General features: G+C 52.2%; 22 protein-coding genes and 2 non-coding genes across 24 annotated transcripts in view; 14 read left to right on the forward strand and 10 right to left on the reverse strand.

The window, feature by feature from the left end:
• Window positions 1-311: 311 nt before the first annotated feature.
• On the forward strand, window positions 312-2,214 carry clrD (histone-lysine N-methyltransferase Clr4; the record flags this gene model as incomplete). The annotated part of the gene is made up of 3 exons (XM_024816917.1): window positions 312-365; window positions 683-1,673; window positions 1,745-2,214. The coding sequence occupies 3 exons, from the start codon at window positions 312-314 to the stop codon at window positions 2,212-2,214; spliced, it is 1,515 nt and encodes a 504-aa protein (XP_024668652.1).
• A 439-nt stretch (window positions 2,215-2,653) lies between these two features.
• BDW47DRAFT_134126 (glycoside hydrolase family 47 protein) lies at window positions 2,654-4,545 on the forward strand (the record flags this gene model as incomplete). Its single annotated transcript, XM_024818017.1, has 2 exons — window positions 2,654-2,694; window positions 2,829-4,545. 2 exons carry the CDS (start codon window positions 2,654-2,656, stop codon window positions 4,543-4,545), a joined length of 1,758 nt encoding a protein of 585 aa, XP_024668653.1.
• A 301-nt stretch (window positions 4,546-4,846) lies between these two features.
• On the reverse strand, window positions 4,847-5,722 carry BDW47DRAFT_72867 (uncharacterized protein). The gene has a single exon (XM_024819700.1). The coding sequence runs from the start codon at window positions 5,495-5,497 to the stop codon at window positions 4,889-4,891; it is 609 nt and encodes a 202-aa protein (XP_024668654.1). The 5' UTR covers window positions 5,498-5,722; the 3' UTR covers window positions 4,847-4,888.
• A 1,268-nt stretch (window positions 5,723-6,990) lies between these two features.
• On the reverse strand, window positions 6,991-13,518 carry cch1 (calcium channel protein CCH1; the record flags this gene model as incomplete). The annotated part of the gene is made up of 3 exons (XM_024816918.1): window positions 6,991-8,729; window positions 8,818-11,848; window positions 11,905-13,518. The coding sequence occupies 3 exons, from the start codon at window positions 13,516-13,518 to the stop codon at window positions 6,991-6,993; spliced, it is 6,384 nt and encodes a 2,127-aa protein (XP_024668655.1).
• Window positions 13,519-14,620: 1,102 nt separating this feature from the next.
• BDW47DRAFT_72884 (uncharacterized protein) lies at window positions 14,621-16,207 on the reverse strand. The gene is made up of 3 exons (XM_024819702.1): window positions 16,031-16,207; window positions 15,382-15,947; window positions 14,621-15,237 (listed from the first exon to the last, which is right to left on the reverse strand). Exons 1-3 carry the CDS (start codon window positions 16,079-16,081, stop codon window positions 14,706-14,708), a joined length of 1,149 nt encoding a protein of 382 aa, XP_024668656.1. The 5' UTR covers window positions 16,082-16,207; the 3' UTR covers window positions 14,621-14,705.
• Window positions 16,208-16,453: 246 nt separating this feature from the next.
• Window positions 16,454-18,015, forward strand: BDW47DRAFT_111801 (60S ribosomal protein eL6). Its single transcript, XM_024814026.1, has 3 exons — window positions 16,454-16,655; window positions 16,948-17,283; window positions 17,405-18,015. Exons 1-3 carry the CDS (start codon window positions 16,542-16,544, stop codon window positions 17,555-17,557), a joined length of 603 nt encoding a protein of 200 aa, XP_024668657.1. The 5' UTR covers window positions 16,454-16,541; the 3' UTR covers window positions 17,558-18,015.
• A 48-nt stretch (window positions 18,016-18,063) lies between these two features.
• On the reverse strand, window positions 18,064-19,683 carry BDW47DRAFT_111803 (sterol desaturase family protein). Its single transcript, XM_024814027.1, has 2 exons — window positions 18,915-19,683; window positions 18,064-18,778 (listed from the first exon to the last, which is right to left on the reverse strand). The coding sequence occupies exons 1-2, from the start codon at window positions 19,395-19,397 to the stop codon at window positions 18,257-18,259; spliced, it is 1,005 nt and encodes a 334-aa protein (XP_024668658.1). The 5' UTR covers window positions 19,398-19,683; the 3' UTR covers window positions 18,064-18,256.
• A 732-nt stretch (window positions 19,684-20,415) lies between these two features.
• On the reverse strand, window positions 20,416-20,893 carry BDW47DRAFT_72919 (uncharacterized protein). The gene is made up of 5 exons (XM_024819703.1): window positions 20,823-20,893; window positions 20,727-20,767; window positions 20,652-20,670; window positions 20,524-20,592; window positions 20,416-20,465 (listed from the first exon to the last, which is right to left on the reverse strand). Exons 1-4 carry the CDS (start codon window positions 20,859-20,861, stop codon window positions 20,527-20,529), a joined length of 165 nt encoding a protein of 54 aa, XP_024668659.1. The 5' UTR covers window positions 20,862-20,893; the 3' UTR covers window positions 20,416-20,465; window positions 20,524-20,526.
• A 1,818-nt stretch (window positions 20,894-22,711) lies between these two features.
• Window positions 22,712-24,107, reverse strand: ksrA (3-dehydrosphinganine reductase). Its single transcript, XM_024814028.1, has 3 exons — window positions 23,927-24,107; window positions 23,740-23,871; window positions 22,712-23,683 (listed from the first exon to the last, which is right to left on the reverse strand). The coding sequence occupies exons 1-3, from the start codon at window positions 24,068-24,070 to the stop codon at window positions 22,856-22,858; spliced, it is 1,104 nt and encodes a 367-aa protein (XP_024668660.1). The 5' UTR covers window positions 24,071-24,107; the 3' UTR covers window positions 22,712-22,855.
• Window positions 24,108-24,400: 293 nt separating this feature from the next.
• BDW47DRAFT_72928 (Sas10/Utp3 family protein) lies at window positions 24,401-26,491 on the forward strand. Its single transcript, XM_024819704.1, has 2 exons — window positions 24,401-24,596; window positions 24,664-26,491. The coding sequence occupies exons 1-2, from the start codon at window positions 24,416-24,418 to the stop codon at window positions 26,424-26,426; spliced, it is 1,944 nt and encodes a 647-aa protein (XP_024668661.1). The 5' UTR covers window positions 24,401-24,415; the 3' UTR covers window positions 26,427-26,491.
• Window positions 26,492-26,682: 191 nt separating this feature from the next.
• BDW47DRAFT_134129 (MutS family protein MSH5) lies at window positions 26,683-30,179 on the reverse strand (the record flags this gene model as incomplete). Its single annotated transcript, XM_024818018.1, has 16 exons — window positions 26,683-26,787; window positions 26,844-27,021; window positions 27,113-27,332; window positions 27,380-27,491; window positions 27,545-27,626; window positions 27,674-27,708; window positions 27,758-27,923; window positions 27,976-28,065; window positions 28,112-28,208; window positions 28,255-28,609; window positions 28,677-28,736; window positions 28,782-28,859; window positions 28,914-29,310; window positions 29,359-29,734; window positions 29,793-29,922; window positions 30,045-30,179. 16 exons carry the CDS (start codon window positions 30,177-30,179, stop codon window positions 26,683-26,685), a joined length of 2,616 nt encoding a protein of 871 aa, XP_024668662.1.
• A 142-nt stretch (window positions 30,180-30,321) lies between these two features.
• Window positions 30,322-33,213, reverse strand: hsp78 (chaperone ATPase HSP78). The gene is made up of 2 exons (XM_024814029.1): window positions 32,978-33,213; window positions 30,322-32,916 (listed from the first exon to the last, which is right to left on the reverse strand). The coding sequence occupies exon 2, from the start codon at window positions 32,900-32,902 to the stop codon at window positions 30,491-30,493; it is 2,412 nt and encodes an 803-aa protein (XP_024668663.1). The 5' UTR covers window positions 32,903-32,916; window positions 32,978-33,213; the 3' UTR covers window positions 30,322-30,490.
• A 61-nt stretch (window positions 33,214-33,274) lies between these two features.
• BDW47DRAFT_111813 (translation elongation factor 1 subunit beta) lies at window positions 33,275-34,666 on the forward strand. Its single transcript, XM_024814030.1, has 4 exons — window positions 33,275-33,407; window positions 33,538-33,577; window positions 33,837-34,201; window positions 34,257-34,666. The coding sequence occupies exons 1-4, from the start codon at window positions 33,368-33,370 to the stop codon at window positions 34,484-34,486; spliced, it is 675 nt and encodes a 224-aa protein (XP_024668664.1). The 5' UTR covers window positions 33,275-33,367; the 3' UTR covers window positions 34,487-34,666.
• Window positions 34,667-34,923: 257 nt separating this feature from the next.
• Window positions 34,924-35,007, forward strand: BDW47DRAFT_t139. The gene has a single exon. It is a non-coding gene; the product is annotated as a tRNA-Val (tRNA).
• Window positions 35,008-35,378: 371 nt separating this feature from the next.
• BDW47DRAFT_t140 lies at window positions 35,379-35,462 on the forward strand. Its single transcript has one exon. It is a non-coding gene; the product is annotated as a tRNA-Val (tRNA).
• Window positions 35,463-35,757: 295 nt separating this feature from the next.
• Window positions 35,758-36,346, forward strand: BDW47DRAFT_128872 (membrane magnesium transporter family protein; the record flags this gene model as incomplete). The annotated part of the gene is made up of 3 exons (XM_024816919.1): window positions 35,758-35,813; window positions 35,948-36,197; window positions 36,290-36,346. 3 exons carry the CDS (start codon window positions 35,758-35,760, stop codon window positions 36,344-36,346), a joined length of 363 nt encoding a protein of 120 aa, XP_024668665.1.
• A 1,382-nt stretch (window positions 36,347-37,728) lies between these two features.
• BDW47DRAFT_72966 (uncharacterized protein) lies at window positions 37,729-38,328 on the forward strand. Its single transcript, XM_024819705.1, has 2 exons — window positions 37,729-37,781; window positions 38,067-38,328. Exon 2 carries the CDS (start codon window positions 38,109-38,111, stop codon window positions 38,280-38,282), a length of 174 nt encoding a protein of 57 aa, XP_024668666.1. The 5' UTR covers window positions 37,729-37,781; window positions 38,067-38,108; the 3' UTR covers window positions 38,283-38,328.
• A 2,067-nt stretch (window positions 38,329-40,395) lies between these two features.
• BDW47DRAFT_128873 (putative GPI anchored protein) lies at window positions 40,396-40,835 on the forward strand (the record flags this gene model as incomplete). Its single annotated transcript, XM_024816920.1, has 2 exons — window positions 40,396-40,461; window positions 40,539-40,835. The coding sequence occupies 2 exons, from the start codon at window positions 40,396-40,398 to the stop codon at window positions 40,833-40,835; spliced, it is 363 nt and encodes a 120-aa protein (XP_024668667.1).
• Window positions 40,836-42,096: 1,261 nt separating this feature from the next.
• Window positions 42,097-44,188, forward strand: BDW47DRAFT_72994 (putative ubiquitin conjugating enzyme E2). The gene is made up of 3 exons (XM_024819706.1): window positions 42,097-42,308; window positions 42,423-42,749; window positions 42,808-44,188. Exons 1-3 carry the CDS (start codon window positions 42,306-42,308, stop codon window positions 43,822-43,824), a joined length of 1,347 nt encoding a protein of 448 aa, XP_024668668.1. The 5' UTR covers window positions 42,097-42,305; the 3' UTR covers window positions 43,825-44,188.
• An 872-nt stretch (window positions 44,189-45,060) lies between these two features.
• On the reverse strand, window positions 45,061-49,482 carry ssdA (mRNA-binding translational repressor SSD1; the record flags this gene model as incomplete). Its single annotated transcript, XM_024816921.1, has 5 exons — window positions 45,061-45,100; window positions 45,173-46,173; window positions 46,245-46,604; window positions 46,665-49,300; window positions 49,386-49,482. 5 exons carry the CDS (start codon window positions 49,480-49,482, stop codon window positions 45,061-45,063), a joined length of 4,134 nt encoding a protein of 1,377 aa, XP_024668669.1.
• Window positions 49,483-52,933: 3,451 nt separating this feature from the next.
• Window positions 52,934-54,858, forward strand: BDW47DRAFT_73048 (putative RNA export mediator Gle1). The gene is made up of 2 exons (XM_024819707.1): window positions 52,934-53,828; window positions 53,888-54,858. Exons 1-2 carry the CDS (start codon window positions 53,025-53,027, stop codon window positions 54,656-54,658), a joined length of 1,575 nt encoding a protein of 524 aa, XP_024668670.1. The 5' UTR covers window positions 52,934-53,024; the 3' UTR covers window positions 54,659-54,858.
• A 1,899-nt stretch (window positions 54,859-56,757) lies between these two features.
• BDW47DRAFT_120194 (uncharacterized protein) lies at window positions 56,758-57,606 on the reverse strand (the record flags this gene model as incomplete). Its single annotated transcript, XM_024815456.1, has 1 exon — window positions 56,758-57,606. The coding sequence occupies one exon, from the start codon at window positions 57,604-57,606 to the stop codon at window positions 56,758-56,760; it is 849 nt and encodes a 282-aa protein (XP_024668671.1).
• Window positions 57,607-59,439: 1,833 nt separating this feature from the next.
• On the forward strand, window positions 59,440-60,996 carry BDW47DRAFT_111835 (actin-binding ADF family protein). Its single transcript, XM_024814031.1, has 5 exons — window positions 59,440-59,648; window positions 59,722-59,732; window positions 59,904-60,164; window positions 60,235-60,283; window positions 60,345-60,996. Exons 1-5 carry the CDS (start codon window positions 59,643-59,645, stop codon window positions 60,483-60,485), a joined length of 468 nt encoding a protein of 155 aa, XP_024668672.1. The 5' UTR covers window positions 59,440-59,642; the 3' UTR covers window positions 60,486-60,996.
• A 161-nt stretch (window positions 60,997-61,157) lies between these two features.
• Window positions 61,158-62,260, forward strand: part of BDW47DRAFT_111838 (cytochrome c oxidase subunit IV family protein) — a 1,371-nt gene continuing 268 nt past the window's right edge. Inside the window, exons 1-3 of the mRNA XM_024814032.1 lie at window positions 61,158-61,610; window positions 61,743-61,936; window positions 62,028-62,260. The exon at window positions 62,028-62,260 is cut by the window's right edge and continues 268 nt beyond it. Coding sequence (XP_024668673.1) covers window positions 61,301-61,610; window positions 61,743-61,936; window positions 62,028-62,117 — 594 coding nt within the window. The 5' untranslated portion in view covers window positions 61,158-61,300 and the 3' untranslated portion in view covers window positions 62,118-62,260. The remainder of the gene's footprint in view (window positions 61,611-61,742; window positions 61,937-62,027) is intronic.

A 62,260-nucleotide genomic window follows, 5' to 3' on the forward strand; every position in this document is an offset into this window, starting at 1 on the left:
CAAAACAGACTAGTCCCAAAATCTACACGGCCATTCCCAAGAGTTTCTTTCTTTTTTGCCATCATCACCACCCTTTCCGATCAATCATTCCCCAGTCAGTCAGCCTCATATCGATCCTATCATCCTCGCCTCCCCACATCCGCTCCGACTGCCCCATTCCCATGTCCCGAATCAGATCTGCAGCCCTTTGATCGTCAAGGGTCTGGCTGATTTAACCTTATTTTCTGGGATTACTAACCCCCCCCTTATCTAATCCTAATCATAATAATCTTTAATCCTTAATTTGAATGGTGTCTCGGTCCCCGGACAACATGGTCATCGACTTGACTAACGATTCGGATTCGGAAGATCAGATCCAGTCCCAGGTGGGTTCTTTCTTTTTTCTTTTTTTGTGCCTTTTTTTATAGATGATACTTTGTTTTGGTCTGGGACTCTGGGTGTAGATCAGCCACGCGTGAGGTTGTCCAATGATAATGTCTATATGTCACGAGCTGGTGGTGAATCTTAGACTCTTAGTATATCGGGGCCATTAATCATGTTATATGTTACGATCTTTGGATTTTTGATATGGTCCTACCTGACCGTGATCTTGGACTGGTTGTGGACTATACCGGTCTGCGCTTTTTGATCACTTCACACGTCCATTACTTCCAAGTTCCAAACATCCACTGACCAGATCTAGTTGAGGACGGAATACGCAACCCATGGACAGGCATCTCCCTCCTTCACGCTGGCCCATCGCGTGGTCAGCCCTGTCGTCCCACAGAAGAGAAAACCAGCAGTGGAACAAATCCCATCATTGTCCAAGCCCACGCGGGCCCTGCTGAACTCGGTCTCCCTGAACGGCCATGTCCCCTCGCACTCCATTCCACACAGGGTGCAGAGCCACACCACCACTACTCATGCTGCCCACCCAGATCGACAGCGTCTCCCGAGCACCCCCAGCCCGGGCCTCGACCCAACTACCGCACCGCTCCCCACCGTTGTGGTGCCCTCCCCTTCACGCCATCTGAAGAGGGAGATTGACCGCGCCCGCGTCGTGCAGAGCACACCCCACAGCACGCCGCCGCTGTCCGGGCTCTCAGACCGTTTCTTCCCGACAAATGACTACGAGAAGCGCGCGCGCCGCGGCGCCTACCCGGTAGCAAAGACACACCCCGTCGACCGCCGCTCTGTGCCTCTCCTCATCGGCCGCACCGCCCCGGTCCTGACCGCGCAGCGGCCGCGCGTAGCGGACCAGCTTTTACGCGCGCTGCAGCGCAAGCTAGCGACGATCAAGGGACCCCCTGTTACCTTTGCGGCTGGCAACGAGCATCTGCTGGCGGACTTTGCGGCTAATTTTGAGTTCATCAACGCGTACAAGATCCGGCCCGGTGTCGAGCCTCTCAAGGAGGAGTTTATCGGTGGCTGTGGCTGCAGTGGGTTTTGCGACCCTACTCGCTGTGTTTGTCTTGAGACTGAGGAGGAGAACTCGGACCGGAAGCTCATTGCGTATGGTGGTGCCGCGGATGATCCGCTTGTGTTGGTCCTCAGGCCGGAGATTCTACACCGTACGGTGATGATCGTGGAGTGTGGGGCGCGCTGTAATTGTGAAAAGGCGTGTTGGAATCGCGTGGTGCAGCGGGGGCGGACGGTTCGGTTGGAGATTTTTCATACTGGGGAGAGAGGATTCGGTTTGTCTCTCTCTATCTTCCTTTCTCACTGTCTCACCCCTTTCATTTTGGAAATACTAACGTGATGACAGGCCTCCGATCCCCCGACACCATCCGCGCGGGCCAATTCATCGATTGTTATCTTGGGGAGGTGATCACAGAGGAAAAAGCCGACATCCGCGAGGAGATCGCGACGGCGCAGCATGGACACTCGTACCTCTTCGGATTGGACTTCTACCCCCCGTCTGACGAAACAGAGGGCATCTACGTCGTCGACGGGGAGCGTTTCGGCGGACCGGCGCGGTTCATGAACCACTCGTGTCACCCCAACTGCAGGATGATCCCCGTATCCCACACCCCTGGCGACGAGCGATTGTACGACTTGGCTTTTTTTGCGGTTCGTGACATCCCGCCCATGACGGAGCTCACCTTCGATTACAACCCCGGGGCGCGCGAGAGTGGGCGACCGACGAAGATTGATCCGAGTGCGGTGCGGTGTCTGTGTGGAGAGAAGAACTGTCGGGGACAGCTGTGGCCAAATCAGCGCAAGGGGACGAAGTGATCTCTGTGTTCTGTGGGGGAGTTTTCTTTTTCGATCTTTGGTGGCTCTGAAGATGCATTGCGTAGCGAGAGCGATTTGTTTGTTTGTTGTTTTCTCTGGAGTTGGTTGATTTGGGAGGGAGATCATTGCAGGTTAAATACCCAGAGAAGATGGTCCTTATTAGCCATTGAAATCCACATCAATTATTGATACCAAATGTTAGAATATACCCCGTAATCGATAGTTGTATGTAGGCAGATGAGATGATAGATAAGATGACGATCTCTTCCCGAACGAGGTTGGAATTCGGAGTTGTCTTGGCCACCGTCTGTCCGTTTCATCATCCGCCATGGATCCGCGGACTCGATCTCAATCTCAATTCAGACGCGGAACTGTCGATGTGAACGTGAACATTCTTGGATCGGATCGCATCCTCCGCCCTCCCGCTGTCATCGTTTGAATGAGTGTTCCGTCGGGTCTCTTCTTCCGACCACCTATACGGTAAACACCATGCCCACATGGCTTTTTGGACGACGACGATCCACCCTCCTGCTGGCCACAGCAGCCATCCTCTTCTTCCTCATCACCTCGCGCGATAGAGTCGTCCCCAGGATCTCCACCACCGCGTTCCGCAGCTGTCCCATCACCCCGCCGAGTCCCCCCTACTCGCCTCCCCGCGCTGGCTTCAGCTGGCGGGACGTCCCCACACGCTACCCAGTGGACCACCTGGCCCAGCTCCCGCACCGCCAGCGCGCCGCAGCGGCCCCATTGCCCCGCGTACAGCACGACTTCACGCCCCTCCCGCGCAAAGCAGAGGCCATCCGCCGCGAGCGCCAAGCAGCCGTAAAGCGCAGCTTCCAGCGCGCATGGAAGTCCTATGAGACGCATGCATGGAAGAAGGACGAGCTCGCCCCGCTGTCCGGAACCTCCAAGACGACCTTCGGCGGCTGGGGCGCCACCCTGGTTGACAACCTCGACACGCTGCTCATCATGGGCCTGCAGCCGGAGTTCGAGCGTGCCGTCGCAGCCATCATGGATACGGATTTCCGCCCTGAGAGCGCTTCCCAGTCAACCCTCAACCTCTTCGAGATCACAATCCGCTACCTCGGCGGGTTCCTCTCCGCCTACGACCTCACAGACTGCCGCGACACCCGCCTCCTCGACATCGCCGTCCGCCTCGGCGACATGATCTACGCCTCCTTCGACACACCCACCCGCATGCCCATCACCCGCTGGAACCCCCACGCCGCCATCTCCGCCGCGGAATCCACCACCCCCGCCGACCAAGACCGCCACCAGCAGTTCGCCGCAGAGAACGGCATCATCGCCGAGCTCGCATCCTCCAGCCTCGAATTCACCCGCCTCTCCCAGCTAACCGGCGACATGCGCTACTACGACGCCATCTCGCGCATCACCGACGCGCTCGACGCGCAGCAATCCCAAACCCTCATCCCCGGCCTCTGGCCCGTCGGCATCGACGTCGCAACACCAGACCTGACAACAGGCACCACATTCAGCTTCGGCGCCATGGCCGACTCCGCCTTCGAATACCTCGGCAAAACGCACCAGCTGCTCGCAGGCAGCACAACCCAATACAAGCGTCTCTACGAGCGCGCCATGTCCGCAGGCATCGACCACCTCCTCTTCCGCCCCCGCACCCCAGACAACGCAGACATCCTCATCCCAGGCACAGCCCGCGCCTCGCCCAAGGGCGACACCATCACGCGCGACAACGCAGGCGAGCACCTCACGTGTTTCGTCGGCGGCATGTACGCCCTAGGCGGCAAGCTCTTCAACAACGACACGCACGTCGAGCTCGGCCGGAAACTGACCGACGGGTGTGTCTGGCTGTACCGCCACTCGCCGACGGGAATCATGCCCGAGAGTTTCGCCCTCCAAGCCTGCCCTTCATTCGACGAATGCGACTTCCCCTCCTCATCCTCATCCTCATCCTCTGGTAAGAACAAGAAAAAAAACAACAACCACTTCACCTCCGTCCGCGACAAACGCTACGCGCTCCGCCCCGAAGCAATCGAAAGCGTCTTCTACCTGTACCGCATAACCGGCGACGAGAGCTACCGCGACGACGCCTGGGAGATGTTCACCGCGATCGACGAGCTCACGCGCACGCCCTACGCGAACGCGGCTCTGCTAGACGTCACGGGGACGACTTTCTCCTTCACCGACGATGACAGCGGGGATGATGGGGGGAACCCGCCCCAGCAGGATAGTATGGAGAGTTTTTGGATGGCGGAGACGCTGAAGTATTTCTATTTGGTGTTTAGTGAGCCGGATGTGCTCAGTTTGGATGAGTTCGTTTTTAACACCGAGGCGCATCCGTTTCGGTTATAGATCTCTTTTTTTCTTTTCATATATAGCTTTTTTGGGATGTGATATGATATATGTTATATCTATCGAGAATAGACCGATTCTTATCAACCCCTTGGTTAATATTCAGTAGTATAACCCTGTCACTACCTGCAACTCCAAACCACTCTTGTCAAATGAACTCCACAACATATCAGGTGGAGATAAAACCAACCATCACCCGAGAGTGTGCCCATCCGTCCATCCATCCAGTAATACCAACAATAATACCCAAATCAAAATAACCCACCCCGAAGCTCAACCAAGAAAGAAACCGCCAAACCAAAACCATCAAAAGAGCCAATACCAATAAAATAGAATAGAAAGGTCAAGCCCTCCCCTCCATGACTTCAAAAATCCCCCCCATAACAAACTTAGGCTGCGTCATCCGCCCCTCCCGCGTATAACCACTGCAACTGCTCCCGCTCTCCGAATAGCAAGACGCACTCGCGCTAGAAAGTCGGCAGCCCGCTCCGCCCGTAGCCCACGCATCCAGACCGGGCGTCAGGGGCTCGAACGCGAAAGCCGGATCCACCGGGCGCGGCTCCATCAGGTCGAGGCCCTGGCGCTCGATGGCGTCGCAGTCGTAGCGGGAGCGCTCGGCGGAGAGGGCCATGTCTATTTTGGAGGGGCGGCGGCGGAGGAGGACGGGGGTTCTGGGTGGGGACCCGAATCCTGAGCCGGATGATAGGGGCGGGGTGGTGGGTTCGATGGAGGAGAAGGGGCGCTGGTGCGGGTGGAAGAGGCAGCGTCTTGGGGGGTTGTTGGTGGTGGCCGTGAGTGAGGCTGGAGAGGTGGGCGAGGAGGTGGGGGAAGTGGTGGTTGAGCTGAGGGGGGTGGTGGTGTTGTAGGGACGGTCTTGCGGGGGTGGTTGTCGGCGGGATAGTTGAGGATGAGGGTGGTCGAAGGAGGTGTGGAGGGAGAGATGTGGTGACATCTTGATCTTCTTTCTTCTTTTCTTTCGAAAAGAAGACTTCTCCTTTATTTCTTGCGACCTGTGTAGCCTGGACGGAGGCAGTGAAGATAGCACTGATAAGCCGACAAGACAGTAAACGAACCCACGACCACCAACGAACGAACGACAGATGTACAGAGCAGACAAAGAAGGAAAGAAAGAAGGAAAAAGAAGAAGAAAAAAAAAATAGATGAAACACCAAGATTAAACCAACGGCACAGCCTCCCAGCCCAAAACGATCGATAGATGAAAAAGGAAGCCCGCAAACGTGAGAGATTAATGAATTGCGTGCAGCGGGCTGGGCTTGGTAAAGACTAAATAGTCGTGTCAATCATGAGCTAGCAGATCAGGAGAGTCAGGAGTATCGTATCGTATCTCTCTCTTGGCCTTCTTGTCTTGGTCGTTTTATAGTATCCTTCTTTTGCCCTTGGTGATGAAGATCCTCCTCCCCTTGAAATTAGAAATCCAGTCAAGACCCAAGCCCCCAGAGATATCAACCATCATAATAAGATCGGAAAAAATAAATGCAAGGAAACAGCAAGGTGGAGTCCCAACCAGGGACCACCACCGACGAACAGTCGGGATGACGAATGCAGCGCGGATGCGACAATCCTTGTCGATCAGGGATCGATCCATCCACTCAATTCAGTTTCCTGCTGCTGGAGCATCGTTACTCCTCCTCTCTGGCGGGTCTTGTCATGACCGACGTGGAGTCCAGTCAGATACAGAAAAGTGGAATCCAACCTTGACAGTATTGAGAGTATGGAAGCATCGCAATGTTGGGAACAGAAAATCCGGGGAAGGAGAAAAAGATGTGGATGGCCTCTTCTCTCACCGCCCTCCGCAAACGGCCATATCGATCCGCTTTCATCTTCATATCCATCCATCCATGGAGGCCTCTGTATCTACTGTCTATTGATCAATCCAGGATGATACTGCACACTACGACAGAATACTACCACGATCTCTTCACCCTCCTCCCTAGGCTGTCTCCCTAGGGTGCTCCCGCCGAATCCGGCCTCCCACCCTTGCAAGTTACGCTATTGATCAAGGGAGAACACTATCGTCCCTTGAGATTGATCCTGAACTATAATCCTTGATTCTTTCTAGGAAAAAAGAAGAAGAAGAAAACGCGTAATGTCAATAATACCACGCTACCGCTAATCAACAGTGTTGCGACTGTTTCTCAATGCAACCCTAGATCGTATCCAAGATCCTATCCGATCCTATACAAGTGATCAAATCCCGAGGTTTCAACCATCCACAGATTCCAGTTGGGCTGTTCAACATTTTTGCTAAATCAGTACAAGAAGAAAAAAAGGAGAATCACGATAAAAAAAAAGGAAAAATCAAGAAGAGAAATGAAAAAAAGGGTATAGTAGTATGATAACAGGAAAAAAAAAAGGACATCTATCATATCCATACACATCATCGGCCGTTCTCATCTCATCATATACTTTCTCCCCCTCCCCCTACTAACTCTCCGACGGTCGTCGTCGGTTAGGTCGTCGCTCGGAGGGTCGTCGCTGTGTAAAGCTGCGACGGATACTCTCGCCCCATGCCGAATCACCGAATGACAGCATCACATCCTGAACGCTCGCCGTGTTGTCCGGCCGGGACCGGTCCGACAACGCCGCCGACAGGGGTGGCTCGTCTTCCATCCCCGGCCCCGGATCGTACGACGACGTCGTGTGCGCCCGCGGTCGTCGCGGTGACAAAGACGGGCTGATGCTCGACCACTCCGTCGGCGAGCTGGTTGCCGTCATGCGACCTGACAGTCCGCCCGCAAGCGAGGTGTCGATGCGCGGCAGGGCGGCGCCGCCACTCGTCCGCGGTGACGAGGGCCCGGCCTCGGGCGACGACGGCGACAGCATCGTGGTCTCGCCGACCAGCGCCTCCTGCGCCATGCGCCGCGCGTCCTCCTCGTCGGGCTCCTCGCCGTCGTCGACGAAGATCTCCGGCACCGTGAACTGCGGCGGCATGCTCATGCGCGCCGATTTCTTGTGGTCCACGCGCCGCCGGAACTCTCGCGACCAGTACAGGGTGTCGAAGAACCCGATCACCGTGTTGCGCCGGATCGTCTCCTCCACGCGCTGCAGCCGCGCCCGCCGCCGCAGGAACTCCTCCAGCCGTAGACTCTTGCTGTCGCTGATCACGTTGTAGTGCGCCAGGATCATCAGGCACGAGTGGAACGAGATGCCGCGCGCTGGGTCTGCTGACACGAGCACCTCCTCGTAGAACGTATTGAGCCGTGCCCGCCGCGTGCGCACCGTCTCGACCGGCAGATCGCGCAAGATGCACGACAGCTTGTCCAGATCCACCCCCTCGAATACCCGATTGAGCACAACGGGCGACGAATCCCGTTGGTCCACCCGACACTCCTCCAGGATGCGCCCGATCGAGTACTCCCCGTCGTGGATGCGCATGTCGAACACCCCGGAGAGCTCCCCCAGCAGCCGCGGGAACTGTTCTTTGGAGATGTACCCCTCCCCGCGCGGATCGTAGGTCGCCCACGCCTGCTTGAAGCGCCGGATATCCTCGCGGCTGATCGCGTAGAGTCCGCTGCTGCGCTGGTAGACGTACGAGAAACTCTCAAAGATGAGCGATACGAAGAGCGACACGAAGATGTACATGCTGATGATGTTCCACGCGATGAATAGAGGCCGCGCCCACGCCGCACTGCCGCAGTCCTCCAGAAGAAAGTTGTCTTCATTCAACGTGCACTTCGGCGGCACCATCGTCGCAAAGTCCTCCATTATGTCGTTCCACCCCTCGCCGCAACTCATTCGGAATAGCAGGATGAGCGTGCGCGGAATGTCACGGAAGTTGATGTTGTTGCTCTCGTTTTCGCCGAATTTCGTCAGCCCGAACGCCTGGTTCATGGCGATGCCGAAGACCAGGAAGAGCACGCACCACGTCGCCAGGAGATTCCCGATCGACGTCAGACTGGCCGCTGCCGTTTTGAACAGCTGGTCCAGCTGGTTGTTCCGAGGGATCAGTAGAAGCGCGATGGCCACCAGGAAGAGCTTGTTCAATTCCCCGATCACAAATGTCGAATAGACAATATGCAGGACCGTCGTGATCAGGGCCCCGGGCACTACCACGAGCGCGAATACATCCCATGAGCTCCGGCTGAATCGATGCCACCCGAGTCCGAGCAATCGGATGATAACGTTGGCGATGTAGAAGAGATTGAACACGATAAATAGTCCCTCTATGTGGTATTAGCAAACAATCAAATATTATCAACGTTCGTGTTGTGTGCGAACGATTAGAACGGCATGGACGACTAGACGACATACCTCGCACATTGTCCCAGGGTACACGTTCAGGGTAGAATTCGACCATCAGCAGTAGAAGATGGAGAAGCAGAATGGTACTGACGCATCTCGCCCACCGACCGTGCTTCTTGACCGCGATTCGATAGCACCGCATCTTCCACTGGCTGACCTTGGCATCGAACGACCGTTTGGAAGGCGACACCTGTCGAAGCAGCTTCCTCAACTCCAGCCACGACCGTTGTTCGGCCGTAAGGTATGCCACGCCCGTTTGTTCCGTGTAGTTGCGCATGAACACCGACACGAACAGCGTCAGCACGAAGACGGCACCGAGTAAATTGAAGACGATGAAGAAGAGCCCGTTCTCCGGCGCCTTGTTATTTTGCGGCTGTTTGCCGACCTCCGTGATGCTCATGGCGCTGGACTGTACGCCTGTCCACCCTTCCTGGGAGACAATCTGGAACAAGATGAAAAGGGAGTTGCCGAAGTTGTCAAAGTCGTAAGCCGGGTTCGATGCCGCCCGCGGCGCCAGAACTTCCCAGTTGTAAGGCTCGCTCATGTACTCGTCGACACACTCGTTCAAGAACTGACCTTCCAGGCTGTCGTCGTTGCAGGCGACCATCTGGCCGTTGAATAGATTCACCCCGTATATAGCGAACGGGATCAGAAAACTCAACGAGACGGACGCCGCGGAAATGACCTTCCAGCCTCCAACAATAATGACGGAATGAAAAGTGTCTTTGGCACTGTCACTGACGTTCAGCAATCTCAACGCCCTCAGAGCTTTGAAAGCCCCAATGGCTCGGGAGATGTCCCAGCCTACGGAGAACGAGCTAGCGACGTTGATCCACAGAGTGACGAGTACAATCCCATCGATGAACCCCCAGGAGCCGCGGAAGTACGCATTGGGGGTCCAGAAGAATCCGTCAGCGATGACCTTGATCAGGGCCTCGAATGAGAACAAAATCGCAAAGCTCAGATCGGTGTAAGTGGACCAGTTTCTGATGCCGTTCTGGCCGGTTTGATGGTGCTCGAGCTGGTATATGGGCGTGGTCACGCACGCCAGCAGGACCATGGCAACGATCGCCAGGTAGATAAAACCCGACAACGCAAACCAGATAGGCTTGTACGGGTCGACGCCTTCGACCCGCTGATTGCCGCGGCCCGGTCCCACCATGCGCTGGCACAGTCTCCGCACCGGGTTGTCGGGCGCAAATATGAACAGCGATTTGTTGTACGTGGGATGCCGCATCAGATACTCTCGCTGCGCTCGCTTTCGTTGTTCTGCAGCCGACACCACCTCCCTGGCCATAGCTTTCGGATCCAGTTCCTCGTACGTCCGGGAAAGTTGCAGCTTGGAATAGAACGGGTTCGGCTCCCTACCCAGGATCGCCGAGGTTACCCTCGTCCACATGCTCGAGAAAATTCCTGGCTGAGACGTCTCCGCTGTGGTGCTTGTAGTATCTAGCGGCTCGCTCTGTCTCCGACTAGTCCCGTTCGGTCCTTCTTCCTCGTCGAGAAATTCCCGCACGACCGCGTCTTTCAGCAGCATCTCCAAGGCTGCCGGCCCGTGGTCCAGGGGATCCCGGTAACGGTCTGGGTCCCTACCCAGCATGAGGATCTTTGAGAGAGATAGGTTGCCTTGCGAAGACGCGTTGACCTGCTTCTGCTCTAGGAAGGCCCTGACCTGGTGTAGGCGCTTCTCATCCTCTGACACATCGAAGCTTTCTTGAATGACAGCAATGAACATATTCAGAATGATGAAGTTTGCCACGACGAACCACAGAATGAGAAAAGTCGCCGCGATCCAAGACGTGTTATACTGCTGGGTAAACCCAGTCACCGAATACAAAATCGTGGTCCAACCCTCACTCGACAGGATCCGATACATCCCAACGAAGGAATTGTAGATGTTAGAGAACGTGATCTCGACCTCATTTCCATTGACGTCCTCGTCGTATATCTGGCCGCGAAAAAGCTGGGTTGCAAAGATCGACGCGAGAAAGGTAATCAGGAACACGAAGACGATCAGATTCAGCAGACCGGTAGCATTGCGGAAAACCACCTGGATCAGGTTCCGCGTAACGGAAAAGGCAAGTACGACTCGGTAGACGCGAAGGATCTGAAACATAGTGAGAACGGTGTACGCTCGTCCCGAGTTCCGGATGGCTGGTATTTGGATGATACTCGTGATGACGGCGAGCCCCAGATCGGTCCAATTACGCCGTTTCGTGTGGAACTTGCGCCAGTCAGACGCGAAGCGCAAGATTATCTCGGCGAGAAGGAGGATAGTGACGACTATCTCCGTATTGCTGATGATATTCTCTGTATGCTGACTCATACTAGCACTTCGCAGTGCCTGCACGACAAGATCAAATATGATGATACACACCCAAAGCCACTCGGTTTTGTCATATAAGCGTTTAAAGGTGCTGATTTTCGGAGCGGACAGGTCCTCTGTATTGACACCGTCGAGCTTCTGAGAGGCGAACGCGCTGCGCTTGCTCTCCTCGCGAATGACCTGGAAAGAGTGCGTGATGACGGCAACCAGCAAGTTTACCATCCACAGACTGAGGATGAGAAACCCCATCGCGTAAAACAGTGCGGCTACAAGGTAGTCGCTGTCCGTTGTGTAGTATAGGAGGTCTGTAAACGTGTTGGAACTCATAATGACAAAGACGAGCTCAAGCGAATGCACGATATCATCAAAATGCATGGTGTTGTTGAACGGATTGTTGTCCTGTTCAACACAACGAGAGCCTATCGGGCACAGGTAACCCTTCGGTTCAGCATGGCTGGGATCGCCGTCCTTATTTTCCCAAGGATTTGGATGGCCTGTTGCATTGAGGAATCCACCACAGAACTGGATGGTACCTGCTGCGTCGTTGAGATGATACTTATCCTGACCATCTTGACCGTCCCAAACGCAGGTTCGCCTGAAACTGGATTTAAAGCTTTGCATACCCACAATCGCAAATAGCAGCCAGAAGAAGCCAATGAGGAATGCGACGTGGACCAGTAAGGGGGCGGCCTTTTTAAGACTTCGGAGAATGACCTAATTCTGGGTTAGCAGGTCTTCCCACCAGGAGATATTCACAGACCATCACTTACAGAGGTTCCGTTTGTTAGGGCGAGAAGACGTAAGATCCGCAGACAGCTAAGCATGCGAAAGACGTAGAGTCGCTGCCTATCTTCGACACTGACCACAGCGAGCACGAAGGAGATCCAATACGCCACGACCGCCACAAAGTCCAGACGATTGAAGGAATGCCGCAAAAACGCCCGGTGGGCCAGTCGCACGCGGCGCTTCTGGAGAGGGTCGTCTGTGGGAACCTCCTGCTCCATCTGGTTAAGGCCACCGGTAAAGGTCCGTATGATAGAGGCTTGCGCTTGGTCTGGCATGACCGACGCCTTCTTCGTAGAAAACTGCCGTTGTGGAGTGATGAGATTCTTGCCCTTCTCTATGATTGCCTTCTTGAGCCCCAGTGACCGGTCGATGGTGGAGTAGTCGGTCGGGTTGATGATGAACCCCGACACGATGATTTTGGCGATCAGCTCCAGCGTGTATATGATGAAGATGGCGAAGTACGGGTAGTCCATTGGGTTTGCCCCCCAGTGCTTCGACTGTTCCCCATCCCAGACCCACGCTGACGATTCGATTGTCAGCAAAACAGTTTGGATCACAATGACCAGCAGGATGATGGGCTCCGTAAACGGATGGACCAAAATATCGCAGAGTCCCATCCGAAGGCGGTTCTCTGGACCGAAAAGCATCAGGGACTTCCCCTTCAGCGGATTGTTGTAGATCCTCCAAATCTTCCCGGATATCCGCTTCGGTTTCTGGCTGTCTCTCGAGGGACCATGTGGCGCATCGTGGGCATAATCGGTCAAAGTCGGTAGTACCGGCGGCTCCTCGAGTCGGGAACTCTTCTGCAATTCCTCCCGCAAAATCGACTGCTCGACCACCTCCGGTTCGTTACTCAAATTGACGACACGCTGGGACATGGATTTCATCATCGAGCTCGCACGTTGCAGCGCGGACCCCGACGCCGACGGAGACAACGACCGCGCCCTACTCCGGGTGCTACTCTCGCCGCGGTCCCGGCCGCTGAAGCCATTTTCCAAGTCGTCGCCCAGGCGCGCTCCTGGGTTATCCAAGGAGGGGAAGCGGGTCGTCTGTGCGCTGGATCGTGGAAAGGACTCGATCGATGCTCCATCGATGGGCTGCATATTGCCGGCATCCGTCAACGGCGAGCGGTCGGAGTAATTGGAAGGGGTCAGGAACCCGTGGGGAAGGGCGACCGCCTCTGGGCTGGCGAGACTGTCCGACCGTATACTCCCCATCTCATATTCGCTGTTGTCGCTGCGCCGGCGGGCCGGCGTAAAGGTGATCTCCGGTGGCTCGAGCTGGAGACCAACGGTGGCCATCGCAAACGCACCTGGATCCTCCTGGAGGTCATCATCGCTCTGGGAGTGGGCTCGATCGCGGCGGGTATTGTGCCATGTGACATTACTCTCCGTCGGGGAGTCCCCGGAGACCCTCTCGTAATCCCTCACGGATCCTCTTCGTAACGAGTGTATCCTTCTCCCCACACCACTTCGTCTGGTCAGGTCCGGCGGGTCAGATAGATCTTGCAAAGGGATCGAGTGATGCGTCGAGCGGTTGTTATCATGATTGTCGCTGCTGTCGTTGTCGGTGCCGCGGCCATGGCTATTCGACGCCATCGTGGGCAGAGTCGGATGCGCTAACCGAACGCAGACATCGCAGACCGCAACTCTAGACCGATGGAGTGTCCGATGTGTCGCGATCCAGACGCGGGGACGCTATAAGGCTGGAGGAAACGGTTGGGGAAGTGGGAGGAGGTGAGACTGCGTTGTTCTTGCTCTTTTGGTGGACGGGGACGCGGAGAGGATAACCGCAAGGCTAGATGAATATGGGAAGACTTGATCTAGGTAATTATTTTAAGAAAACGAGCGACAGAGACGGACAAGAGCCCGGAGAAATGCCCAGAGACCCGAGAATTAAAGTAGGACAAGGAAGATTAAGGTGTTACAGAAATGACAGCTCGAAGAACCTTCGATCGATCAAGATTGCACACGGCGTCTAAGGCGGGAGCTTAGTGTCGGACAAGGCCAACTGGGGATTGTGTGGCTCATTTACCCATCTGAGTAGCGCTTGTAGATTACCTAGTTAGTATGGGCTGAAACATGTCCAGCTGGGGCGTCCAGTCCAACTAGTTTGTCTCTGACTTTCTCCCCCTAACCTTACCGTACCAAGACAGATTGCGCCACAGGGGAAAGAAGAAAAAAAAAAAACACCCGAGCCTTACGGGTTAGCGGTACCTCGAAGTACCCAGTAAGGTACCTTACGTACGACTACTCCATCCCCCCCAATTTTAATGGACCTGGGGTTAGATTGGACACCATTTTGGTCCCTTGGTAACACGGACTTAGCCTCCATTCTAGTTGAATCGGCCTGATCTCGACCCCTATAGATGCAGCTGTAGCATTCTTCTTATCTGAGAGGAGGGGGAATATTATCGTTTTCTGTCAGCGCTCTTCCTGTCACTCCAACCCCCTTACCTGTTAATTCTTTGAATTGATTGACAAGCTGAAGGATGAGGAGAAAAGGGTCTCCTTCCAATGATTGCTGCCTAGTGTCGACTTTCCCCACCGGTTGTAACCAAAAATAGGTAAGCTGTCTCCTCGAGGCCCTGGGGCAGTGTTGATGGACACCAAGATACTTTGTACGGACTAGTACCTGGTAAGATACGGGGTGAGAGTCGAGTAATTATCGTATGTATTTACCAACGCTTAGCCGCTTCAATTCCTGGAAGACACTCCATAATCTCTTATTTTCTTTTGAATAAAACTAGCATTAATCGGTAGTTACAACAGGCTTAATAACATGCTCAATCGGTCTCCATCCCATCGCCCCGAACATGGTTGCGAACGCCTTTCAGAAACGCTTCAACCGCTTCACCCCCGCCTAAGGGCACCCCTCCACGACGCATGAACCCTCCGTTTTCAACCGGAATCTTAAGTGCTTCGCTGATACTCGGGAGACCGCCATCCCGGATAGCCACCGTCAGGCTGGCCAGACTCTGCGTAAATTGAGGCGACCGTAGAATCTTCGTCAGGATCTCCTTCTTCTGCGCCGGTTCGAGAGACCCCATGGCGGCTGCGGCGATGTCCGGATCGCTATCGGCAGCAGAGACATCCTCGACATCTTGCGCCAGGAGGAGAAGGGCCGGTGGTAGATAGCTCAGAAGATTATCCACCGTTCGGTCATCCGCACAGTCCAGGAAAGGAAGCGTATTCGAGGGGGACAGGAGATCTTGCAGAGTAGTATGGGGTCGGTCGGGTTCCTGCGACTGGCGTGAATTGCCTTGCAAAGACTGGAGGAAGTTCTGTACAACGGACGATGGATTCTCGGCGGACGCCCTACAAGGTAGCCAGAATGAGTTAGCGAAAGGTCAGACTGGAGATGAAGCATTGACTCAGAGTTCATCCAAATGGGATACTCCAGAACTGTAGGGAACCAAGTAACACAGGGCAAAATCATCAAATGCAGAACTATGTACCTACGCTCTTCCACCGTCGGCACCACCCTCCCGGGACCCCTGGCCCTCCTCTCTGACATCCCCACCCGTAGCGTCGGGACCTGCTCCGCCGACGCTACCGCCGCGGTGATGGTTGGGGTCATGGTCGGTGCCTTCAACATCCTCCATAGTCTCGTCATCATCACCGCCCGATCCGCCCGACCCTCTGGGAAGGTTTGCAATCTCCTCCTCCACGTCGACCTCTTCACCCTGGAGGAGCGTGTTCACGATCTCGCCCAGCTTAGCATCCCGGGGGCTGAACCAGCTCGGGTCCCCGCTCTCATGTTGGGACTTGGATTGGAGCCAGAAGAGATAGCGCTGGGAGCTGGAGGAGAACTTCAGCACAAAGATCCGACCGTTCGTGGGCTCCTTTCCGTGAGGCTGGTAAGGTGTAAAGCTCCCGTCGGATGGGACCATGACTAGGTCCAACGTGGGCTCGGTGTGAGGAGCAGTCCGAGGACGCCAGCAGAAGTGGACAAGGTCATCTTCCGAATAGAGGTAGATGTACCCGGGAGTTGGTTGGGGTTTGACCACGGAGTTGGATCCAGTGAGCTGTGAAAGATTGAATATTTAGCACTAGAACTTTAGACATGCCACCTCGACCATTGGATAAACGAAAGCTCAGGTGGACGTACATCCAGGTCACAGATACCCGCTTTGAATGTTATGATCGGCGTTACCGACATGGTGACGGACGTGGGAAGGAATCAGGATATTAAGAGAAACGAAGTAAAATCCGTCCTGTGTCAGTCCCAGCGGTCAATCTCAAAAAAAAGAATCAAGACTGAAGGTGCAGTGGTGGGATGTTGACAGAAGGAAGCAGAGCTCACAAAGGAAGAGAGAGATACGTCAGTCAGATGAGCGGCTCGAGTTGTTCGAGCTCTGCTGACTAAGACGGGATCGCACTTTTGACGTGTTTGCACCACCCCCAAACGTCTGCCTCAGGCACTATCAGCGGCCTATCGGACCGTCCAAATCGGCACTAGCGCATTTCGGCTAGGGCTCGTTCTCCCACAAACCTGAGGATTTTCCGCACTGGGCCGTAAGTAGAGAGTCACACATCCAACTCCATCAACTACCCGCCGTCGACAACCACCCACCCCCCCCCTTCATTCTTTTCGGTCTCCTTCGTCCCCAGCAGCCAATATGTCGGACTCTACTGTTGGCCAGACGAAGCAGTTTGGAAAGGGCCAGAGGCTCGTGCCGGCCCAGAAGGCCCAGAAATGGTACCCCGTGGACGATGAGTCGCAGCCCAAGAAAGTCAGTACAGCCCTTGATGCAAGCAGAGCAACAACGAATAGCGACTGGAGATACGATCTGTTATGAATGAATGCGACGATTGCGCCGGTCATTGGGATGGTATTTGTGTGTGTTGTGTGTGTTCAGTGTTGGGGAAACCAAAGGCCGGTGTCAATGGGACATGAATTGATAATCGGAATCGCTATCTTCCGCCGCTATCGAATCTATCTTTGAGACTATCATTTCGCCATGAATGTGTGGATATGGCTTTAAGTGAAGGGAACCGAGTTTCTGACGGAATATCATCATACAGGTCCGCAAGACTATCCGTCCCGCCAAGCTGCGCGAGAGCCTCAAGCCCGGTACCATCCTGATCCTCCTCGCTGGCCGCTTCCGTGGCAAGCGTGTCGTTCTCCTCAAGCACCTCGACCAGGGTGTCCTCCTCGTCACCGGCCCCTTCAAGATCAACGGTGTTCCCCTCCGCCGTGTCAACTCCCGCTACGTTATCGCCACCAGCACCAGTGTCGATATCTCCGCTGTTGACTCCCAGACCCTTGAGAAGGTCTCCGCCAAGGATTACTTCACCAAGGACAAGGCCACCCAGAAGAAGTCCGAGGAGGCTTTCTTCCAGCAGGGCGAGAAGCCCCAGGTATGTTCGACCATGGTCGATCATTGGGTTCGATGATCGGCAGATACAAACCGAAGGGCTACCCAGAGCCCTTTGGTTTACGTCTAAACCAGCAGATGCTAATACATCAATCTCTCAACAGAAGAAGGTTGTTGCTAGCGCCCGCGCCAGCGACCAGAAGGCCGTCGACCAGTCCATCCTGGCCAGCGTGAAGAAGGAGAACTACCTTGGCAGCTACCTCGCCAGCTCTTTCAGCCTCCGGAACGGCGACAAGCCCCACGAGATGAAGTGGTAAATGTCTCCTGGCGGTGGCCGCGGGTTCGGTAATTCATGTGGGGGAATCATGATGATGTGCGGGACGGCTTAAAATTTGCGAATTGGCACTTCCCAAGGTTGGGAAGCAAGCGCCAGGAGGGAAACAGTCTTTATGAAACCATGTAACTTTCGATTCCACGGATCCGTCTTTTTATTTCTGCTATTAGGTTATGCGAATAACTTCGGGACCAAAGATCGGGTTATATGGGTCTCAACGGCAGTTTCTCCCAGCGTGGGGCCGATTGGCAAGGAAGCCGAAATGTCAAACAAAAAGAAGAAAAAAAAGAAGAACGAAAGAATACCTCTTTTTAAACCAGCTGTTACTTGTTCCCCTACATATAAGGCTGGGCGTTTTTATGTTTAGTATGATATATCTCCAATTTCCAGGTCCGGGCGGAAATTTCAAAACTGAGAAATGAAGGTCTTATTTTAAGTTTATTTATAATGTCTTTTGAATGATATAGGTTTGTACATGGTTGCAATAAGCTTGCGTCTTGGGTGTTCTCGGCCTTTTCTAGGGCCCCATACCAAGCAGCCTTGAGTAATTACACGTTCCCACCGTCTTCTTGGCGATCAATTCGTCAATCCATTCATCAGTCATATACATACACTGTGTTAGTACAACAGCAGCAGGAACTAGTGCTATCGTTACATCATCACCAGACTCGATATCGAACCATCATTCACCCCGTCGCCTCCTCATCCTCCGCTCTCTCTCCGACCATTTCCTCTTCGTCGACTCCTCCACAGCCCTGCGGATCTTCTCCTCAAGGGACGCATCAGGAGCCGAACCCCCCATCACCGAGCCATTCACCTCATCATCATCATTACCATCACCATCACCATCTTCCTCATCACCCCCCACCGACGTCCCAAATACCCAATCCAAAACCCCCCAAGGCCCATAATTCCCCTCCGCATCCCCAACCAAATGCATATCCGTCCTGCGCGCAATACCGCCCAGGAAGAAGTTCGTCGGCATGACCGAGTACCCGGAGAACGCGAAGGTCTCCTCGAGCGAGATCACAGACAGATAGAGAAGGTAGGTGAGAAGGTGGAAGCGGAAGACCATGGCGGGGACGTAGGTGGGGATGAAGTTCGCCAGGAGGTATACAACCGGGTGGTCGTAGTGCGCTGTCAGAGGAAACGGGGCGCGCAGCGAGTGGTACCAGGTCTGATGGCGCTTTGCGATCGTGGTTCTCTTTTTTGGATGGAGCATGTAGCGGTGGATGACATATGCTAGAGCCTAAGGTTTGAGCGGAGTTAGCTTGATCATGCCACTACAAGGGGGGAAACTGAAACAGAGAAGAAAAAAAAAAGAAAAGAACCACACTCACCTCCCGCACCAGCAAACCCATAGCCAACTCCTTAACCATATCCCACGGCATCGGCAGCCTCATCGACACGCGAAGCGCACTGCGCCATCCAAGCACTTGAGTCCGGACTTCCTCGACGGCAGCCTGCGCAGCGAAGCCCAGCGCCAGATTCAGCAGAGCCCACCCCGCAACCTTGATATCTCTCAAGCGGATCTTGCCGCGCTTGCTTCCGCACGGAAGGCCCGTCTCCCCCTGTGCCTTGACCACAACGGCCGCGGAGGGCGTGAGGATATCGAAGAGGAAGAAGAGCACCGATGGCACGATGTAGAAGACGAGGCGCACGGCGAGGGTGCCGAATAGCTCGACGCGGAGGGGATCGTGTGACAGCACGAGGGTCGTCCATGTCATGTAGAAGAAAATCAGGTTGAGGCTTGTGCCGTAGGATGCGAGCGTGGGGACCAGCAGGAGGCTGAGGACTGGGAGTCCTAGGAGGGCGTCTATCATTTTGGCCCCTGGTTGAGAGATTGGGTGGGTATGTAGGTATTTGGTGTGCGCGGTTGGTGTGGGCTTGGATTCATTCAAGTCAAGTCCTCGGGATTGTCTGAGCGAGGTGCAGCGATGGAAATCAAAGGCATAGTTTCTGTACAGGTCTCGTGGGAAGAAGGTTTCTCTAGATACACTAAAACAGGAACAACATGTCATGGAGGTGACAACGAGGCTGGGATTTTGTCCGTTTTCGCATGTCACGACGTCAACGACGTCACTGCCAGATGGCTGGGCTGGTCAGGGCGGTCTACAGACCCTTGGTGTCTTGGCGCCGTGCCATATCATCAGTCACTTTAGTACGTGTTCATCGCCTGTTGACGAGTCAAAGTTTACTTTCTTTCCAAGGGTTTGGAAGGTTCCATAAAGGTGGGGCTGTCCTACTCCATAGATCACCGGAGATACCGCAGGGACTCAACTTTATTACTTGTATTTCTTCAGCCATCAGGACGCCTTGGAATGATTCGAGTATATCACTGTTCTGTTTATTCTACACTTGGTATAACACAACAACAAATCTTTCTAGTTCAGTTTGACATGGATTTCTTATGGACGTCGACATCCCTTCATATCCACTACATACGAATGTCGTCTCGGGTGGCAGAGCATACTTCTGCATAGTGTACCCGATTCCGTGCCAATGACTGGATCGATTACTCTTGTCTTTGTAGTAGTTTTGGGTCCTGGCACGTCGTCTGTCTTGTTGAAGCTTCTCCATATTTGATACCCCCGGCTACAAGTCAGTTTGGAAGTAGACGCATGGGCCTGTCAGATAAGAAATATTCATTCATGGACCTTTCGACAGTGGGTATATGCTCCTAGGAACTTTATACTGGGCCGATCTAGTGAAAAGAAAGAATTGATCATCATAAATCTATGAGGTCAACTAGTCGATACTAAGAAAAGAGTGTCCAATATATCATCATCCTCCCAAGATCTCATCGACGGACACTGGGCAACCTCCAAGACTCATCCAAGTCAAGCTGACAGCTCCTCCAGCACTTGCTACGCCCAGTTGTTCATAAGCACCTAGAACAGCACAATTAATCAACCGCTGCGTATACCCTTAGATGGCAACAAAACTTACAACTTAGTTGCCTCCAGGGCAGATGACTATATCAGACTTGCGGCAACTGGAGCCATCGTGACCCTCGCACTGTTCATTTAAATCATGTTAATCATACTCGCCAGGACAGGTTAAACAGAATCACGTACGCTTCCCTCAACGCAAGGCCTAGATATCAAATGTAAGTTTGCAATCCCCATCAAGGGACTCATGGAGCAACTTACTGAGGCGAACCACCCACCGCGCAATTACCCCCGATGCAGAGCTGTATACTGTTAAAACAAGGTTCAATGTTAAATGTTGAGCAAGGGATATCATACACCACTTTCTCTAGCATATTTCTCGGCTGGGGAAGCCATGGCCAGGACACTACTGGCCAGGAGAGTGAAAGCGGTGATAGAGAGCTTCATTATGAATGATATTGGCTGAGAATGGGGTAGAAAGATATTGAATTGACACAAGAGAAATTCAAAGAGGATTGTTAGAGAGTTGATGATGTATTAGAGAGAAATTTAGAGAGGTTCTCGCCAGGTTTATATAGATTTCACCAACAACTAGCCAGCCTCCTCCAAGTCCTTTTTACGTCTTTCTTACAATTTCAAAAGATTCCTAGCTACTATTCATAATTTTGACGCGCAATCCTTTAGGGTACATCAGAGGCTGAACCCCAGGCATCACAGCGTAGCGGCTGTATATGTGGAGTCGGTACTAGGCCCCATCCACATCCGTGGCAACTCGGAGTCAATATTGACTATGTAGTTTACTCACTAGCACAAGAATCTCCAGTTGCGCCTTTTCTTTCCATCCTGGTCCTTCTTTCAGCTGCTAAGCGTCGGTTGATCGTTTCTAATCGAGCTCAGCCTGATGCAGAGACGCCTTGTGCACTTCATACCAGGCAGGCTAAGCACGACCCTTGCTACAACTGCTATAGAGGCATTGATTTTTTCAGTCCGCATAATCGAGGTTTTCAGTCAAAGCAACAATTAGTAAAGATCTCTTCCGAGGCACCATATGCAAGCTGAATTCTGAATCTAGAGCCTCGTTGACACACCCTAGCAAGGCTCCGGCCGATCAACTCCATAGTAGGTAGGCTCAGTCTAAGTGGAATTCACACTGCTTTGTCCATTGGATGAGTAGGCACGTTAGCCGAACTGATCTTCAAGTGTCTAGATAACTTAGCTTCGGGTTTTACCTCCGCCATTATAGCCCCATATCAAGCTTGCTTTGGAAGGACATGTGTGGCTTGATCGTATTTCAAAACTAGGCAGTCCTGAGATGTGGATATAGATCTACCCTGGCGGAATATCTCCTGTTCAGCTGTTATCTGGAGCCATTTTCTTACCGGACGCTGCCTATATGGCCTCTTGAAGTTATAAAAGTGAGGGCATTCCCTCAATACCATCAAACATCTATCATTCAACACATCCCAACTACATCAATCGCAAAGTTTATCATCCAGCCAATACAGAATCGTCAAAATGCGTCTCTCCCTCATCATCGCCGCCCTGAGTTCATCCCTGGTTCTAGCTTCATTGGAAAACCCTCTCTCCGAACGTCGATGCAAGCCTGCCAACCCTAATGGTTGGAAACAGTGCGATGCCATTGAGGTATTCTGTGATGAGGACTGCTCCTGCCCAGGGAACACCTGCCCAGACCTCGAAGACGGTATGATGGTGGTTTGCAATGGCGAGACCTGTTGCAGGAATGCGAAAGGAAGCATGGTGTGTCCGCCGTAAGTACATACTCGCCCACTTGACCAAGCTGTAATACATTACATTTGGACGGATCACTGAGCAGGAGGAATAGGGCAAACCCGTGAAAAGCTATAAACATTGGCTATCCGATCCAATCCATCTGCCAATCCGATCTGTGGTGGATGGAATGAAGTAATGGGTTCGCTGGGTTATGCAAATGTCAAGCACCTCTGGGGTACTGAGAATGGGAGGGGCTGTTTATTATCGATTATTCAAGGAATTGCGTTTCAGGATGTGAGAGGATCCAGACAGGGATATTGAATTGTTGGAACTGTTAAAGCTACGCCTCGTGCGGCTCGTTTCCTTGTGCGCCATGTCTGCAACACGCTCGTTTTAGGGTTTCGTGAAGCCACGCATTGTTAGATGGCTCAATCTATACTTCCCGAATTATGGTTATTCACCATTCGTATCTTTTTCGTCTCATCACATATTATTACCGTTGAGAGTATACTTTAGCTATGTCGTGCGGAAAGACGAAGCTCATGCTGCTAACCAACTGTCAAAGTTTGTGGTAACAATGGCAGCGACCAGAGCGTCTTCGGGTATCTATATCATACGCCCAATATAATAATGTACAAATAGGCTCTATTACTTCAAGCTCAAGACGAGGGAACTCCGTTCTTGACCCCCCAGTTCCAAGCCTTCCTCTTGAGATCAGCGATAATCGGGACAAACACCAGATTGCTAAGCCAGCCTGTCAAGGTATCGAGGATGACAGAGTTTCGCGGACTCACGCCCAGCGCACTTCCCTTCATGATGTGGCCGACGAACATCGTCGTGATCAAATAATCACCTCTCTCCAAAGCCTGGATCGAGATCTTGGCAACCTCCTCGGGAGTCTGCGGCTTATCAGCCTCCTCCAGCTGCTTCGTCAGCTCGGGCTTCAGTTTCTCCTCATTCTCGAACCCGGGACTCAGAATGCCCATCGGGAAAACAGTATGGATCTTCACGTCAGCCGGCGTGGCAGAAACCTGGGACTTGGATGCGCGGGACCCATTGTACAGTTCAATCTCCTGGCTGAGGGTATCCGACAGCGAGCGGATGGCCGCTTTCGCAGGAGCGTACGGCCCGTAGCCCGCGACAGACACAAAGGCAAGCGTGGAGCACGTGAAGATAAGGTGTCGTCGAGGCGCCGGCGTTTGCTGCTGCTGGCTCGGGTCGGCGGGAGAAAGCCACTTCCGCAGCGTCGCGTGGGCCGTGTTTGCGGCGGTCCAGTACACCGTGTCCATCTGGCTCCTGAGCGTTTGGATCGGGGTGTCGACGAAGAAACCCGGGTTGCAGAATCCGGCACAGCACCACACCACATCGGGTGGGTGGCCCTGGTTCCACTCGGTGACCTCTGTGATAATCCGGTCGCACTCCTCTGCGTTTGTCAGATCGGCGCTGATGTAGTGGAATCGTTGCTTCGTGGTATCTGCTGCTGCGCTCTGAGAGCAAGTATCAGTATCATTTGTTGCTGGAAATGGGTGGTGGTATAGCCTACCGCGACTTCTTCGAGAGCTGCCTGCAGCTTGCTGACGGTTCGCGCAACAAGGACAACATTTGCACCTTTCTTCGCTAGTTGGCAGGCGGCGGCCTTGCCCATTCCCTCGGAACCCCCCGTGATCACGACTGTCTGTATTGGAAGACTATATCAGTAGAATCCTAGTAAGATAGCAAGGCCGACGTACCCTCCCCTCAACGACGAACTCATTGCGCGAACCGAACCCGAACATTTGGGCAGTTAGATAGACGACCAATCCGCAAAGAGCGACCGAAATCCCCAATGTGGTGGACGATAAGTCATTGGAGAGTGAAGACAGTATTGAAGACATCAAGGATGAACTGAGGGGTTCCTCTTTGCACGAGAGGGTCCTTAACTGTCAATTGACGGACGGGCAAGATAATTAGTATGGTTGGAAACCGAGAATAAACATCCGACGGCATCATACATTCTGATACACTCGTGTATTCTATTCTGCGAGGTTTTTCTAGTTATCAACCGTACTTGAGGTAACGGTCTCGTAATATACAAACAGTACAAACATGCCCATCTCAGACTAGCTCCACGCGGGCGGTGAGCAGTCCCACCCAAAATTTTATTGATTGAAGTTTATCGGCTTGTGAGAATCTCTCGACGAGATTGACTACAGTCCCAGTCGATTATCCAACTCTCCGTCATGGGAAAAAGAAAGGCCAGCGGTCGCCCCGCCGCGCAGAATGCGCCCGCTCCCCAGAAAACCAAATACAACGTCGAGGAGCGATTTGACGGCTCGGAGGATGAGTTCCAAGCGGGCCGGGATCAGATCCTGCTGGAGGAGGCTCCGGATGCGAAACGCCGGAGAAAAATCGCTGCGCAAGGTTTGTCTATCTTGTGTGCTTGTATGGATGTTTTGGCAGGAGCTGTGCACTGACTGCTTTTTCTTAGATGAGTCGCTCCAGCTATCCGACGAGGAGATAATGGGCTACGATTCTGTGGACGAGGACGAGCTGGACGATGAGGATGAGTTCGATGAGGGTCAGGACATGCAAGAGGATGACGACGACGACTTCGATGATATCTCAGGAAAGGACCGGAAACGCCGTGGCAGCTTTGACTCTGAAGACGAAGAGGGCATTGCGGCGTGGGGCTCTTCCAAGAAGGATCTCTACGATGCGGACCAGATCGAAACGGAGGCCGATGCGCTCGAGGAAGAGGCGGAAGCCAAGCGACTGCAGCAGAAACATCTGCAGGCGATGGACGAGGCGGACTTCGGCTTCGACGAGTCCGAGTGGGCCGAATCGGGCAAAGACAAGGACGACGGACAGGACGGCGCGGGGGTGGTCACCGAGGTGCTCCCGCAGGTGGAAATCACGGATAAGATGAGCTCGAAGGAGAAGATGAAGATCTTCAGGTCGAGATACCCTGAGTTTGAGCCACTGGCCAAGGACTTCATCAGTCTGCAGCGCAAGCATCGGGGTCTTTCGCAGGTTGCCAAGTCTACGAAAATTTCCGAAGACGCCGAGTTCCTTCCCGTTCCCGTCGTCAAATTCCAGGCTTTGTCCGCATACCTGGGTGCGATCAGCTTGTATTTCATGATGCTGATGTCCCCGTCCTACGACTCGACCGGCAGCTCGCCTCTGCTCTCCCCCGCCCAGATCCGCGCACACCCGGTCATGGCTTCGCTAGTCAAGTTCAGGAAAGTCTGGGAGGACGTGAAGGACCTCACTGCCCCCGAGACCAAGTCTCAGAAATCGACCCCGGCTTCCGCAAAATCGACCAAGGAGACCCCTCAGAAAGCCGCACCCGCAGATTCCAAGAAGCAGAGCGCGAAGCGCAAGGAAGCCCAGGAAGCCAAGAAGACCGAGAAGGTCTCCAAGGCCCAGCGAGCCGCACAGGCAGCCCAGGCCGAGGCCGATGCCCAGAGAGCCGAGAAGCTGCGCGAGACCGAAGCCAACCTTGCCGATCTATCCGATCTTGTCACCAAACCAAGCAAGAAACGGGCTGCACAGGCGAACAAATCCGGCGCCAAAGACGACGACTCCGACTTTGGCGACGAGGACGCTCTTACCACCAAGGAGGCCGAGGAGAAAGCAAGACAGAAGCGCTCTCTGCGCTTCTACACTTCCCAAATCGCGCAGAAGGCCAACAAGCGTACCGCTGCTGGTCGCGATGCCGGTGGCGATGCGGATCTGCCTTACCGTGAGCGTCTGAAGGATCGCCAGGCCAGACTGTTGGCCGACGCCGAGAAGCGCGGTAAGGCCAAGCCGCAAGGGGCAGAACAGCTGGGCGGTGGCAGCGATGACGAGGATCATCTCGCTGCTAAGGAGATCCGGGGCGAGGGGTCCGATGAGGACGACTACTACGACATGCTCGCGGCGCGGTCTAAGGGGAAGAAGGACGAGAAGAAGGCTCGCGCGGAGGCCTACGCGGCGGCCGCTCGTGAAGGCGGACAGGTTGCGGTCCACGAGGAGGTTGGTCCGGACGGCAAGCGAGCCATCACGTACCAGATCGAGAAAAACAAGGGCTTGGCGGCCAAGCGCAACAAGGATTCGCGGAACCCGCGTGTCAAGAAGAGGAAGAAGTATGAGGACAAGAAGAAGAAGCTGGGCAGTATTCGCCAGCAGTTCAAGGGTGGTGAGGGCCGCGGTGGATATGGTGGTGAACTGACTGGTATCAAGAAGAACCTGGTTAAGAGTGTTAAACTCTAAGTGGTGTTGTTCGCTTGTCTTGAAATATCCAAAGGATTTGTGCAGTTTTTGGCGTTTGATGTGTGTGGTAAAAATATATTTCGACCTGTACATATATAATTCATTCTGACGATGTAACATGCACTATCTTGATGTCTTGTATGTCTTCCACTGGGTACAATTTGAAAATTTCTTCGAACAGTAAGAATAAAGGACAGCGGAGAAAACTAACATGAAAATGTACCAGACGCACCAGACTGCATAAAGTATACAGCTTTCAGTACCCCAGACCATCAAATACTTCGTCAAGCATGGTTTCCACAACCTCAGGGGCAGCATTTTCCGATAAACCCATGCTCAAGAACCTTCTTGCTATCACATCCTGTGCTAGTCAGTCTTGTTACTCAAGAAAACCCCTAGGTGCAATATGGTCCATACCGCTTCCTTGAGCGCCTGCATTTCCTCGGTAGATACCACCGCACAAGCAGCAACAAGGTTCTCACCCCGAGCAGCAGAAGACGCCAGTTCATTGGCACGATCAACTATTGACTGACTTATCCCATTCATAGCAGCGCAGCTGTTGGGGACGGTAAGCAAAGCATTTTTTATGTCTCTCCTTTGAAAACATACATTGTCCCGAAGCTCTTGTTACACATCCCAGGTCGAAAGCTACATCCTTTTCATAAGTATTTGAGTTTGACATTCACATATGTGGGGCTCTCAACTTGTATAGATAAGTCATCTGGTCTTCTCCCTCGTGAGGCTCCTCGCAGACCTGGACTTCCATATGACCAAGCTGCAGACGAGGCCCCGGCGTAAGGAATCCATTTTCCAGTATCTCGTGGAAGTGTGTAGCGGCAATCACTTTTGGTGGTTCCTCGCGGTCGAGAAGGTGCCTGAGAATCCCGCAGGCGAGCCCAATTCCATCTATGGGTGTCAGTCAGATATAATTCAACAAATATGTGTGGACAAACCGCTCTCGTTGGTGCCCTTGCCAAACTCGTCAATTATAAACAAGCTGCGGCTGGTGACCTGCTTCAAGTCAAATGAGATTTGCTGCAGATCGTTCATGAATGTGCTCTGGATCTGAGGTATAGTCAATATCTAGCCAGTGAAACTCAATGCGTCGCATCTCGTACTTGCGAAACGCTGTCCCGTGTACTCGTCTTCACTAGTATTTTGTCTGTCATCCCAATTTCTGCCTTTTCAGCTGGGACAAAACTATATGCCTCAGTCTATTGTTCCTGTGATTTGAACTTTCGACACACCTTCCGAGCTGTGCGAGGTAGACGATCAAGGCCACCTACTATGCTGTTAGGTTGCGGAGACAGGTTTGAGAATCTTGTTCATACTTGTTTCATGTAGATGCTCTTTCCAGAGTAGTTTGGACCCGTCAGTAATAGAATACTTGGTCCGAACTGTGAAGTCTGATCTGACACATTCCTTGCTGACCCACCGCCCACTATGAAGGTATCGTTTGGCACGTAGGAGGGGACTGTCAGCTCTTGAAGAATATGTCTTGCGGCATGTTAGCTCATGCCAATTTCCTTCATTTTGTTCGATATATTACCTTCCTCCTTTTATTCTAATGACATTTCCTTCAGTCATCTTCGGACGAACCAGTTTATAGAAGCCTGCGGCTTGAACAAACGCAAGATGGCTGTCCATGGTCAATCTACCAGTTCAGACAAGCCCTAGGGTCTCACCTATCAAGCTTTCCACATAAGTCTGATGCTTGTAGAAGTGTTGTCTCGTGTTGGAGCACTCGTTGCGCGAGATCATACACAATCTCTATCTCCTTTTCTGTTTGTAGTCAGTATCCTGCCAACTGAAAAGTCTCTTAGCATACCGCAGATAAGCCCAAATATGTCCCCCAATTTATCATCCATCTCTCTCATTCGGAAGTCCTTGAAGTATGCGCGGTTCTCCGTGATGAAAATGAGTTCCCAGTCTTCATCGGTGCCGCTATATGCTGCCGTACCCCTATCGTTCAACGGTATCGCGATATTGAAACCCAATTGGGGAAAATATATGACGTTCACGTCAATCCCAAGTGACTCTGGTACTGTGGCTGCTATCTCTATTGCAACTTTCTTGAGCAAGTCGCTTAAGCCGTCATAACTGTCTTTAAGTTTGTCGAGCTCCCTGTCCAGTCCTGGCTTCACGACTGTTCTGCCTTGTTCTTCGGAGCTGTCGATGTCAACCTAGATTATTTAGTATATAACGTAAAGAATATCTGGGTTGCCCGCAGAAAAACGAAAGTGGACTTACTATTTCTTGTATAATTCTTCCAACCTTGAACAACTGAGCAGTTTCCATTGTCCTTAGCGCCTGTATATTGTTAGTACCATATGTGCCATTGATTTATATACTCACTTCGTTATGAAGATCCACTTCATGGCCGCTAGCGATTTCTTTGAGCGCGTCATGAATATCGATACCGTAAAAGGCAAACTACACCATCGTCAATCAATACCATCACGACAGCCATAAAGAAGCTCCACGCACCGCAAGTAAAGTAGCCCACACCGTAGTTTTAAAGCCCGCGATCTTCCCACTTCCGGTGCTGATCCCCTTGCGCAAGTTCAGCATAGTGTTATGAAGATTCTTGATATGCTTCAAGCTTTTTATGATCTTGTTCAGAGGGTTGCAGTTCTCTGGTCGAAGATACACGCTGACAAAAGCATGTCGCTCACGAACGACGTCCAAATCCACGCTCGGCCGAAGGAACAATTGTCTGAGTCGATTCCTTCCTTGAGGTGTATGTGCAAAGCGCTGGAACAGGCCATACACGGAGAGTCCTTCTTTCGAAGATGATTTTCTCCCTAGTCCTTTGTTGATCATGCTCGGGTGAGATTCGGATTCAAGAATCTGTAGAGATAGCAGGGTTCTCTCATTGACAAACCTATCGTCCTGTAAGCAACATATTGGAGAACATAGAGGTAACACTTACATTGTTCCACGTAGGCTGAACATCTCAACCGAAGAGATCTGGAAAACACCCGGCGTGGCGTCCCCCGCCACCGAAACCGTCGCTCTCCGCCGTTGTAAATAGGCAAGGACAGCGCCAGCACAGCCAATTGTTACCGAACTATCCATGTCAATCGCACCTAGCACGTGTAAGTGACGAGCTTCCTCCAGCGTGAAATCCAAGTTCGCTATCTCTAAGTCCTCCGCGTTCATCAACCCATTATGAGGCACGAGGAACTTGATGCGCTGCTCGTGTTTGGAATATATCTCCAAAGCCACTAGCTTGTTCCTTGCATTGAGGTAGCTGAACTCCTGTGATGGGCGTACGTCGAGTCGATAAGGGAGGTATGAACCTTGACCTTCTCATTTTGTCAATCGTCACGCGCCCTTCTTATAATAGTGTCCTTGTTCTCTTACTATCTTCTCGTTCGAAACTCTGCAGTTTCTGAGCATCGAAATGATCAACACGAGTTGAAGTGAGGAGTACTGTGGGCTTCGTTTGAAGGATCACTGATGCTCTGTCAGTATCGACTAGGCGATGAAGGTCCTGTGTTTGAACAAACAGGTGTCAATGTTATCACTGCCAAAAGATGGCATGTCGCCCAGTAGATAGAGGGCTTCTTCCTGGGTCGAATAATATGAACAACCGATGGTACCAGAATCTCTCACGTCAATTGCCACGACTACTAGATCGAGGTCATCGTCTGTGAGCTCGCCAGCACCGTCATCGGAATTGTAAAGAAAGGCGATGTCTCGCTGGAGTTGGTTCATGATATTAGCACCCCGCAAACTTGAATTTGACATGTCTGCTATATGAGCGTAGGCAACTGGAGTAAAGAGAGGATGATTGTCGGAAGATCTCACTTCGAGACTGGACGGTTACTATTTGGAGGTACCTGCCTCAGGCTTCTAGAATATTAAGTATAGTTCAATAGGATTTAGGAAATTTCAAATCATGAATGCTTGTGGTATTTAACAGTACTGTACATATAACATTACACGAGTATACAAGCTGTTGAGTGAGGATGCTTCTAATCAAAGATTTGCAATGACACCGACCTTATCCAAATCAGGATAGATCTCTCCAAGAGCAACTTGTCTTCTGAATCAACCGATCATTCCGGCAACACCTCGTTATCTGTTGGGTTTTCAGTCTCAGAAGACGCTGATTCGACCGCTGTGACCTGGAGCTCGTTCTTATCGGCATCCAACGAGACATGCGCAATCTGTCCAGAAGTAATCTCGCCGCGGATGATTTTATCGGCCAGCCTGTTTCCAATCTCCTTCGAGATCAGCCGGTTCAGGGGACGAGCACCGAACTTCGGGTCATATCCTTTATTGCAAAGCCAGTCCTTGATTTCGCCGTCGATCTCCAAGACTATCCGTCGGTCGTCAAGTCTGGATTGGAGTTCCTTGATACGAATATCGACAATATCTCTGAGCGCCTCCCGGGACAGCCTCTTGAAAATAATGAACTCATCGATCCGATTGAGGAACTCCGGTGGGTACGCAGACTGCACGACATCCATCACGGCGGACTTGATCTCGGGAGAGATCTCACTATCCTCATCGGACTGTCTGTGGGTATGCAAGGGATCGCCACCGACAAGGATGTTGGCGCCAAGGTTAGACGTCAGGACAATGAGGGTGTTCCTGAAGTCAACTTTGTGGCCCTGGGAATCTGTGAGATAGCCCTCGTCGAGAACCTGCAGGAGGAGGGCAGAGATATCGCGGTGGGCCTTTTCGAATTCGTCGAACAGCAAGACTGCGTATGGCTTGCGTCTCACGGCTTCGGTGAGTTGGCCAGCATCATCGTAGCCAACATAGCCCGCGGGGGATCCAATCAAACGGCTGATCGTGTGCTTCTCTTGGAATTCGCTCATGTCAAATCGCACGACAGCAGTTTCCGTTGAAAACAGGAACTCGGCCATCTTCTTGCAAAGCTCAGTCTTTCCGACACCGGTGGGGCCTAGGAACATGAATGATGCCAGCGGCCTATTCTCACCGCTAAGACCTGCCCTCTGCATGCGTACCGCGTTGGCGACAGCGGTAAGAGCTTCGTCCTGTCCACGAACGGCTTGGCGGAGTGTATCTTCCATCCGGATCAACTTTTCGACATCACCCGCCATGAGTTTGTTGACAGGAATGCCCGTGGCACGGGAGACAACGTTCCCAATGTCGTCCGCTGTGACGGAATCGTGGATCAGGGACTGAGGTCCGATAGTTTGCTCTTCCTTGGGCAGCTTCGCTTCCAGACCCGGGATTGTCGAGTATCTTAACTCTCCGGCTTTTGCGAAATTGCCTTCTCTCTGGGCCTTTCCTAATTCAAAGCGAGCACGCTCCAGCTCTTCTTTCGTGCGCTTGACCGACTCGATCTGGGATTTTTCCTTCTCCCAAATTTCGCTCAATCTAGCAGACTCCTCCTGCTTGACCTTCAGGTCTTTTTGTAACTTGTCTCGGCGTTCGCGACTGCTGACGTCAGTTTCTTTGCGGAGAGATTCAAGCTCAATCTGGATTGTGGTAATGTCGCGATCCAATTCTCGAATGGCATCAGGCTTCGACTCTTGTTGCAGCCGTAGGGCCGAGGCAGCCTCGTCCACCAGGTCGATGGCTTTGTCGGGAAGGTAGCGATCGGTGATGTAGCGGTTGCTATAGGTTGCCGCAGCCACGATTGCACGGTCTGTGATCTGTACACCATGGTGGACCTCGTATTTGTTCTTGATACCGCGCAAAATAGAAATCGTCGCCGCAACCGATGGCTCAGGAACCTGGATTGGCTGGAATCTTCTTGCCAACGCGACATCTTTTTCGATCAATCGATATTCGTTGAGAGTCGTGGCACCACAGCATTGAAGTTCGCCCCTAGCCAATGCCGGTTTGAGGAGGTTGCTAGCATCAATGCTGCCCTCCGCTTTCCCGAGACCAAGAAGCGTGTGAAGTTCATCAATGAAGAGGATCACTTTGCCCTCAGCTTCCTCGACCTCCTTGAGCACCGATTTCAGTCTTTCCTCGAAATCTCCCCGGAATTTGGCGCCGGCGATGAGAGAGCCGAGGTCCAGCGCCACAACCCTCTTTTCCTTGATGCTTTCGGGAACATCTCCTTGCACAATCCTTTGCGCCAGGCCCTCGAGAACAGCCGTCTTTCCGGTACCTGCAGCGCCAATGAGGACGGGGTTGTTCTTCGTCCGTCTCGACAAGATTTGGATAGTCCGATGAATTTCGCCGTCTCTTCCAATAACCGGATCCAGCTTCCCTGCCTTGGCCCGGGCAGTCAGATCAATACCAAATTGTTCCAACGCTGCTTTTTCCTGCTCATCCCCCAGGTTCATTCGGTGCGTGCCACCTGGAGGGTGAGGTCTTCCGTTGGCATAGTGACGAACTGAGTGGATCGGTTGAAGACCGGTCGCATTCGCGGTGATGGAAGGTAATCGTGACTGAGGGAGTAGACGCAATCTCGGGGTCGGGTGGATAATCCGAGTTGGAGTACGCAGAAGCCGACTGCGAGTCAGCTGTAGCCTCGATGCCATGGTTGTGGCTAGTGCTATGAATTATGAGAATCAACCGACAAAAAAAAAACCAGTGATCCTTGTGGGAAACCCAGCCTTTTAAAGCCTTTTTGAACTATCGGAGAAGTATGCCACCAGACCAAACAAGTCAATTACATCGTCGATGCTGTTCAGCGCCCCCCAACGTCACGACGGTTCTCGAAAGCTCCACCGGGAGGGAGATGAGTGGCGGGAGCTCTCTGGAGTCTCTGGCCCAGCGGGAACGAACCGACCAAGCTCATTTGCATCCGATTCCAGCTCCGGCACGGTGGCGGTCACGTGCCGCATCGAGGGGCGCAATGGAAAAAATTCATAGCGGGACCCGCAGTGGGAAGAAAAAAATACTTCTGGACACCTCTTCCCCCTCCCTCCCTATTTATTCCTCTTCCTCTTCTCCTCTTTTCTCTCCCATCTCAAAAATCTTCATCCATAACTAATTCATTCACAATGGGTTTCACCGACTTTGTCTCTGAGGCTGGCCTCACCCGTATGTGATCTTCCTCTCCTTGCTTTTTGTTCTGCATTTCTTTTTCTTTTTTTTTTTTTCTTTCGGCACTACCCTTCTTCCCACACTGGCGCTTCCTTTTTTTACGTCTGTAACTAATGATGCCCCTCAGTCGCCAACAACTACTTCGCTAACCGCAGCTACGTTGTTGGGTAAGCCTACCTTTGCCTTTTGTTTTCTCTCACGCATTTACTTTCACCCCCCTCCTGTTTTCCCTTCATATGATGAAAAAAATTGGTCCGTGTTTAGGAGGCGGCTTAAGACCCCGCCGTAGGACTACACATCCAGCGAGAAATCGCGTTTCTGATTACCTGGAAAACTTGCTCTTTGTTTTTGCCGTCGTTTACAGACTTTCACACATCCACAAAAGTGTCATGGAATTTCCATTGGGCTAACGTGGGATGATTCTAGTGACGGTGCTACCCAGGCCGATGTCGTGACCTTCAAGGCCTTCTCCGGTGCCCCTGACGCCGAGAAGTACCCCAACGTTGCCCGCTGGTACAAGCACATCGCCTCTTACGAGTCGGAGTTCTCCACTCTCCCCGGCGACCCCACCAAGGCTTTCACCACCTACGGTCCTGAGGCCACTGAGATGCCCACCAACCCCAAGGACAAGCCCGAGGAGGATGATGACATGGACCTCTTCGGCTCCGAGGATGAGGATCCCGAGGTTGTCCGTCAGCGTGAGGAGAACCTTGCTGCCTACCGCAAGAAGAAGGAGGCCAAGCCTAAGGCTATCGCCAAGTCCATGGTGACCCTTGAGGTCAAGCCCTGGGGTATGTAGACTTATAGCGAATTCGTGCGGTAACAGCTCGCTAACTTGACTTGCAGATGATGAGACCGACCTCGAGCAGATGGAGAAGAACGTCCGTGCCATCGAGAAGGACGGTCTGGTCTGGGGAGCCTCGAAGTTCCAGGTCATTGGCTTCGGTATCAAGAAGCTCCAGATCAACATTGTCATTGAGGACGACAAGATCTCCCTTGACGAGCTCCAGCAGGAGATCGAGGAGGACGAGGACCACGTCCAGTCCACCGACGTTGCTGCTATGCAGAAGCTGTAAATGCTATGCCAATTATGATGAAGAGCAATGGTGTGATGAAGGATCTACGGACGTTATAGTATCATGAATCAGAACTAGAATCGACTGGGTTAATTCCAAGTCGTTTGATGAAGACCAAAAAAAAAAACAAATACCCATTTTAAATTCAAATCTTGCTTCTCATGCCGAACGTCTGAATGACATCGAACCACCAATTCCAGCCGTAGGTGCTATAAAAAAAAAATTTTAACCCCACCAGAATGAAACAGTTGTGCCCAATCAGTAAAGCATTTTTAAAGACCTCAATCAGGTTGGGCGCCCAGTGCCCACTTTGGCGGGGTTCCTCAAGAGGGACCTGAAGACAGCCCACCGAATCTGCAATTGAAAAATCTGAACGTTTCCGGGGATCAGTAGCTGGCTGGCTCATGAGACACTCAGTCCACGAAATTAAACAAGAAAGTCGCGTGGTCTAATGGTTATGATTTCTCATTCACATGTCTTGTATCCTGAGAAGGTTCCCGGTTCGATCCCGGGCGCGACTATTTTTTGCATATACTGTATTATCTATGTGAAGGTCATTTTTGAAAAGTGATGCGTGGTGTATGTCATAACTTGCAACAGCTACAGATGCATATCATTTTTTTTTGGCTCTGTTCCTGAATGGATTGCTTTATCTTTGTCATGCTTATTCTTCGACATATTTTTTTCTCTGCCATACATGGATGAACAGTAGTTGGTCTAGTCTACGGAATACTTGTACGTCTCTGTACTATAAAAGTGTTTTTGTTATAGGATAACTATGTAGGTTTCGGGTTTGATCCAGCGACGCACTCCCAACAATCAACCCTGAAGTTTTAATCAACATCAAACAGGCAAAAACATATCCTTACCAGGCCTCTGATTACGTCAACACAGTTGCGTGGTCTAATGGTTATGATTTCTCATTCACAAGTACTGTTTCCTGAGAAGGTTCCCGGTTCGATCCCGGGCGCGACTATTTTTGCCTTTTGGTAAATTCGTGGTGTATCCGTATCTTTTTTTTTTTATATATATCTTGCCTATCTCAATACGATAAGAACACATTTGGGTTCTGCTTACTAATACACCACCTCGTCACCTGACCCATATCGTGGACATCAACCCGGTACGGTAGGTAGCTATCCACGTAGCTTATCTGGCAGCCAGCATAAACCACGCCATATACGAGCAGAGGCCGGCTTTTTCTTGCGTTCGCAGTATAGACGCACGCCCACTGTCAATTTTATTGAGAGATTAAGGCAGAAGCAACCAGAATGGGGTTCATCTCTCGCATAGCCACCCTCTTCGGGCTGGTGCTGCTCGCCCACGCGTACGTCCACTCACTACTTCCCAGCGACACTTATAGCAACAGCCGTACCAGATGGCAGTCGGTTGCCGGCGCATGATCCAGAGATACATATGTCCAGGTGGACGGAGAGCTAACGAATTGCAACCAATCAACAGAGCGTACTCCGCCCACGAACACACCACCCTCTACAGCAACGCCCGACTCCCGACCTCGACAGCCCTCCCGCACGACATCGTCATCGAAGCCCTCGTTTCCATCGTCTTCGTGTCTGTGGGGTTGGTCCTCGGCGCGGAGAAGCTCAAGCCAGTTAGCTGGAGCGAGTGGGCGGGGCAGATTGAGCGTGAAGGGGGCGCGAGGAATCCGTTTCGGAGGCTGGAGGAGCGGTATAGTTTTTGGGATGTGCGGGTGAGTTCATTTTACCTTGTTGGTGGAGAGGGGTTATAGTGTTGAATGGCTGATGACTTGGGTGATTGCTGACTGACTGGTTTTGTTGATAGGCTAAGCGGAAGGAGTTTGCTGAGTGGATGAAGGGGGATGTCCCTATGGAGAAGTGAGGGTGAAACGTGGTGGATGGATGGATACTGGGTGTTGATATGTTGTTCAGCGTCTTTCCCCGACTCGCGGGCTGGTGATGACGCTGTGATGTACAGTATCATTTGGGTTGTGGAATTAAAAGTTGACTGTCGTCTCTGTCTGTGGATTGTGTGCTTGGATGCGGTGATACTTTCCGCCATTGAGATACTGCGCTGTATCAGACGGCTTGTCTACGATTGCCGTCTAGATGTCTGCGTTTACCTGCTCGTAATCTTGATAGGGATTGCGAAGCTCAGGTGCACTTCTTCAATGCATGTGATGGGCTGGGCAGGCATCAATACGTCTCTGGAGCCAAATCACGGAGTAACCATTGTGCAAAACGCCGTGGACCTTTTCCGCAAGCTTCTCGACCGGTTCCTAGTTCTATGTGCTCTGACCTCAGGCATTCATACGTCACATGATGAGCTCGTATATCCACGATATATAATCGACAGATGCCGACCAGGAACCAACGTTCACCCCTGAATTTAACATCAGAATTGAACAGATCGATCTAGTTCTTCACAAAGACACAAAGCAACGCGTCAAGCTGCAAGGAGAGATTGCTCCCCCATGCTCTGTCCGACAATGTGCCATGCAGCCCGTGCGAAACAAGAAACAACAGGAGTCTAGACATCCAGTAGCTAGGAGTAATTGTCTAGGCCAGTCCAGTTCTATTTCCAACTCCCCTTTCCAACCCCTTCAATCAGACCAAACCTCGATCGGCCGTGGTCTAGACTATTCTTTATACAATCGAACCAAACAGATAGGTTTTGTTTTTACCTAAACAAAAGAATAAAAAGGGGGAGGGAAGGGGGAGAAAAAGCCACTTGATTGTTTACGGCAGTTGGCGAGATGCTTAATTGCAGAAAAGGTTACTTGCTTACCCCCGAAGAATGGAAACGAAAAGCCATTTGTGAGATCGGAACCCACTATGGATAAAGTAAGATATCACACGTAGATTAAAATGGTTCTCCACTTCTGTCCTGTGGAAGATTACCTACATACCGAGTCAGACAGCCCACACCAGTTATGTTATGACAAGGCTGGCGAGTAAGCCTGACAGCCAAGCTGGACTGAGCGCTCAGACTTCCACAATTATTACCAAGTCGGGTAAGGTACTTTGTTCACGAACGTGCCCGCCCTGCCGACTCATCACTCCATTATTCCAGGTTCAAGTGTGCCACTGCCCAGACCTGTTGGTTTACTAACCCACCCGCCTTTGTTGATAGCATACGACAGCAACGCCACACACAAGGGGTTTTGAACGAGAAGAACCCCTTGCATCGTCTTTGCTTTTTCCCCCTCTGTCAAAGGGGGACAATCTCGCCGAATCAAATACGATTCGCACTCTAGAAAAGGCAATGTCTTGGACGGTGCATGATCGACACGTCTACATCGGACGCAAGCTGTCAGGTCAGTTCACGTAATGACTCAATCCACCGAAAACAACCTTTTGCGTACGTGGACTGGACTTGTGTACTGGACTGGACTGGACTGAGGGAAAGAGGGAGGGAGGGATTTGACCTCGGTTCCAGGTCCCCCTGTCGTCAGGCACTTCCGACGCGATGTGATTGGGTTTTGCTAGGTGGGAATAACACCCCCTCCCTCCTATCCCTCTCATCATGTTCAAATCACCCCCTCATCCAGTCGGCGATTCGACGTCGTTCGGTCTAACTCGTCACCTACCTCCCTACCTAGTCTACATGAATTGCCGCCTTGTTGATCAATCGGCCTTGTCTGATGATCCCCTTGGCCACCTACGTAACAGCAATCTATCTATCCGTACCTATGTCCGGAGTATCCGTAGTTAGTTCAATATGTCTTGCGGCAAACCCACCCGGCCTGCTGCAGAGACGAGCACTACGCTGCGCCTCCGGCTATGTCGTCGTCGTCCGATGTCAAGAGGGACGGTAGTACCTACTCCGGAATAATCCATACCTAATAACCAACTAGGTAGGTAGGAGTAGTCAGAGCAAGGCTAGCGCCCAGCCAGCTTAGACCCCTCCCTAGTGCCAATCAGAGCATGGGAAGAAGCACGCGATGGCTGGTTCAGGTCGTGCATACGTATATACCATTGCCTCGTCGATTACGTGGACAGGTGTAAGGCCAGGCCTCCCGTGAAACAGTCCTTTCTCTGCTTTCTTTTTTGTCTCTATTAATTTTACTATTTTTTTTTCCAACCCTTTTTCTGGAGGGTAGCCGCGTACAGTACATATGTGGTGCATGCGGGAGACGTATACACATACACATTGACCTGGGATGGGCATTGTTAGGGGCCCTGCAGGATTTGTCAATGGATGGGAATACGAGGGACCCAGCAGTAGTAGCTACTAGCAAGCTGTAGGGGTGTCATTCGGGTGAGTGCGGCAGTGTATCGGCCGGTCCGGGAGGTGTTGTAGGCTTGTAGTGGCAGGGTTGGTTAGTATTTACCCAAGGAAGTATTATATATATATTGATTTGATGAAATAAATGAATAAGATGGAAATGATAATAGCAAAATAGTAAAAAATAGGGAAAGAAATAATAAGATAAAATAAGCAGAATGGACGAGGCTCTCAAAAGAGTATGCAGGTAGGTAAGAAGGAGCAGGGGAAACGCGACGAGTATGGATATGTTTTTGATGAGACTTCCCGTGTCTTGCTTTGAACAGCCTTCTTCATATTTGATAAAAGCCAATTATATATACGATCAAAATAAGATAAATAATACGAGAAAAACAAGAAAAAAAATAAATAAACAAAATAAAGATAAGAAATGCCCTCTCTTGGCAGTTCGCACCGTTAGAATGAAGGAAGAGGGGAAGAAGATCAACGAAGATTCCAGTCAGTGCTCCGAGGTCGACGACGCATCCTGCAGTGTTCAAAAATCCCGAACAACGCAGAGAAGGCTTCGCTCGACGACAACAAACTGTAAAGAGTCCGAATCATCACAAGGACCGACCAAGAGAAACAATGTTGCAGAGATGGAGTTGGGCTGTACCTGTTGATTGGTTGGTGAGCGTGATGGCCCCCAAAAATAGGTCAGAAGCATACGCAAACCTCCCCGGGTTTGATTGAACTTTCTTTGTCTGGTCAACATTTGTTTGTTTATTTTGTTTATTTTGTTGATTTATTCTATAATTTTATGATTTTAAAATTTGTTTTACCCTTTTCATTCAATTTATTTTATTAATCCTCATGGAAATGAATTTTCTGATTTTCTTTTTCTGTATTGTTCTCTCTGATTGGCCGTTTCATCAATATGAGGAGTAGCCTGATCGATTTGATTGCCTGGTGGAGTCCTCATCTTTTTGATCACTGGGGTACTCGAGTAACAGGAACAGTCACAGTAACACCCACAGTAACGCTCACAGCAACAATTATCCATCGTAAAGACGCTCGACCTACCTCCACGCACATCATCAATGCTCATAGGGCCCAGGATCAGATCCTCGGGCCGCGAAGGATGCCCTAAACAAGACACTGAGAGACATTCGATGGCAACAGGAGACCCGCCTCCACGACGGGACAAGGAGGGTCAAGATCCCAAGGGTGGAGCCACCCTTGGGAGGGTGACAGGGTTAAAGAAAAAAAGGGTGGAGTGACGACTCGTCCTAACCCAGATTGGACAGACCTGGCTAATCCAACATCCAATATCGAATGGACATGGTAAATTGGCGCTGGTGCTGGCGCATCCCTCCACCCGTCCAGCCTTTTCCCGCTTGGTCTCTCTCTCTCTCCCCCCCCCAGCCTCAGAAGCAGGGCTGAGGCAAATGAGCGGATGAGGAGATTGGATGGCACCTGTTCCTGCGGGATGGACCCCCCTACCTCGTTTTTCTATTTAAAGACCTTCCCCTGCACCTGTCATTTCGTTTTCCCTCTCCCTCCCCTGTTGTTGTTATACATATAAAAACGCCTCTCCCCGTCCTCTGACTCACTTTCTCTCTTCTCTTCCTTTTCATCCCGATATCTCTCACCTGTTGATCGCCTGCAACTTCACCTGCAACCAATCTCTTCGATCACCAACCATCCTCCTCACTACCGTCAACATGCGTGCCTCCACTCTCGTCATTGCCTTCTCGGCCCTCGTTGCCGCCCAGTCCGGTGCCCCCTCGGTAAGCGCAATCTGAACAAATACCCACCCGGGATCTTCAGATCGTCAACATAAAACTAACGTGGCTATCACTCGCAGGAGTCCAACGCCTTCACTCTCCCCACTGCCTCGCAGTCCACCGGTGTCGTTCCCACCTCCACCGGCGGTGCTGGCGGCTCCACCGGCGTCGGCTCTTCCACCACCGCCGCCCCCACCAAGTCCACCAGCTCGGGCGGTGCCTCCACCAAGACCGAGGGTGTCACCAAGACCGGCGACGGCTCGAAGAAGAACGGCGCCTCCGGCTCTCCCACCAACTCCGATAATGGTGCCCCCATGGCCACTGCCGGTCCCCTCAGCGGTCTCCTGGCTGGTGCTGCCATCGCTCTTTTCCTCTAAGCGGGTCGCCCAGCTGTCATGGTCGGGGATACTTCCCCCTCGTCTCATGACCTGCTTGGCTCCGCTGCGGGTGCAAAAAACCGAGAGCTGAAAGAGTGTTTTATTTCCTTTGTTTGTTCTGCTGCAACTTTTTGGTCTGGAATGAATGTATGATGGCCCAAAGGGGTCTTCGCTTTCCGACTCGACGCCACTGCCTGCAAGAGATGCATCCCTGGCGAACGCACATAATATCTTATTTCCACGTGAGATTAATCATAATACCTTCACGAGATCACGGTAAATAGAATTCATTGAACTTGAACATCCAATAAGACTTGCTTCATGTAAGGTAGATTGTAAGATTGGACCAGTAGTTTCTCACTCGGAGGATCTGACATGATCATGACACAACAGGGACAGTCTGATGGGGTGACAGACTCCATTGGAATTCAACGAACGTGTCAGACTAAGCCGTCGGCTTTGCAGAAACAGTTTTCCTCGTTCGGGCATGAATTGGCTGACCCAGCTGTTGGCACTTCGGTGTTATACATCCACCCGGGGCTACTCAGCGATAACTGTCGGTGCGTTTCATTAGTTCGGCCCACCCGAGACGCTAAATGCCGCTCAGTGTGGTCAGAGCAACGGCCCAGAAATACTGGAAATCGCGCAGAGCAATTGGCAACAATACGATATGGAATTGGTAGTTTGCACAACCACCTCCTGCATTTAGGACCGGTTTGACATCGTCCCTGCATAGATATCCAGCAGACTGCGTCCATCAAGCGCAGCCCATCATGTGTGCAAGGTCCACCAGTCTATTTTCCATGTAACCCATCTAGTTCCAATGGGCTCCAATCCATAAACAGAACAATCAGTAAGTAGCCGAACATAACATCAATGAAGATATCTGGTTATCACAGGCTTTGTATGACTGTCGGCGCCATTCTGTCTGTAAAAGACATGTCCTCACTATAAACACAGGCCTAGTATGAGTAAACACAGTGCTCCAATCGTCTAGCTTTCCAGCTTGAGTAATAGCCCAGTTTTTTAAAGAATATGCATAGTTCCTATCCAGGATGATGTTGCTCCTGTGCATCGTTATCAATATCCGCGTCCTTGAGCTTGGTGGTTGGTGCCCTACTTGGGAAGCAACGCGTTCACGTGACATGGTCATAACACTTCCTAAAACGCGCCACGCGCACTCCACGTGACCCGGGGCGCGTCTTGACGGTGGCAGTGGCAACCTCAGGCAACCTCACCAAAACAAAGAGCGGAAAGAGTCGCCGTCGCAACCAAACCCTTGTCTGATCGGCAAGCACGATTCTTGGTCTCCTTTGATTCTTAGATTCCTGTGACCGATCTATTCTGATCTGGCTGAATCCAATTGGCTTTGTTAAACGAAATTTGACCACGCAGGAGTCAATTTGAGATTATTGGACCGTGAGCTCGATTTCGCAGCTATTCCCATTGCTATTACCGGCTTGAGCGAGAATGGTAAGTGTTAACAGACTTCATCCTACCAAATCCAGCTTCACCTCTGCTGGCGCACACCGGCATGCATGTCCAAGAAGTATGACAATAGATTGACTGACATGTCCAATCGCACAGGTCTCCAGCTTCAAACGCCTCGCGGCGGACCACTCCGCCTTACACGATGATCTCCCCCCAAACTACCTCCTCCCCTCCGATGACGCCTCCGCCGATGACCTCACACAACTCACTGCCCTGTTGGCCGGCCCACAGGGGACACCCTACGCCCAGGGCCTATGGCGATTACATCTGAAGATGCCTGAGGACTATCCCAAGAGCCCGCCCAAGGCGACTTTCAAGACGCGCATCTGGCACCCGAATGTCGAGGAGTCGACGGGCGCTGTGTGTGTGGACACATTGAAACGGGATTGGAAGTCGACGCTGACGTTGAAGGATGTGCTGGTCGTAAGTGCAACTCTTTGTTCGCCGCATAGCCGGAAAGGAGAAAGGCTAACTGTCACAGACGATATCATGTCTCCTTATCTACCCCAATCCCGACTCTGCCCTCAACTCTACAGCTGGCGCGTTGCTTCAGGAGAACTACGATGCCTTCTCCCGCCAGGCTAAACTGATGACGTCTATACACGCCCTGGTCCCGTCGGAACTGCAGCACGCAGTATCCGAGGCGAAGATGCGCGGCGAGGACGCCGGCGCGGCGATCATCCCAGAGCACGAGGATTCGCGCTCTCTACGGCCGCGAAGCAAGGGCAGAACACAAACAGTGACCATGAAGAAGAGGAGCACTCGACGTAATACGGCCGAGGAGGGCGCCTCGTCGCGATCGACGTCGACGCCGCAGCCGCCTAACTCGATACCAGAAACCCAAGAGCAAACCGAGGCGCATCAAGACCCAGAAACAGACGACGAGCCAAAAGAAAATGATCCGTCTCTATCCCCCTCGCCTGTGAAATTCGCCCCATCCAGTCCCCGCAAGAACGCACTTGGCAAACGCCCACTCTCCGTACTGACAATGCCCGTGGAGGCGGAACTCGCGACAACGGGAGAGGATGACCACGACGCAGACGGGACAGGCATGTCCGCCTCGGAGAAGAACATCGCTGCAAACTGTCCCGCAGACGCGGACGGCTCTCCCCAAAGGAAATCCCCTAAACTATCCATCATCGAAAAGGGCATCAACGCCTCAGGCCGCATCCGCGAAGACGTCAAGATCTTCGAAGACGCGCCCCACCCAGGCGACTCAGGCCACCGCCGCAACCCCAGCGGCAACGGCAAGAAAAATCACCTCTCCCGTAGCGGCGACAGCGCCGCTCTCAAGGAACGAACAGCAGTATTAGGACCTCAAAAACCCACTCGGAAACTAGACACCCTCAATTCCTCGTCTTCTTCCTCAACATCCTCCTCAACCCAACTCGGCCCAAAAACAACCACAAAGTTAGTCGTGGGCAGCTCCCGAAAGCCCCCTTCCGCCTTCCATAACGCTCAAAAACCCAAGCCACGAATCGGTATCCGCCGACTATGATTGTCTTGTTTCTTCTCTTCTTCTTACGCCTTTAATGAATCGTCATCATCAGCATCCACTTATGCATTTCCCGAATATCTTCTCTTTTCTCTTTGTCTTTTCTTTTCTCATCTAGCCTAGATTATATTCCGAACATTGGCATCAACAACGGCGTCGTCTTGTCTTGTCTTGGCTTGGCTCTCGAGAACATCAAATTTCATCTTCTCTTCTCAATGCATGGCGTGGGAGCAAGGGTATACATAGGTGCATGGTCTGACTTGCGGCGGTAGAGCGGAATGAAAATGGAATACCATTCCTTTCTGGGCGTAATATCCATCATAGGGGGGATGGTGTGTATGTTGGAAGGGAAAGGAAGTGAAGGGAGAGGAAGGAAAGGTTAGGTTCTTGTAGATGTGGACTTTCTCTCTTCTCTCTTCAATGGATGCATCTAATGATTACTTTATTTCCTTTTTTTTTTTTTTTGTCATAGACCGGATAGACATATAGACAGATATGCATCATGTTTTATTGGCCTGTTGGTTGTGAGTCGTCTATCAGTTTCTACTTTGTGTATAAAGTAATTCGTAGACTGACTAGTTACTTCGTATATGGCCCAAGGTATTGGGGCTCTCAAAGATGAGATAAGATGGAGATGACCACCACAGTCCAATGTGCAAGGCACCGCGCTACTGAATGTCCTACGATACTTCCTATACTTCCAGAAACATCCGAACCATCTGGTTAATGGAGATAAGCTATGCAAACATCTAAGACGAACAGACGCAATTTTCCTCCAAGGCATCCCTGGCGGTGGGCTCCCCGTCAGCGGATATCACTAGTCAATAACATCGAATTCCCACATCTCCTCGAACATCCTGGCTCCTTGGCGCACCTTGCGAGGGATCAATATACCAAAGTCTTCAACCCAAGAATTAGCCATGGCTCTTAACCATGGCTTCGTCGAAACTGAAGACAACCAATTCGCCAGGATGATCTTGCAAAGCCCAGGATGGCTCCAATAATAATAGTGAACAGAAGCAAATTAACACGCTAGACTGATAAATCAATACATAATAGCAGAGGCTCCAAAAGGTCTTCACAATATCGCACGAGAGAATTGTGATCTTGAGGGTAACAGCCACGGCCCAGTGCATGGCAGTCACTGTATAATATAAGGACCGCTCGTGACAATCTGCCGAGCTGGCCGGAAAACGCAAGGTTGCATGTGCAACGGGCGCATCCAGAATTAGAGACGCTCTACAGTGAGTAAGGGTTCACCGAACGGATGGTGAGGCAACTGGAGATGCATCGTTAGTTCAGAGTACACTAAGGCAGGATAGCAAAACAAAAAAAAGCATGGATAACTTACGGAGGGCTCTTGGTCAGGTCGGTCTTGAGGATGATGGGAACACGGGTCATCTCGGTGACATCCTGGATATAATCTCCATCTTCCTCCCTGAGTTTGAAGAGCTGCATATACTTCTCCTTGTTGGTCATCTTGGCCTCGGGGGCATCGCCCGTGTTGGTCGGAATCTTCGGGTCAGAGCGCGTCCGGTGCGGAGCCTGCGGCAAGTGACCGTTGCGAGTCGGCGAAGGCGGCATGCTCTGCGTGGAGCGGTCAGCCGACGAGTTCAATGACACACCAGCAGCCATCTCAGTGACCTCGGAAACATCGTCGTCGTCGTCGAACAGCGCATCGACGTCGTCCGCAGACATCGTGCCAGTCTCGGTCTGCTTGCGCATCGCCTCCTCCCTTTCACGGGCGCGCGCCTTGGCGGCTTCCGCTTCGCGAGCGGCGGCAGCAGCCTGAGCAGCCCGCGAGTTGGCGGGCTTGGGACGTTCATCCTCGGGGATATACGCCGAAGAAGGCACATCCTTCTCCCAGTACAGCTCCAGGACCCGGCTGTCTTTGCGATATTCGGCCTTCTTCAAGGGCAACTGATCGCAGTGGACACGCTTCTCGAAGCCATACTCAGGAATGAGAACGTCAAAGGCCGACTCGTAGACGCAGATGACAATGCCCTCGCTGATCAGGTCACCTCCGGCATCCTGTCTCTTTTTGTCCATGGCACGGCACGCTTCGATATGGACGCTCTGCTCCTGAGCGTTGTGGGCCGAATCCTTCTTGTTATTACAGAGATCCGCCGTCTTGCTCAGAGACTCCAGGTCGTCCGAGAACTCGATGGCCCCGTCGGACAGGGCAGCTTCGAGCTGACGGTGGACGACGATATCGGCGTAACGGCGAGAGGGGTTCGTGAAATGAGTGTACACGGGCATATTGAGGGTGTAGTGGTGACGCTCCTCGGGCACGTTACTGGCCACAAAGTATTTGGCACGTTGCATGGCTTTCACCAGAATCGTTTCCATGCCCTGTTTATTGGTTAGCAACACTCTCTTTTTTGAATGGGGGGTGGCAACGGCCTGTGTGCCAGATGACCAACCTTGCGCAGTTCGTCGTCCTGGACTTTACAAAGGCTGCTCTGCAAGCTTCCACTGCTCGTCATGTCCAAGTCAAAGCCGAGTCGGTTCATCCGATCAACAAAAGTCTGGAGGCGTCGGCCGTTGGGAGAACCCTGGCGGCGAAGGAAGGCTTTCTCGGGGAAAGCGCCAACGATCTTGCGGGCCACGTAGTAGTTGGCTTTGTGGCTAAGTTCCTCCACCAGCTCGCGGACCGCAGAGGCGTTGAAGACGTTGTGCTCAACCGGCACATTCTCATCGTCAAGCTGATACAGGAGACGAAGCGAGGGCATGCGCGAGGCCCGGTTTCCGAATCTCCCCTCGCGGAATTTGGAGGCAACGGCCTAGATCGAGTTAGAGGACGCCTGGTAAGAGAAGGGAGAGGGGGGGGGGGCGGTATTTACATAAAGCGACTGGATGATCTCGGAAGAGATTCCAGGAACCGAAACGGCCGAGCTGCCTTGGATGACGGATTCGACTTCCTCGTAGCTCAGTCCGCCTGCGCTCTTTATGATGCCTTTACCAATCCAGACATCGTCATCAACGGCACCCGTTTCGGGGTTGGCCGTGAGGACCACGCTGACCGTCAGACGATCCTGGCCCGGGAGCAGCGCGCAAAGCTCGGTGGAGACGCGCGGAGGCAGCATGTTGACCAGGCGATCCATGAGATACACCGCCGTGCCACGCTTTTTCGCTTCCCGATCAACCAAGGAGTTGCCCTTGACGAAGTAGGCAATGTCCGAGACGTGAATGCCAATTTCCACGCGACCGTCGGGGAGGTTCTTGATGTGGTAGGCGTTGTCGAGTTCCTTGGTGCCCTGGGGTTCGACGGTGAAGGTCGTCTCCTGGCGGAAATCCCGACGAGAGGCGAGCAGCGCCTCGCTCTGGCTGTCCACGGACCAATCCTCAAAACCGATGCTCTTGAGAACGGCCTCGGAGAACTCGTCGGAGCCAAAGTTGTTATCGCGGAGCAGCGCCTCGGTTTCCACCCTCAGGTCGCCCATCTCACCCAGCTGCTCCACCAGCGTACCAAACGGATGCAACGAGGTGATGGGCCACCGCTTGATGCAGGCAACAAAGATGCGGTTGGCGTAGTCCTGATGCTTCTCGACAAAGTCGCGAGGGGCCTGCTCCGTCGGAATAGCGATCAGAGGCACGCGCTTATCCGTCGGCTTGAACCACACAATCTTGGGTTTGTCCTGGTGGCGATCATGTCCACGGCCGCCGGCGCCATCGCGGGCCTGCCGTTCGGCCTCCTGTTTCTCCTTCGTCGCCTGGCTACTGGGGCGAAGGAGACCAAGGGTGCCCGAGAACATCTGGCCGGCGATGCGTTCGATCACGGCGACGACGTGTCCGGCGTACAGCGGTTTCTGCTGGTCGCTGATCTCATCCTCCTCCACCAGGAGCAGGCTTTGACCTTCCACCTCGACGTCGTCGTTCTTCTTCTGCGTCGGGCGCTGGCGCAAGCTCCCACGGCGGCGGATGCTTCCGTCGGGGCCGACCTCCTGGCGGTCCCCGTTGGGGCCGGAGTCGGATCGCGACAGCTTGTCGGGGCCGCCATTGTTACCGGACCGGGCGTCCGTGATGTCCTTGCGCTTCTTCTTCTCCTCCTTCTCCTTCTTTTGACCCCAGACCTCGTCGACATCCAGGAGTTCCACCGCGACGAAGTCGCCCTCGAGGGCACGGTTGCGGTCTTTGCTACCGCAGATGAAGATGTCGGCATCCAGGTCGGAGGTGGTCACGTAGGCATCGGAACGGTTCTTCTTGTTGACGCGGAGGACACCGGCGACCAGCTGGCCGTTGCTCAGCAGCGCGGGCAGATTCGCCTGGGGGAGGTAGGGCGTGAAGAGCGTCTTGCGCTGCTGCTGCTGCTGCTGCTGTTGCTGCTGGGGCGACAGCTGGGGCGGGGCGTGCTGACTCGCCTGCAGGCCCCCGAGGCCCTGGGTGTTCATCTGCCCATTCTGCTGCAAGGCCTGGAGTTGGGCCAGCTGCAGGGGGTTCAGCTGCTGCCCGCCGCCGAACATCTGGGGCTGGGCCATGACCATCTGACCCTGAGGCAGTTGGATGAGCTGGGGCTGGCCCGGATACTGGAAGGAACCGATGGACCCCATGGACTGGTTCATGGACCCACGGGAACGGTGCCCGGGCTGGAAACCACTACCCTGTTGGCCAAATCCCTTTTGCTGCTGGTCCTGTCCTTGGTTTTGGTTGTTGGGCTGACGCCAGTTGCTGTCGAAGTTGCGAGACGAGCTCCGGCCATGGCCACCGGCCTGGCTGCCACGTCGCTGGTTTTCCGAGCCGTCGTTCGACATGGGAAACTGGAACCCACCGGCACCACGGCCGGAGAGCGAGCCACGATTGCCTCCGACGGCCATGGACTGGCTCCGACCGTGACCACCGCCACCGGACCGCATGTTGCCGGCGCGATGCAGGCCGAGGCCCTGGGTCTGCGACGGCTGCGGGGCCGTGGGGGTCGACTTGCCGTCCGAGTTGCCCGCACTGTCCGACGACTCACTGGGGGCGGGGAACTGGAAACCGGACGCCGTCCGCTTCTGCTGGGCCAGTTCGGCGGCCTTCTTGGCTTCGGGCAAGGCCAGCGAGTGGCGACGCTGGTGACCACCACCGGGTGGGCCACCGCGACCACGGCCGTTGTTCCCACTTTCGTTTCTCTGGTGGTTCCCCTGCTGGGGTTGGTTGTAGTCGCTATAACCCGACGCCCCCGAGGACGGGGCGGGCGGGGGGCCCAAACCGAGGCCGGGAAGTGCCGACTGGTTGCGTCGGTGAGAATGTTGGGGCACACCCAGGCCCTGCTGCTGCTGCTGCTGCTGTTGAGCGACCTGGGGGAACTGGAAGGCGTTGAGCTGAGGGGAAACCCCAGCCATGCTTGCACCTCCCTGAAGCGAGGGAGAGAAGCCGCCAACCTGGCCCAATTGCTGTGGTTGTAAGAGACCCATGTTGACATATTGCTGATGCGTAGCGGCAATCTGTTGCTGTTGCTGCTGAAGCAGCTCGATCTGTTGCTGAATCGCCAGCTGTTCCACTGTTGGAGGGAAAACACGGCCATTAGCGCGAGATCCTAGAGGAAATGGGGACCCGGGGGGGGGGGGGGGAGGTTTGGGACGTACTCATGAGAGGGGTCAGTTCTGAGGGGCTTCGCCGGTGAGCGATATGGAGCTTGCGGCCAGCGGGGCCGGGGACCCCGGATTGGCCTTGCTGATCCATGTTTGCCGGAAGCAAGCGAACGATTTATTGAAGATCAAGTGCTGGGAAGGACCTGAGAGAGCGTTGGGAATGACGGGATCGCACTTGTCGGAATAAAATGCCAGGCAGACCGACCGAAGTAAGTTTAGAAGGACAGGCACGTAGGATACTGGATAAGAGGAAACGATCGGTTAGTAGGTGCGGGACGATAGGATGAGTTGTGAGGCAGAAACAGAAAGCCCGAGACCATGAAGATGAGAGAAGAAGTAGATGGGAAGGCATTGTGGGCGAACGGAAGCTGCGATCGAGCCTGGGGTTTTCCCCATGGTCGAGTGACATCAACGGGAGCCCCCGAGGACGGGGTGGGTGGGTGAGAGTGGAAAGAACGGCAGAGGTGGCATGGAAGACAATAAAAACCACGATGGAACGGCGGTATTATTGCCCAGCCATGCCACCGGTGGATTGATTGGGAGCGAGAACTGACCTTGAAAAATGATCGTCCAACGTTGGGAGGAATGTTGTGCAATGACGTCTGGGCGAAATTTGAAATTCCCTTTGCCCCTTTTACGCAAAGCGGGACAGCACCGACAGGCAAGAAGCGGTGCGGAGCCGGCAACGACAGTTTTCGCAAGGATAGAAAACGGATCGATTGAGAATCCGAAATGGTGGAGTAGAAAACGAACCAGGCGAAAATCAGACTGCAATGGATGAACACCGGACTAGTATAGGGGTATGGAGGGAGGGGAAAAGGAGGAAGCCCCTAAAGAGAGATAGAGAGAGAAAGAGAGAGAGAGAGAGAGAGAGAGAGAGAGGGAGGCGGAAGCTTCCAAAGATGGAGGGGGTGGAGGAAGAGAGAGAGGAGAAGAAAGCAGCAGCAAAGAGAGGGGAAGTAAAAGTAGCGAGTCAGCGGAGGAAAGCTGGCGGTCGACCCCAAGTTTCAACTGCCATGCAAGCGATCAATGGATCCCCCTAATTGCTGGATTCTATTGTAGCTCTCCCTTTTTTTCTTTCTTTTTTCCGTGGTCTTTTTTTCTTTTCTTTTCTTCTTCTTTTTTGGATTATTCCAAAAGTAGTATGGTTTTTTTTTTTTTTCTTTTCCCCCTCCTGTTTGTATCTTTCTATGATCGACTAAGATCCAAAGGAATGAGGAATGGGATCGTAAGGGGAAGTATTTCCAAACTCCTTTTTGTTGAATGACTTGACGTGTGGAATTCCCTAACCAGAAGAAAGTGTAAGAATGAAAAGGGGTGTGGGACAATGGCAAATAGTTCGAGAATCCGACAAAGGTTGGGTTGGTTCCAAGAGGTGAGGTCAGAATGGTGAATCCGCTTTGTCCAGGTGGATCATCAGATGGACGAGACACGAGCAACGAGCTGTCGGACCTCGAGCAGAGAATGACAGGAAGTGAAGTCACTCAATTAGAGTGATGCTACTAGCGGTTTCAAGCTTGAAGGAATGATTGAGGGGTTGAGAAGAAAGAGGGAGGGGAAGATCATCAAAGGAAAGTAGATGATGAGAAGGCGAGGGGAGAGAAGATGGAGATGGAGAAGAAGAAGAGGAAGAAGAAGGAGAGAGAAGGAGGTGGAGAGATGGAAGAGGATGAGGAGAGAGAGAAAGAGAGAGAGAGAGAAAGGAAGAGAGAAGTCAAATATCCCAAGTGAAAGAGTTGATGGTGGTGAACCCATAATGATCACATTCAACCATAGTACGGAGCCTTAGTTTATTCAGGCAATACATCAGTATCTATCAAGAAATATTCTACTATTACAACAAAGGCAACCAAGAGATTGAATTGATACAGAACAATGACAATATCCAATCTTCGAATTTCAATCTTCTCTCTAGACGATGGATGAAGCTATACTGTCAATCAATGCAGGATCCTCCGTCACCCCAGCGGTGTGGGGGAAGAACCAGAGAGATACCAGAAACAGCAAAAGCACCATCTCCCATGTGGATAGTCCAAAAAAGTCAATACATCCAACCAAATCAATGGACTTTGTTCGTATCTGGATTACCCTGCGTCTCGGCACTCAACGGGCTGCCTGGACCCTGGGTGAATCACGACAAGGATTGCATCACGAGGGAAGAAGCAGCTAATGGTTTGAATCTTGTCTCCGGCACTAAACCAAAGCTACCACACTTTGCAGACCACCGGAGGCTGTATCTTGGTTCTTGGTCTGTCATCGAGCTTGAGCAATGGGGGGTTTTGGTTGGTATTGATGAGGTGGAGCTGGAGCCACCCGTGGAAACCGTACGATTCTGTCCGTTTTTCCACCAATTGGATTCTTCTTGTAGATGTGAAAAGTGAAGTCACCGTGGATAGCTCTGATAGAAATCCATTGTTATATCCAGATGTGACTCGAAAGCCGCATTCCAATCGTGGTACAGCAGGAGTGGTGGGACTTTGGAGGTGAGGTAGATTTGACAGACATCAATCTATCCATGAGAAAGAAACAGATAGAATACATTGGAGCGGTGACGGTATTGATACACTAGATGTGTCTGCCTTCTGGCACCGGACCAATCATCCACCGGTAATTTTGGTCTTCCGAGACCCGCAGCAGATCCAGGAAGTGCCAAGAGTGGAGAGGCGGTGGAAAGATACCTGAGGATCAGTAAATCATGACTTAGGTAACTGATAGTGATACAATAGTGGCTGGCTGGGAGATGTGGTCATAAAATCAGTATAATCAAATCGATTTAATTTTTTGACATATATAGTCCTGATGGTTAGTATGTTATGGGAGCACTTGAAGACTGAGCTTTGGTAAATCCGTCGATCCACCGGTGATGTTCATGATGATGCAAAGGAAGCCCCATCTGTCGACTCTGCAACCAAAGAACGGCTACCCGAGCGGTGGATTCGGTGGATGGTTGGGACAGTCTTGTGTTAGTCCGTACGGCAGAATACGCCTGTAAATTACCCCCTAAAGGTCCTGCAGTTTGCATGTTTGACCATTCTTGATTCCTGAATATCCAGGCTGTCAGTGGTCACCTTATCGATGACTCAGCCAGACCCGAAACCAGTCTAACTACCTTTGGAATAGTGCGAGTCTCACTCTTGGCTTCGACGTTGTGCCTGGCGAGCGCAACAGATGCGCTTCACAGTCCATCCACCAGAGCAACCAGCTGGTCCTTTCTTTTCTCAGCCCAATTCTCTTTTAAAAAAGAGATACCTTCTTTTCTGTCCGCTATCCTATCCTGGGGTCATATCCACGGTAGCTTTCTTGTTCAATCTGTCTTTCAATTCCTGATCCGAGAGTCTGTCGAGAACTTTCCGCGATGCTTGTATGAGCAACCCTAGCGCGACACTGTGACCAATCTGCTAGGATTGACCCTAGAGCCGACAACTCAAACCCAAGCAGACTTTGATTCATAACCCCGTGGGAACGTGGACTGTGGCACCGGGCTCCTCTGTCCTTCCTTCCAGAGAGCCCTGCTATATTTATGCAGTTGTTGACTCTGATCTTCCATCAACACCCATTACCCCAACCTACAACTGGGTCTGCAATACCTCCTACCGCAAACCCCCATTCCTCCAACTTCGCACCTCACACACCATGGGTCGCCTCAGCTACCCCTCGCAACTGGACAGCCCGTCCAAGCAATTGATCTTCGAACTAGCCAAGGATCTCGATGAACTGCGCATCCACAACGCTGAATTGAAGAAAGTCAAAACCTACGAACGCCGTTCCTTCTATGAAAATCTCGACCGCATCGACAGTGAGGTCGAGGCCCAACATAATGCTGCTCTCGACAAGGTCGCCGCGGAACGTGAGCAGGTGCGGCAGGAAGCGGAGGAGACGTTGCGGGTCCACCAGCGAGCGGTAGAAGAAGAGCATCGCCGAAAGGAGGAAGAAGCTCGACGGGAGGCGGAACGGAAAGAAAAAGAACGGCAGGAGAAGCTTCGACGCGAGCAGGAGGAAGCAGCCCGACGCGAGGCGGAACGGAAAGCGGCTGAAGACGCGAAGAAGAAGGCAGAGCAGGAGGCGGAGCAGAAGCGCAAGGCTGCGCAGGAGGAAAAGGAGCGCAGTGAACGGGAGCGGTTGGAGGATGAGAATCGGAAGCGTCAGGCGGCGGCGCAAAAAGCGGAACAAGACGCTGCCCGGGCCCGGGATGAAGCGGCGAAGAAAGCGGCGGCGGAACGACAGAAGCAGGTCGGAGGGGCTCGTTTGACGCCTGAAGAGATCAAGGTGCAGGCTCGTTATGTGGAGTTGCATCAGCACCTCAAGAAGTTCCGACAATACATGAAGGACGAAAGCAAGACCAATCCCGTCGTCAAACAGAACATGGGAGATATGCGCCGGTCGATCAAAAAATGCGTGGGCCAGCTACGAGAAGGAAAGGGAACCAACAAGGGCCAGGTAAGCCAATGCGCTCCTTTTTCCTAGAATTTCGATGTTAACAAGCACATTCCATGTAGCTTCAAGAAATCCGCGCGACTCTCGAAAAGGCTGCCACCATCCCAGAACCCTCTGTGGATATCCGCCAATTCCTCGCCTTCCCCCCAGACAACATCGCCAACTCAGACGACAACAAGGTCCCAGCGCTGTTGATTTACGCCCTGAACATATTCTCCAAGTCTCTCATCTCATCCCTCATCACGGAAGCCTCTATCAACCACGGACATGCAGAGCCAGTCGGTATAGTAGCAGCCCAGATCTTCTCCTCAGACGCCTTCATCTACAAGGGATGCCACATGGTCGACATCCTATGGGCCAAATACCGCGCGATCTGCCCAGCCCTGTGGGGATTCCACGGCAGCGAGAAAACAGAAGGCGGCCGACGCGCCCTGGGCTGGTGGAGAGACGGGCCCGGCGGTCCCTATATCAGCGAGCAGGCGCACGCAGACCGAATGACCGCGCTGGGCGCAGGATACTCCGCTCTGACGCTGCGCAACTTTGGAAAAACACCTCGCAAGAATCCGTTCCCCAACACCATGTTCTGGATGACCATGCATAAGATCCTGTCGATCCCCCCGGCCGAGATCCAGGAGACACATCTCATTCTTCTTTCTGCTATGCTGAAGTCCTCCGCGGAAAGGATCGTCGGTTTCTTCGGCCATATTGGACTCGCATTGATGAGACAGGCTATTGTTGACCTTCCGAATGCGCTTCCCCGGCAGAGCATGGGAGTCAACCAGCTCAAACTTCTCAAAGATCTATACAAACGAGAGAAGAACATAATCATTTAATTAAATCAACCCAATGATTATGGAACATCCGAATAACACTTGACCACCATTGTCATCCTCTACCGGCTAGACCAAGTCTCAAATCAAAGACCTCATACCACCCTAACTCCTCCGCCGAGGATCTTACAACCATGCACATCCTCGGCACCACCAACCCCGGCCCATCATCCACCAACCCAATACAATCCTCCTGCAGTGCTACCTACCCACCAGTTGCGGTTGCACTCGCATGCAAACGTACGTACCCGGGATGAGACGAGACGAGACGAGGAAAGGATTGGCTAGCCAAATACCCACGCCCAGGTATTTATTCATACCTCGGGCCAGTTAAACATTACATTATGACTTGCAAGTAAGAGTCTAAAGGACATGAGATATGATAATTTATGTTTGATAAGGGTCAATGGATATTGGTCATAACAATTACAGATATAGATTTTTTTTTGAATATCTTTTTGTCAGCTTCATGGTCAGTTATGCCATATCTGACAAGTATTCGATCAACATTTATATAGAAGAGCAATCGTTTTGTTGGTAGAAACCACGATCCTCGTATAGCAGGGGTAGCCTGCTCGCTTGTGGCATACATACATTATTGAACCATTTGTGAGAATAACTAGCTGGATTGGAGAAATGATGGTACTCGTCATACAGATGCAAGATCAGAACGAAGTCGCAGCGCGTTTGAGTACATTTGACCAGTCAATCCTTTCAAGGGCCTGTACATTAGTCCTTCAACCCACCACATACCGAACATGAATGCCCCGTCTTCTGCAAAATGATATCTTCGACGTGATTATTGTTGGCGCCGGCATTTCTGGCACTAACGCCGCCTACCACCTCCAAACAAATCTTTCTAGATGCTCTTAGACTATCCCTGAAGCTCGTGATAACATTGGTGGTACCAGGAACACATTTTGGTACCCTGAAGTCCGCTCCGATTATGGCTTGTTTACTTATGGCCTTCACAAAAGCCTTGGGAGCAAGCGAGTGTCATTGCCGACGGAGCCTCGGTCTTAAGATATGTCTGCTGATGCCACTGCGCAGTACGGCATCGGCAGACATATCTTGTTTCGGCCACCGACTGATCTCGAGTTCCTGGTCTAGCTCTGAGCGGCTCTGGGAAGCGGATTGTGGTCACCGGCAGCGGTACCACAGCAGTGACATTACTTCCAAAGTTGGCGGAAACGGCAGCACGAGTGACCATGCTGCAAGACTTTTTCAAGTGCCTGAACACAGGTCCGTCAACGACATCAGGACCGATCAGATTGAACGGGTCGTGGACGACCGAATTCGCCTATCTCCGGGAGAAGAGTTGGAGGCAGATATGACCATCACAGCCACAGGGCTGAAACTGCAGATTACACGCGGTGTTACTTTCTACATTAATGAAGAATAGTGCCGAATATCCGAGAAACATCTGCGGAATGACTTGACGCTGCAAGATGTCCCCAATGCGGCGTATCTCTTGAGATACACTGATACTTCGTGGACCCTGGGTGTAGACGCCAAATCTCAAGTCATGTGTCGTCTGCTGCTATATCTTGAGAAATTAAAATTAGCAACCGTTGTTCCCAGACTACAAGACAGAGATAAGCTGAAAGAGAAGCAAATGTTGGATTTGTATGCGACATACGTGATCCGAGCAGAGAGGGAGCTACCTAAAGCAGCCCAGCAAAAGCCATGACAGCCATATGATAACTATCTGTCGGAATTGCAGTTTGGTAGATATGGGAAAATCGATGATTGTTTGGTAATGGAATAAAATGCTGTGCCGAGATTCTCAGTCATCGATATAGTATATTGGTCAATCTGTAAGGGTGTGTTTCTAAAGACCTGAGGTGTGATACACCGCAGAATTGACTACGGACGGGCTGTATTAGGCCATAGAGAGAGCCAGCTTCAGATAATGCTTGATGTTTGTTGGGTTATACCAAGTTTAACAGTATGATACTCTTTTACCTCTGGACAATTATAGCATATAGTAATATTATAAACAATGAGTAATGGAATATTGCAAAGCACATTGTACCATAGCATAAAACAGCATACCACAAGACCACCAACTATATCGAGCCTACTACCAACAAATCGACAAATCAATCAAAGTACTGATGAGCTTCGATAGGAACTTTGCAATCCTTGGGCTCTCGTTGATCGACATACTCCTTAATCCACGGACCCGCCTGCTTGCCTCTCCACCACGAGGCATCGCCCTTAGGACCACAGTAATGATTGATAGTGCGGTCGACATCACCAACACACTGGACCACGCCATGCTTCGCGACGTTGATTCCCCGTGCTCCAATACTGCCCATCTTGTTTCCATTGGGCGCATAGATAGTCTCATCCCACTTCTGATCTACGATACCCTTGCAGGGATCGCTCTTGTGTACTTCCACCTTAAACGCAGTGACAGCCTGGTAGACAAGCACGCAAATGTTTCCTTTCTGCTTCGCAACGCCGCCACATGTGAAAGATTGCGACACGGTGTACGCCTCTGACTCGGAGACGCCCAGGCTGACGGACGCCCAGGGGATGTTGACACCTCCAGTTATGGACCAGCTGAGACTCTGCTCGTATCCAGACCCCGTGGAGCCATCCTCTGCGGAGCACGATACTAGCGAGCCACCCTTTTGGGTAATGACGAAGTTCTGGTGGGGATCTCCGTCCCCTTTGAGTTTGTAGTAAAGTCGTGCGGGTATGCGACAAGCATCCGGCGGCTGGAAGCCTCGCTTATCGACATCGACCGGTGGATTTCCGTCAGAGTCGGGAGCGTCCATATAGGCGCCTCCCGCCTCGACAAACTCGCGGGCAGTAATGTTCATTACTCTGGGGATGATCGTGGGGGTTTCATCGTAGACGTTCTGGTCGAGGGGCAAGGGGTTTGCTGTTCCCATGGCTAGAAGAGCCATGGTAAGGCCAAATTTGAGGATCGATCCACGCATGTTGCTTAAATATGAAGGGGGACAATCGATAAAGATCGGGTTGGATGATGGCTTTGGAACTGTCGCTGACCTGGAGAAGATGGAAGATGTAGAGACGTGGTACAGAGGTGATTGAATGGTGTTTATATAGTTTTTTTCCAGAGTATACGATGGGCTGCTCTCTCGACCTGATGGTTTATTTTCTACAGGCTCAGCCTCCACACCTGTCGAAGCTCAACTTGCCCGTGATACATCAGTATGGCCCTCACACAACAAAGTGGGATGGACCACCTCGAATGGACGACAGAATAGATTGAAGCTATTCCCTCTCCTGGATAAGGGGCTTGATTATCTACCTTAGCCTCCACCACAACCTCCGCGATATAAGCCGCCACTGGATTTATTTTGTGCCTTGCCATCTAGAAAGTCAACCTTGCTTCTCGCTACTGATAAGCCACAACCAACTACAAGATATCTTTCGCACAGAGTACCTCTATAAACTAATCATTCAACATCAAACAGTACGGTGTAGTTTATAACTTGCGTTTTAGGGCTGTTGGAAGGGGCACGGACCGACGGTTGACATTGCACTGCCTCACATGATAAGAATGCGAAGTTTCCGAAGAAGATTATCTGCAACGTGCACGAGATAAGTTCTAAATTGGAATCGCAGCTCAGCCTCTAGCTACCTCCTTTATGAGTTTCCAGTGGCACCAGTATCACGAGCGGATATTCCCCGCGTCCATGAACCTGCCAGGGCCGGGATCATAGAGTGATATGTTACCTTGGGGTATGGCGGACGCTGTCACACTGGGGGCCAAAAACCACCCCATTGCATCATGCAACTTGCAAGGTTTGGGTGCGATGTCCAGATCAAGCCATAGCTGTGTCATTCGTTGATTGATTTTCGGATATCACGCAGTGAAAACATCAAGTCAACACGTTATCCATTGCTTCCCTCGAAGGGCCCAGAAACCCGTGATGCGTACAGTCCAAGAATAGCAACAGGTTCAATTGATCTTGAGAATTGGTTGTAAATCAGGGTCCTTGGATAGTACTGTTGTAGAACAATCAAGAGAGAGAGAGAGAGATAACGTAGTGAGTGACTGAATCTCCGCTGATATCAGCGCTCCCACTTCTCCATCTACCTACGTCAAATGCAGGAACGCCTAGACACCAGAGTCGCCTGGAAGATGGTCTAGACCCCTTTTGCCTGGTTTCTGGCTTAGGGACTTTCCATTCCAGCAAACTATTCACAGGAGAGCAATCTTCCCTGAACAAGCTGTGACCATTACGCGCCTTTGGTTTTGCTCAAACAAATTCCATGTCGAAGCCCCCGTACGCGAGCTCTACTTCTTGGTAATAATATCGAGTTCTGAGTTTTGAAGATGATAAATCGGAGATTCTCTCGCCTTGGATGTTTGCATTTGTAACTTTCTTGTCATAGGATCGTGTGGATGTTTTTGTACATTTCTTGTAGCAAAGTGATATCCAGATTGTACATATATATATATCTCTGTATGTCAAAAAGAAAGATTCCGGATATATATCGTATTAAATCACCCTTCAATCAGCCAGGTCAACTAGAATAAAAATCTGTATCTATTCATACAGTTAATGTACCACACCTCGTCGAACAGAGCAGATAGGGCCGTTCTACTGTCTACTAGGCATACTCCATAAACTGGGTGGTGCGACGGCCCGTCACGTGTGACTGCCCCCCGCCCCACCGCCGCCGCCAAACGCAAGCACAACAACTAAACCAAATGCCCCTCTATCTCCATCTCGGCTCCATCACTACCTTACTATTGTTCTATTACTCCCTTTCTCCTCATCTCCCCCTTTTACCGTTGTTTAATCTTCAAGTACCTGTAAGTTCTCACATTTTGACTTTTTTTTACTTCCTATATAGCAACTCTATCTGTTGTCTTTTGTCGCATTGCTTCGTTTTGTTTTCTTCCCCATCGAGGCGCAGCATACGGAACAGGGGGAACCAGTAACTAACAGATCATCGCTATTGTTCCAGACCTCTTTTTCTTCCCCCAACACAAATCACAATGTCGGTAAGTGATGATATTGCTTTTCAAACTTGTAGTGAAGGAGAAGACAACTAGGACTGACTTTTTTTTTGCACAGCTCGCATCTGGGTACGTCAACGGATATCGCCTCAACTAGGCCCCCCCCCCCCCCCCCCCCCCCCCCCCCCCCCCCCCCCCCCCCACCCCCCCCCCCCCCGCGCAACCCCCCCCCCCCCCCCCCCCCCCCCCCGAACCACCCGGGAACCCCGCGACACCGTACTGACGAATTACAACCCTTAGTGTCGCCGTTGCCGACGAATGCGTCTCTAAGTTCAACGAGTTCCGCATGAGCGGTAACAAGCATGGCGAGAAGACCAAGTTCATCATCTTCAAGATCACCGACGACAAGAAGCAGGTCGTCATCGATGAGACCTCGTCGGACCAGGACTACGAGGTTTTCCGTGGCAAGCTAGAATCTGCCCGTGATGCCAAGGGCAACCCTGCCCCCCGTTATGCTGTCTACGACGTCGAGTATGACCTGGGTGGTGGCGAAGGCAAGAGGTATGAGATTCCCAACACCTCTTCTAGTTTCATGCAACGAAGATCCGCTAACTTGTCCGACCACCTGTAGGAGCAAGATCATCTTCATCTCTTGGGTCCCCAGCGAGACCCCCACTCTTGTATGGCCCACTTAACCCCCCTCATGAAAGCTGTGAGCCCATGACTGACACCGAACCACAGTGGTCCATGCTTTACGCCAGCAGCCGGGAGACGGTGAAGAACGCCCTCAACCTGTCCACTTCCATCCACGCCGACGACAAGAGCGATATCGAGTGGAAGACCGTCCTGGCTGAAGCCAGCGGCGGCAAGGCTGGCAAATAAATGACGTTCGCTGGCTGGGTTCGGACTCGGTGATCTTTGTGTGTACGCGCTGGTTCCTGCATGGCATCACTCCCCGCCGGTCCCCAGCTTGAGAGGTTGTCACAGAACAACCGATTCATTCACGTTCTCTGCACACATTTAGTTCAATATGAGATCTTTACGACTTTGACTGCTTTGATAGTGACCGTGTCATCCTTGCTATTGGCGATCGTGGCACTTTCCATGAACGAGCGTTAGGGAGGGGGTTGTTTTCCTTTGGTCAGCGTTTGCCTGTACAGAATACTGCCACCTGGTCTGGAGTGTGATTTCAGCGGATCGGTGTATAGTTCAATACACAACTTCACCTCGTTAGGATTCTGTAGTCTTGGGACGTTCGTTCGAAGGTATAGTGTAGTGATTGGGAGGTCATCGTAGGAGTAGTTTCGGTTTCCACCAATTTGGTTCACATCGATCATCCTTTGTAAGTATAGCCTGGGAATTAGAACAGAGCTGGAGTGACATGTGCGTGGAGAGAATCTCATCAGTTATAAACATGTGCCATCAAGACGGATGAGGTGAAGACGGACTCTCGGGTGACCAAGGGGACGTGGACCAATCAGCGGGCGGGCAAAACGGACTAAGCCAACCCGCCGGATCCTCGACTTTCGACCTCAAACCACCATCGGTCGTTGACTTCGTCTCCCCATCGCGAGCCCCGACCACCTCCTCCACTCGTATTTTAGCCTCTTCCAACCCTCCCCAGGAGAATTCTCTCTCTCTCGCTCCCGGAGAGTGTATTTTTATCGTTCAATTGATCGCTTCTCGCCAACCGCACAATGTTCGCTCGCTCTGTCGCCCGGGCTGCTCCTCGCAGCTCGGCCCTGCCCTCGGCGGCCACTCGCTCCTACCGCACCATCCCGGGCCCAATGGCTTGCTTGAACGCTCGCCCGCAGCTCGAGAAGAAGTCCGTCGCTCCCCAGCAGATCCGCGCCGCCTCCGAGCATGCCATCGCCAACCCGACCCTCGCTGGCATCGAGAAGCGCTGGGAGGGTATGCCCCCCCAGGAGCAGGCCGAGCTGTGGATGCAGCTGAGGGACCGCATGAAGGTCGACTGGCACCAGATGACCCTGCAGGAGAAGAAGGCCGGTAGGTTGATCTTTCCTCTCCACAATTGCTTCTTTTTTCTTCCCTTTTTTCTCCCTCCCTCCCACTTTTTAATCCTCGCTGTCCCCGACCGAACAGAATTTTGCTGATGGTATCTCTTCTTCCCCCACCTAGCCTACTGGATTGCTTTCGGCGCTCACGGCCCTCGCGCCGGTGCCCCCAAGGGTGAGGGTCTGCGTATCCTGATCAAGGTGACCCAGTTGACTGCTGTGTCCTTTGCGATTTTCTACGTCATCCACCTGTTCGCCAAGCCGCAGCCCAAGACCATGTCGAAGGAGTGGCAGGAGGCCAGCAACGAGTACGCCTTGGTACGTGATACTGGTCGCCAAGTTGCGAATCCATCCGGTGTATTGAACTCGGATATTATTGGACCACTGCTAACGTTTCCTGTGAAAACAGAGAGAGAAGATGGACCCGATGACGGGCATCAGCTCCAAGGAGTACCAGGGCAAGGGCTTCGTGCAGAGCCCCCCTCTGGAGAAGTCGTAGATGCGAGGCAACGACCGCCCCGATGACTGCCGAACGTGATGGATAGGGCCCGTCCCCCCGTTGTGCAAATGAAACCTTCATGGTCCCCTGTCCATTTCTCCCTTCCACTCACTTTGCTGCCGCCGGATCAATCAAATCTCCCA

The sequence above is a fragment of the Aspergillus candidus genome (assembly GCF_002847045.1).
Source record: "Aspergillus candidus strain CBS 102.13 unplaced genomic scaffold BDW47scaffold_59, whole genome shotgun sequence".
Classification (NCBI taxonomy): Eukaryota; Fungi; Ascomycota; class Eurotiomycetes; order Eurotiales; family Aspergillaceae; genus Aspergillus; species Aspergillus candidus.

Coding starts and splice junctions, on each gene's coding strand:
- BDW47DRAFT_72867 (XM_024819700.1), bottom strand. CDS start 5,497: ATGTCACCACATCTCTCCCTCCACACCTCCTTCGACCACCCTCATCCT.
- BDW47DRAFT_72884 (XM_024819702.1), bottom strand. CDS start 16,081: ATGTCGGTAACGCCGATCATAACATTCAAAGCGGGTATCTGTGACCTG. Junction 15,948..16,030: donor CGGGTATCTGTGACCTGGAT/GTACGTCCACCT, acceptor AATCTTTCACAG/CTCACTGGATCCAACTCCGT. Junction 15,238..15,381: donor GGTGCCGACGGTGGAAGAGC/GTAGGTACATAG, acceptor GCTACCTTGTAG/GGCGTCCGCCGAGAATCCAT.
- BDW47DRAFT_111801 (XM_024814026.1), top strand. CDS start 16,542: ATGTCGGACTCTACTGTTGGCCAGACGAAGCAGTTTGGAAAGGGCCAG. Junction 16,656..16,947: donor ATGAGTCGCAGCCCAAGAAA/GTCAGTACAGCC, acceptor ATCATCATACAG/GTCCGCAAGACTATCCGTCC. Junction 17,284..17,404: donor AGCAGGGCGAGAAGCCCCAG/GTATGTTCGACC, acceptor ATCTCTCAACAG/AAGAAGGTTGTTGCTAGCGC.
- BDW47DRAFT_111803 (XM_024814027.1), bottom strand. CDS start 19,397: ATGATAGACGCCCTCCTAGGACTCCCAGTCCTCAGCCTCCTGCTGGTC. Junction 18,779..18,914: donor TGGGTTTGCTGGTGCGGGAG/GTGAGTGTGGTT, acceptor CATCCAAAAAAG/AGAACCACGATCGCAAAGCG.
- BDW47DRAFT_72919 (XM_024819703.1), bottom strand. CDS start 20,861: ATGGCTTCCCCAGCCGAGAAATATGCTAGAGAAAGTGGT. Junction 20,768..20,822: donor AATATGCTAGAGAAAGTGGT/GTATGATATCCC, acceptor AACAGTATACAG/CTCTGCATCGGGGGTAATTG.
- ksrA (XM_024814028.1), bottom strand. CDS start 24,070: ATGTCTTCAATACTGTCTTCACTCTCCAATGACTTATCGTCCACCACA. Junction 23,872..23,926: donor AGTTCGTCGTTGAGGGGAGG/GTACGTCGGCCT, acceptor CTTCCAATACAG/ACAGTCGTGATCACGGGGGG. Junction 23,684..23,739: donor CAGCTCTCGAAGAAGTCGCG/GTAGGCTATACC, acceptor ACTTGCTCTCAG/AGCGCAGCAGCAGATACCAC.
- BDW47DRAFT_72928 (XM_024819704.1), top strand. CDS start 24,416: ATGGGAAAAAGAAAGGCCAGCGGTCGCCCCGCCGCGCAGAATGCGCCC. Junction 24,597..24,663: donor GAGAAAAATCGCTGCGCAAG/GTTTGTCTATCT, acceptor GCTTTTTCTTAG/ATGAGTCGCTCCAGCTATCC.
- hsp78 (XM_024814029.1), bottom strand. CDS start 32,902: ATGGCATCGAGGCTACAGCTGACTCGCAGTCGGCTTCTGCGTACTCCA.
- BDW47DRAFT_111813 (XM_024814030.1), top strand. CDS start 33,368: ATGGGTTTCACCGACTTTGTCTCTGAGGCTGGCCTCACCC. Junction 33,408..33,537: donor CTCTGAGGCTGGCCTCACCC/GTATGTGATCTT, acceptor GATGCCCCTCAG/TCGCCAACAACTACTTCGCT. Junction 34,202..34,256: donor CCTTGAGGTCAAGCCCTGGG/GTATGTAGACTT, acceptor CTTGACTTGCAG/ATGATGAGACCGACCTCGAG.
- BDW47DRAFT_72966 (XM_024819705.1), top strand. CDS start 38,109: ATGATCCCCTTGGCCACCTACGTAACAGCAATCTATCTATCCGTACCT.
- BDW47DRAFT_72994 (XM_024819706.1), top strand. Junction 42,750..42,807: donor CGTTGAAGGATGTGCTGGTC/GTAAGTGCAACT, acceptor TAACTGTCACAG/ACGATATCATGTCTCCTTAT.
- BDW47DRAFT_73048 (XM_024819707.1), top strand. CDS start 53,025: ATGGGTCGCCTCAGCTACCCCTCGCAACTGGACAGCCCGTCCAAGCAA. Junction 53,829..53,887: donor AGGGAACCAACAAGGGCCAG/GTAAGCCAATGC, acceptor CATTCCATGTAG/CTTCAAGAAATCCGCGCGAC.
- BDW47DRAFT_111835 (XM_024814031.1), top strand. Junction 60,165..60,234: donor GGTGGTGGCGAAGGCAAGAG/GTATGAGATTCC, acceptor GACCACCTGTAG/GAGCAAGATCATCTTCATCT. Junction 60,284..60,344: donor CCAGCGAGACCCCCACTCTT/GTATGGCCCACT, acceptor ACCGAACCACAG/TGGTCCATGCTTTACGCCAG.